Below are 72,089 nucleotides of genomic sequence, written 5' to 3' on the forward strand. Positions count from 1 at the left end.
TATTATAGCATATGTTTTACTGAGCAAAACTGGGCAAGACTGAACAAAAATATTTCTTTTGAGTTTGTTTGTTCAGAGCCATCAGTGTTGATAGAAGAGAATATTTATAGCTCAGAACTGAACTGTGGGGTCTTTGGTGAGGGATCTCTGAGTTTGGTTGTTTTCTTGTTGGTGTTCCATTACCCAACTAGGTAACATCATCAGTGCATCCTCCTTGTTGCTTCTGGAATTTTTTTTATTACAATAATAAAAAAATGCAACATATAACAACAAAAGACCCCCTTAAATAGCAATGAATAAAAAGAAATATAGAAAGAATATGCATTGAACAGCTAGATGAATAGAATAGAATAGAATAGAATAGAATAGAATAGAATAGAATATTTATTTATTTATTTATTTGTCACAACATCATACAAAAAGATTATGTAGTATATACACATATAAACATATATAGGAAGAAGGAAAGAAAAACAATAGGACAGGAACGGTAGGCACGTTTGTGCGCTTATGCACGCCCCTTATGGTCCTCTTAGGAATGGGGTGAGGTCAATAGTAGAAAGTTTTTGGTTAAAGCTATTAGGATTATGAGAAGAGACCACAGAGTCAGGTAAAGTATTCCAAGCACTGATGATTCTGTTGCAGAAGTCATATTTTCTGCAATCTAGATTAAAGCGGTTTACATTAAGTTTAAATCTATTGGTTGCCCTTGTATTATTGCAATTAAAGCTGAAGTAGTCTTTGACAGGAAGGACATTACAATAGATGATTCTGTGAGTTAAACTTAGGTCTTGTCAAGGCGACGGAGTTCCAAGTTTTCTAAGCCTAGGATTTCAAGTCTGGTGGGATAAGGTATTTTGTTGTTTTCAGAGGAATGGAGAACTCTTCTTGTAAAATATTTCTGGACACGCTCAATTGTATTGATGTCAGAGATGTGGTGAGGGTTCCAAACAGGTGAGCTGTATTCTAGAATTGGTCTAGCAAATGTTTTATATGCTCTGGTTAGTAGTGTGGTGTTTTGGAAAAGAAGCTACATAAAATTAGGTTTACAACTCTTAGAGCTTTTTTGCTATGTAGTTGCAGTGGGCTTTGGCACTTAGATCATTTGACATGAAAACTCCAAGGTCTTTAACGGGATGGGGTCGTCTGTAAGGTAATGTCCATCTAGTATGTACTTAGTTTTAGAGTTCTTTTTCCTATATGTAAGACTGAGCATTTGCTGGTTGAAATTTGAGCTGCCAATTTTAGACCAAGCGGTTAGATGGTCAAGGTCGTTTTGAATGATAGAAGTGTTGTCTGTGGTGTTAAATAGTTTGACATCGTCAGCAAAGAGAACACAATTACTTGAGATATGGTCACAAAGATCATTAATGTATAGAATAAAGAGTGTTGGTCCAAGGACGCTGCCTTGAGGAACGCCACTCTTGACAGGAACAGGATTTGATAAAGCATTGCCAATTTTGACCACTTGTTGTCTGTTAGACAGAAAAGCAGATATCCATTTGTGGAGGGGTCCTGAGATGCCATAGGATGTCAGTTTAAGGAGAAGTTTATCGTGTACTACTGAGTCAAAAGCTTTGCAGAAGTCTATGTAGATTGCATCTATTGATTTGCCTTGATCTAGATTTGAAGTCCATATGTTTTTGCAGTGGAGAAGTTGTAAGTTACATGATAACTTTTCCTGAAACCAAATTGTTTGTTGGAGAGTAGGTTGTTAGTTTCTAAGTGTGAGGTAATGGATTGATTGATGATAGATTCCATGACTTTGCAGGTGACGCAGCAAAGGGAGATCGGTCTGTAGTTTTCACTAAGCTGGGGTCTCCTTTTTGAAGATGGGGATGACTGTGGCTAGTGACCAAAGTTTGGGAAGAGAACTGGTAGTGAAAGCTTTATCAAAGATAATACTTAGGGGTTCAGCTATATTAATGGAAAGTTTTTAAGAAATATGCACATAGACCATCAGGTCCAATAGAAAGCGATGGTTTTAAGTTGTGAAGAGCTTTACCAACGTTGTCTTCTGTGAAATCTATATGAGTTAAATCATCATAGTCATTGCTGGTTCGTTTGTGGAATGTTGGATATGTGTTGTCGGAGTTAACAAAAACTGAGCCAAAGAAAATGTTGAAGAGGTTTGCTTTGACTGTTTCGTCATTGCATTCTTTGTTGTTAGAATCTTTTAGTGGTGGGATGGATCTTGAATCTTTAAGTTTACTGTTGACAAAATTATAAAAGGCACGATTGGAATTTGTGCGTAGAAGGTTTTCTTCTTGCTTGGTGTGGTAATTTGTGCATTCAGTTTTTATTTGGTTGCATATGTTTCTGTAACGGTTTCTGAAGTTTGTAACATAGCCTTTTTTGTTTCTTTTCCAGAGGGATTTTTTTTTTGATTGAAGCTTTTTTATTGATATGGGTAGTTTGTTTTTCTTGGACATGGTAGTCATTCGTGGTACATATAATTTAATGACTCTATTGATTTCAAGTAGGAAGATTCTATAGAGGTCATCAGCGGTTATGCAGGTTGCAAACAGATTTTGCCAGTTCAGAAGTGAAAGATCGTTGTTTATAAGGTCGTAATTGGCTTTCTTGAAGTTGTAGTTGGGAGTTCTGGTGTTATGACGATTTAAGTATGAATAGAATAGAATAGAATTTTTTATTGGCCAAGTGTGATTGGTCAAGGAATTTGTCTTGGTCCATATGCTCTCAATTTACATAAAAGAAACAATATCAATATAAATCGTAATTGTAATTTTTAAAAACCCCAAAACCCGAAGGTTTAATCTGTTAAATTGATATAAATTATATAGATATATAATGTTTAGATTTAACAACAAAATGGTAGTCTGGAATGACATAGGTGCCAACCAGAGCGGTCAAGTTGCAGAAGGGGAGAGGAGGAGAGGCACCCCTGGCAATCCTTGGCACCCCATCAGAGCTGGAGCATCTATTAGAATGGTGCCAAGCCCTGAAAACCTTCTGCTTTGAAGGGGTGAAGTTGGTTCAGGTCAGAAAGTGGCAGTTTGGAACTGAAGCTGGAAAACAATAGCCTGGGATGCATTTACATTCAGCGGGGAGCAGGAAGAGGACATCATGTGACCTGCACCCAGGAAGTGGTGAGTGGCCCATACTGGTGCTGGGTCAAATAGACATCAGTCATCTTGATGTATATTATTGTAGAGGCATACACAGGTGCTTTAAGAATACTGTAATTTTATTCATTTTATTTTTCTCTCTCCATCCCTGTGGCCTTATCAGGAGGGTGTTATCAGCAGGAAGGAGGCATTTGCCTCTCCTAATAATGTACAAACCTCTTTGGGCAATTCCAGATATTTTAATGTCCCTGTCCCAGATAAATATCATGGTAAGGCCTCTCTGTAACCACTACTTTGGGTCCAGAAAAATCTTTGGATCAGTTGCTGTAATAGGCTGTAATAAGTTGTAATTTGTATTTTTATAACCTTACTCTGATTAGAAAAACAATTTCAAAAAACCATATTCACAATCATGAACTAAAAATCATCATTTGGTTCTATAAGAAGTAGCTATTGAGCAATTTCTTGAATGCCAGTATTTAATCTAAAAAAAAATTTCTTTTCAGAACAGGAGGCAGTGTAACTGCTAAAAAGACTCTTTTACTTAGAAAACACAAAAACTTGAATCTGAAAAATTACTGCTTATAACATAAGTGGTCCCCATTGCAATTATGAGTGTTGTTTGAAAAAAGTCAACATTTATGGTATCTTAGATACTGCAATTATCTTTTTTTGTGTTTCAGATAATATCTTCATAGAGTCTAGAAAATTGTAGGGAACTGTTTTCAATTTGTGGATTCAACATTGTGTTGAACCTATTTGATTTGTTTTAAACTCAGTTTATGGAGTAATGCTAAGTCATAATCACATTTTACTGCCTGGATTTTAAGACTAAGCTAAAGCTGACTGCAATATATTTTATTGCAGTATAAATACCCACCCATGATGAAGTTCATCATTTCTTTCTATCAGATCTAAACCAGCAATCACAAACTGTTAAAAGAAAAAGGAATTATTAGGCAAAGCACCAGAAAGAACTTTTATATAGAACAAAAGGCTTGATACAAGTGGAGGGTAAGCAGTCCTTGGGAGCAGTCCTTTCAACAACAAATTTTCCTACTAGAATATCCTGAGTCATTTCTAGCTCTGGTCCAGAGGTGGAATTCAAATTTTCTTACTACTGGTTCTGTGGGTGTGGCTTGGTGGGCCTGACGTTGCATGGTGAGTGTGGCAGGGTAAGAATGCTGCAAAATCCCCATTCCCTCCCCACTCTGGGCCAGCCAAAGGTGGCATTTGCTGGTTCTCCGAACTACTCCAAATTTCCGCTACCAATTCTCCAGAACTTGTCAGAACCTGCTGAATCGCACTCCTGGCCTGGTCCATACATATTGCCACAAAGCAAAGTGGATTGTTTGCTTTTAGGTTACCGTTAGGTATGAACTTGCTCATGATAAAGGGAAATTGTACGTAAACAAGACCATTTTTTATTGTTCAGCCATATTGACCAATTCTTGGTTTACTCTTATGTATAAAGCAGCTCTATTTAGTTGTCCATTCTCTATTCTACCTAGTGACTCAAATACATACTCCACCCTTTTTACTTTTTTCCTCAAGGCTAACCTCTCTAATAGCTCACCTGGAAAAGTAAATATTTATCAAAGAGGAGAATTCTCATAAGTGACATTATGAGTCAAGGATAGATGCTTTTGGAACTTTTTTATTTTTTGTTCTGACATGTTATCATAAAATAAGGCTGTCAGAAGGATCAGACACTTTGTTTCCCACAGTCTGTGCCCAAGTTGGGAATCTAATAAAACACAACCAAACAATCAGTAGAGGTCAAAAAAAATGGGAGATGGCAATTGCCAAGGCTGTCAAGATGGTGGCCGCATAGGATTGCTGCTCTGTCTCTGTCTCCCTTTTTTTTTAATTTAAAGAGTTAGCCAATCATTAACAACAGAATGGAATGTGTTGGCTTATTACAAACAAATGTTTCCCTATCTAGAGTTAAAGCAGATACTTCCTTATTTAGAGTCAAAACAGCTGTCTCCTTATCTAGAGTTGAAGCATAGTGTATATATCTCCTTAAGTGAGCATTTTCTCTTTCTTACATATATGTTTTTCTAGGCATAAAATATATCTCTTCTTTTGCATGAGTTTTGCTCCATGAAGTGCTCTTTTCTTTTTTAAATAATGGCAGGAGTCAGCTTTTTCTTTTTCTAAAAATGGCATTACTAACTGCCTATGCAATCTTCTATTAAAACTTAATTAAAACTTATTGTAAGCATAAAGAAAATATTCTAACTGTGGAAAAAGCATATTAAAGCTACTCTTCTTTGGAGCAAATGATATAAAGAGTCCGGTTTTCCTTTTAAGTTGTGATGAAAGCCAAATTTAGTGGGGATAAAGTAAGGGAGGACAGTCCTTCTTTTGTAAGTTCTGTCCTCTCTTGAAAAGTGTCCTCCTACATGTCCTCCTTTTCGATATTTGAAGACTAATCTGTAAATCTCCATATTCGATCGATGCTGAGCCAATCTGCTGCATGTGACATGATGATTCATCAAGGCTCGGTACAGTGCGGCGAGATGCGATTATGAGACGCATGCGCTCCACACAGGAGAATTGTTTTGAGAGAGCACGCTGCGTGCAAGTGGCTTTGTTTACTTCTTACCAAAACATGACATGGCACACACGCACGCATTAGACTCACTTCTTTCGCAGTGAATATTCAATCATACACAGGTGAACACAATAATTCACATTTTATTAATTATCTATTTAATAATTTTCAAATATGTATAATTTTATTTACAAGTTTATATATTCAGTGGAAAAGTACTCATTTAAATAATAATTAATAGGCATGTAAGTATAATTACAATATAAAATATTATTGTTGCAAATGTTTTTATTATGCATTGATCATATTATAGTGTATTCTGTATTATTGTTGCAATGAATAAAATGTTTCTTTTATTTAGGATATTTTTTTTCTTCAATTTATTTGTGTCCTCCTTCTCATTGTAAAAAAGTTGGTCACCTTAGATAAAGTAACTTCCATAAATTCAACTTCTGTCCCTGATCGTGTTGCAAATCAGGCCTCAAGGTAAGCCTGACTCAAAATATTGACACCAAATATTTCACATTCAGGAGTGTCTAGATCAGCCTTCCCCAATCTTATTCCTTCTGCTGCACTGAAGTTTAATTCCCATAAGGTTGTGGGTCATGCTAAAAAGGAAATCTGGGAATTACACACAAGGAAGCAATTCCATCAGGCTGGTCTTAGGCACAATGGAGCCAGTTCATGGGAGGTTGGAATGTTTGTCTGTTTGTTAGAATTTTTCAAACAAAAACGAGAACAAGAATAAGAGAATAAAAGTACAATGACAGGGACGATAGGCACGATTGTGCACTTACGCAAGCCTCATCTACTGACCACTTAAGTATAAAGTAAGGTTCGCAGAAGTCGATTTGCAACTGAAACTATGAAAATTTGTAGTTGAAACAACTGGATCAGGTAGGGCATTCTAGACTTTGACAATTCTATTACAGAAATCATATTTTTTACAGTCAAGTTTAGAACAATATGCATTGATTTTAAAGTGGTTGTTTGCGGATGTATTATTGCGATTAAAACAAAAAAAGCCATTTACAGGTAAAGCATTACTACATATAATTTTATATGCAATACCTAGGTCTGACTGCAAGCGACACAATTCTAAGTTATCCAAACCGAGAATTTCGAGCCTAATAGCATAGGGAATTCTATTGTGTACAGAAGAGTGCAAAACTTTTTTCGTGAAATACTTCTAAACCTGCTAGATTTTAGTGATGCCAGATATATGGTGGGGATTCCAAACAATTGAATAATACTCTAAGATTGGTCTAGCATAAGTTTTATAAGCTCTAATGAGCAATACGATGTTCGCTTTGCAAAATTAAATTCGCAAAATTAAATGCTGGAGAACTTCTTGGCCCTATTATATCTCTGAGCAAATCATTGGAAGAATGACACAACATTTGTTCTTATTGGTCCTGGAAGTGAAATAAATTTGTTTTAATTGAGTCCACTGAGAATATAACTACCCTATCAAATAATGGTATTATTCAAGAAGTCTCACACTTTTAAAATATTTTTTAAAAGATGTTTCGGTGAAAATGTTTATTATATACAAATTGACTTAATGCAATGTACAGTTTCTGGTGAGACCATTTTTGAAAATGATTTGACAGCATTGCTTTCTTCTCCTCTAAGTGTGTCTCCTCCTTAAGCCATATAGAGAACCCTAATATATTATTGCTGTATCTTATCTAATTGGTTCAAAAGGTGCTACTGTAATTATGTTTTTGTACCCTCTGCTATTATTCTTCCATGCCACGTTCCTTTAGCTAACTTTTTAAAGGCATTAAAAGATACCAAATAATGTATTTGTTGTTTATTTATTAAAAAATAACTACCTATCTCTCAACAAAGATTCTAGAATCTTGTTTTCTATTCATCCTATAAATGAACTCAAGTTTATTCAAATGCACCTAAATGGATTGGAATATATTGAGATGTATGCTCAGAATTACATTTGCTTTCTTAAATTTTGTTTGTTTAATGCTACTTATACAATAGTTTGTCCCCAGTTTACCTGTGAGACTTGACTTACTATTATAAAATATAACAATAAAGACCACAGCTAAAACTTAACCACTGCTATCCACCTAACTAAGGTTCTCCACACCAAAGGCTTTGAGGAAGAATGTTATGTTTGGGTATTGACGAGGCAGGAGACCAGGTTAGTGACAACAGCTCTTTAATATAGTGTGACCCAGCAAAACTCTGGAGAAAAACCTCTCCTTATATACACTTCAGCCAGAGGCTGTATCCAATCAGAAGCGAGATACTTCCCGCCTAAAACTCCCGCCAAAACTTACAGTAATACATTACACTCCTCCCCTCCCAGAAGGCACTTTGCCAATATTTGCATATTACTTCTCTACGTAGTCCCGCAGGTACGTGGGGCGTCTCCTGACTCTCCCGGACCTGCGCAGTTCACTTTCTGGAGTTGAGTCGAGCTTGCCGGAGGGGCTTTTCGTTCCTCTGAGCTCCTCCTCCCGGCCATCCGGCCCTGGATTATTCGCCGGCTCGGACCTGCTGTCCTCTAGAGGGACCTGATGGTGTCGCTGGACCTCGCCTGACTCAGATAAGTCTCTGTTTGGTTCTACGCTTTCTGTTTGTTCTCTGCTCCAGTCAGCTGTGGGGTTAATTAAATCATAGTCAGGGCTGGTCTCGCCTAATTCTGCCTTATCGCTCAATCTGTTTCTTAATTGATCTATGTGGCGCCCAGACTCTGCTATCGCCTATTCCCACTAGATAAGATTTGGGGCCCGTTTTGTCTATGACTATTCCCCTCTTCCAGCTTGGGCCGTCGCTGTAATTATGTGCCCACACTGAGTCTCCTATGTTTAATTCCCGGATTCTATCTGGTTTTGTTTTGAACCCGTCCTGCACGTAGTTCGGGTGTAGCCGGTCTAGCGGGCACCGTAGCTTCCGTCCCATTAATAGCTCGGCTGGGCTGCGGCCGGTGGCCACACAGGGGGTCCTGTGTTGGACGGGTAGAATGCGCCGATCTGTGCCTGCCAATCGCCGGGCCGCCGTGATAGCGCTTCTTCGCACTCCGAACAAAACGCTCAGCAAGGCCGTTCGACGCAGGGTGGAACGGCGCTGAGAGGCTTGTCGGATGCCCTCTTCAGCCAGGTACCCTTCAAATAATGCTGCGGTGAACTGTGGGCCGTTATCGGACACGAGGGTGTCCGGTAGCCCGTGCGTGGCGAAAAGGTGTTTTAGTGCTGCAATGACAGCTCCCGCGGTTGTGGATTTCATTAAGATGATCTCCAGCCATTTGGAGAATGCATCCACCACAATTAGAAATGTTTGGCCGTGGAAGGGCGGCAAAATCAATGTGTATGCGGGACCAAGGGCCTTGGGGTTTCTCCCACTCCAACACTGGGGCCGTGGTGGTAGTGGTCTGGATTCCTGACATACCTGGCATCGGCCAACCCTGTCACCGATTTCCCTGTCCATTAGGGGCCACCAGACATAGCTCCTGGCTAGCCCTTCATCCTTACAATTCCTGGGTGACCCTCATGCAGTAGTTCCAGGACTTTTTTTCTCAGCTTCTCTGGAACTACCACCCTATCCCCCCAGAGCAGGCACCCCCCTTGCACAGACAATTCCCCTCTTTTCTTTACAAACTCTCTAAAACCGTCGGCCGCACAGCGGCCATCCCTTGAACCCAACCGATTACAGTTCTTAAAACAATGTCCCGGTAGGAGGCCCGAGCCACTTCCTGCGATGTGACTGGGCCAGAGTCCCAAGAGTCAATTAGTAGAACGGGGGCGCCCGGAGTAGGGTCCTCGATTTCCCCGGGCAATGGGCATCTGCTCAATGCGTCCGCATGCCCCAGCTCTTTTCCAGGTCGATGCTGCAGTTTGTAAGAGTAGGCGGCCAGAAAAATAGTCCATCTGGTCAGCCGGGGCGATAGTGCCACTGGCGTTGGGCGGTCGCCAGCCAGTAATCCCAATAGCGGTCAGTGGTCAGTGATAATTTCAAAGTCTCACCCAAAACGATTCGTGAAATTTTTTCACCCCTGACACTATTGCGAGAGCCTCCCTATCTAGCTGGCTGTAATTCCTCTCAGCCGGGGACATTGTTCGTGAATAGAACGCTATAGGGGCTTCAGTGCCGTTTGGGAGTCTGTGGCTAAGTACCGCTCCTACTCCATAGGGGACGATCACAAACCAATACTAACGGCAGTCTGTTGTTGTATTGTATTAACAGGCTATCGCTTGATAGCAAACTTTTACTGCCTCAAATGCCCTATTCTCTGACTTCCCCACGACCAAGCAGTGTTTTTCCAAGCAATTTATGCAGCGGTTCAGCAACGGTTGCCTTGTCTTTTAAAAACACGGCGTAAAGTTTACCAGACCCAGGAAAGCCTGGAGTTCTGTCTTGTTTTTGGGTGCTGGGGCTCTCTTTATCGCCTTGACTTTGCTCTCAGTGGGTGAATCCTTTTTGTCTATTCTATAGCCCAAAATTCAACAGATTCGACCCCTATCTGACACTTGCTTGCTTTGACTTTTAATCCTGCCGACCTAAAATGGCCAAAACTTTCCTTAATCGCTTCCCCAGTTCTCTTAAATCTTCCCTGATACCAACACATCATCGAAATAGGGTACGACTCCGGTAACCCTTGTAGGAGCCGTTCCATCAAATTTTGAATAGCCCGGGCCACACTCACCCGAACTGTAACCGGGTGCACTTAAAGGCACCCGGTGCGTTACAATGGTCTGGGCTTCAGCTGTGCTAGCATCTACGGGTAGCTGTTGGTACGCTTGTGCCAAGTCTAATTTGGCGAAAACTTGTCCGTGCCCTAGTGAGTGCAATAAGTGTTGCACTACTGGAACTGGGTAGGCGCTTTTGCAATGCTTTGTTCAAGGTAGCCTTGTAATCAGCGCAAATTCTTATGGACCCGTCTGGTTTTATAGGGTGACGATTGCCTCCCATTTGGCATGGTCAACTGGCACTAGTATCCCTGGCTGACTAATTTATCTAACTCTTTGTCGATTTTAGGTTTGAGTGCAAAAGGAACCCTCCTTGCCTTTAACCTAATGGGAGCTATTTGGGGTCTAAATTGAAGGAGATAGGGGTCCCTTGTACTTGCCTAAACGGTCCTCGAATACGCCTGCGAATTCCTCCATTAGGGCGTTTTGCAGGTTGCATCCGGTCCGTGGACGCCAGTCACCCCATTCCCAACGCCTGAACCAGTCTAGCCCCAGCAAGCTTGGCAAGGTTCCTCGACTAACGTGATGGGCAGGGTCTTTTCGTATGTCCCGTACTTGACCTCGACGGTCGTTGTCCCTCGAACAGGGATGCGGTTGCCCTGGTAATCCTGCACCCGGAGCCGTTGTTTCTGTAGCTTGCGCTTTGCGATGTGCGGCAAGGCTTTCACAAAAGTGTCCCAGGACATGATTGTGATAGCTGATCCTGTGTCTACTTCCAGTCGGCACGGTACGCCTTCAATTGTCGGGTTTGTGAAGATCTTTTCTTCGATGCGGGTAGCTGCGTGGTCTATGGTAACAGTCATTCGGTTTGACTTCGCGCTCTTTCTTTCCTGGCCAATCGCGGGTCGCCTCGCCGATCTCGCGCTCTGATTGGCTGGTTTGAAATTTCGGTGGGAAGGTTGGGGTGCTCGGCAGACTTGAGCCAGGTGCCCCTTCCTTTCACACCGCCTGCAAATGGCGTCCCTGAACTTACATCTTTGGCGCTGATGTCGCCCCCCGCAACTTCCGCATTCCTCCGGGTCTTCCCTTGTCGATTTTCCGGTGTAGTGGACTTCTTCCTCCTCTTCGCTGGTTGACTCACGATAGGTTTCTTCGTGGTGGACTGTGCTCGGCTTTGCGCCCGCCATCGGCGTGAGTCGCTTTTGTAAGGTGTCTGCTGCATGGTTGGACATCTCATGGGCTCTGGCTTCGTCCAGAGCGTTTGCCAATGTCAGGTTGCTCTTGGCTAGCAACCGTCTCCTCAAACGGATGTCTCTGACCCCCCGTATAAGTTGTTCCAGCAGCTCTTCGTCCAGATCGCGGTACTCGCAATGCTTGGAGGCTTGTCTCAGGGCTGCCATGTAGTCGCTGATAGACTCGCCTTCTTGTTGCCTGCGCTCCCAAACTCGCACTGCCGAACGTATTTGGACGGGCTGGTGCGTAGTGATTCTTCAGGAGGGTCTGAAGGGTCTGCCACGATACGGAGTGTAGCGGTGTTGGCTCCGCTAGGGCTTCTGACGGCGATGACTGCGGACCCACAGTGGCTTATGAAGTAAGCCCGTTTACGGTTGTCGGAGACTCCTGTAGCTCGTTGCCTCCAGGAAACTTTCAAAACGGGTCATATATATTCCCCATGTCTCCTGGGCAGGGTCAAACGGAGTGGGTGGCGTGTAGCCGGTCATCGCTGCATTCGCCGTCACCTTGCTGGGTTTGATTCTCGTAGTGAGTTCAGCTCTGTTCTGGTGCTCTGCCTCAATATCCCACCTTCGTCGCCAATGTTATGTTTGGGTATTGACGAGGCAGGAGACCAGGTTAGTGACAACAGCTCTTTAATATAGTGTGACCCAGCAAAACTCTGGAGAAAAACCTCTCCTTATATACACTTCAGCCAGAGGCTGTATCCAATCAGAAGCGAGATACTTCCCGCCTAAAACTCCCGCCAAAACTTACAGTAATACATTACAAAGAGCATCATTGTTATAGGCTTCCTAACAAGATGGAGAATATCCTGGCCTTAGGGAAACAAACTGTTCAAGAGTAAAAGGGCTGCTACCAAGAAGGCAATCCTGCAGATCTCTGCCCCCTCACTTTCTCCAGGCTCTTGAAACATGTGAACCAGTGGTGGGTTTCAAAATTTTTTACTACCGGTTCTGTGGGTGTGGCTTGGTGGACATGGCATGGCTTGGTGAGCGAGGCTTGGTGGGCGTGGCAGGGGAAAGATACTGTAAAATCTCCATTCCCACCCCAATCCAGGGGAAGGTTACTGCAAAATCCCCATTTCCTCCTAATCAGCTGGGACCTTGGAGGCAGAGAATAGATGGGGGCAGGGCCAGCCAGAATTTTTACTACCGGTTCGCCGAACTACTCAAAATTTCCGCTAACGGTTCTCCAGAACTGGTCAGAACCTGCTGAAACCCACCTCTGATATGAACCCACAGTGTTTGTGACTGACAGATATTGGTTGAGCAAATGCAGCTTGGAGTGGCCTGTCCTGAAAGCAGTAAGGACCTGAGGTGTAAAGAAAAGACTCATACTTTGCATTGGGCCTCTAAGCCTCAATGGGTTCTACTCTGTTAAACCAAATAGCATGATCCACAGGTGGGTAGTTGCATTCTATGCCAACTGGAGTTTCTGGGCTCTTTTTAAGGATAGCTCCATGTAGAGTGAATTAGAGTGCTGTACTCTAACCAGGAAAAGTAAAGATCTTAAGTCACAACTGGTAGTCAAAGAGAATTGGCTAAGGGGTCTTCTGAGCACAGCCTTCACTGGTGCTCTGTGTTCACCCATGGTTCACTTTTGGATAACAGAGTTATGAATATCCTTACAATTAGCAAGTCATTTTTGAATTGATACAAACCTCATTTTGTGTCTAAACAAAGGATGGGTCCCATGTTCAAATGCTTAGGAAGCTGAACATAGTTCTGTTCTTTGTGCTGCATCCCCTTGGATCTGGAAACATCGATTGCATTATTCTTTTGTTAACAGGATAATAAACATAGTTATGGATAATAGAATTGAACAACAAAGGGTATCTATATTTAACTACCATAAATGCCCAAACCATTAAGGACGTTTAACCTGAATAAGCTTTTAATCCTTCTATTCATTTGAATAAATTTTGTCCTAACGTTACGTTTTCATCAGCATACTCAACAATCACGAACAAATGCAAATGCAACATATTATCCATTATCCTTTACAAGATGAATTCATCTTTGTCTTACTGGAATAGCTATGCTCAATAAATTCTAAACAATATCTATGTTTATTGCTGTCTGGAAAACCCTTATGGACTTTTTGTGTAAAGCAGGAAAATATGAACTCACAATTTATGGTTTTGATAATTAAACAGGATGGATTATAGAAAGAAGAGAGTCATGATGTAACTTTAGAGAAAAAGATAAATTTATAATTATAACTGCTGAAAAGAAGATTGGAAGCTACTTCTTTCTATTTTTTTCCCCGTTTCTTTTATTTTTGCTTTGTTTCTTGCACTTTTAGCTTTTCTTTGATTTCTTTCTTTTTTTCTTTCTTACTATATATTAGTTTCTATTAGTTTTTACTTTCATTTTTAAAACTTTTAATAAAATTATGAAAAAATAAAGTGAAAAAACTGAAATAATTTGTAATAATGATTACATGCTTTATTTTTTATTATTATTTTCAAATCAAAATATATAGCCATTCTAATTCATGATTATGACTTTAAAATGTTAAGGATTCTGGATGTCTTCCAGAAAACTCAAGCCAAGTATGATGCAATGTAATATTTGCTAAAATTGAGAAATGATGTTGATTATCATAATTTAGCTAACTAGTTAAGTGGCATTTTAGAACTAATATTTGGATTTAGTGAATATGGCATTTTAAGTATGTTCAGAAATTGATTTCTGGACCCAAACTGAGTAGTAAAGAGAAACCAGAAGAAATAAATTTTTGCAAGTAAAGTTTATTGCCAATCATTCCATCTTTGCATATCTCTCATGAGATTAGCTGTGGTCAATCACAAATCTTACTGTTTCAAATCTTTTGTATAAGGCAGTGTTGGCGAGCCTTTTGCGTTCTTGCCGGAAGTGGCATGCGAAACCGTCCTGTGCCGAATGCGCAGCCTCACCGGCTCCTGTCACATTCCTGCGCTCAAATGCATGCTGGCCAGCTGGCCGTCATGCACGCGGTGCTGGCAACCCCGGAAGTGCAGCAGTCCATCACGCATGTGCGCAACGCCATCCTGGAAGGCCAGGTGCTGGTTCATGCGTGCATGATCGATCACCACACTTCCAGGGTCCGCCGGCACCGCATATGCGATGGCCAGCTGGCCAGCATGCATTTGAGTACAGGAACGCGATGAGGAGCTGGCGAGGCCGCGCATTCAGCACAGGACGGTTTTGCATGCCACTTCCGGCATGCATGCCATAGGTTCACCAACACTGGTGTAAGGGAATGATTGGCTCATGTTTGCTTTTGTACCTTGCAGAAAACACCTGAAAAAAATGTGCAAGTATGGGAATGAGACTAGACCACGGCTGTCAAACTCACATCGTCACAGCAGTGTCACATGATATATCGGGACTTCCCCCACTTTTGGGTGGGAGATTGCATGTATCTTTCCACCAAATACATACATTTGAGTTTGAAGAGTAAGAAGTTGTTGTGCTTCTTAACTGCCATCCGGTCCGTGGGCTGGGAGTTTGACAGCCCTGGACTAGACACTACATAAAAAGCAGAGGTGGGTTTCAGCAGGTTCTGACCAGTTCTGGAGAACCGGTAGTGGAATTTTTGAGTAGTTTGGAGAACCAGTAGTAAAAATTCTGACTGGCCCCGCCCCCTTCTAGTCTCTGCCTCCCGAGTCCCAGCTGATCAGGAGGAAAGGGGATTTTGCAGTATCCTTCCCCTGGATTGGGGAGAGAATGGAGATTTTATCCTTCCCCTGCAATGCCCATCAAGCCACGCCCACCAAGCCAAGCCACGCCCACCAAGCCATGCTTTTTTGCCCTTGGTCATTTTGCTTCTCTGTGTAAGTAAGGAGATGACCCAATGGGGGAACAGGTTGTCTAGTTAAAAATGAAAATAATTAAAATGATTTGGGATGAACCCAAAAAAAGAGAGAGAAAAGAAAAAAAAAAAAGAAAGAGATGGCAAAAATGGCTGTAAAATCTGGCATGACTCATTTAACAACCACATAATTTTGCAACAGAAATTCCGGTCTCAATTATAGAACTGAGGACTAAACGTGGCTCATTTCTCTTTCTCCTTGGTCACGATCAGATCCCTGCTGATAAGGTCATCCTGTCATGAGATACAATGAAGTGACTGCCTCAGACAACCAAGGATGGGTGTTAATTATTTCAGGTAATGTTATCATATGTTTATTATGTAAGTGGGTTGCAGTTAGGATTTTTTGCTTCAAGTGCTACCTAGTATCATGAATGGGAGGAGCACTGCAGTTTTGCTTTAGGCAGCATAATACTTGGTCTGTTTTTTGCCATTAAGTGGCATTGAATTATAAACAAAGTATTACTCCCCAAAATTAATCTTCCTGGGCAAAAGAAACATTGTGAGGGCGCAGTGGTTGGACTGCAATATTGCAGGCTAACTCTGCTGACTGCTAGCAGTTTGATCCTGATCAGCTCGAGGTTGACTCAACCTTCCATCCTCCTGAGGTTGGTAAAACGAGGACCCAGATTGCTGGGGGGCAATATGCTGACTCTGTAAACTGCTTAGAGAGAGCTGTAAAGCACTATGAAGTAGTATATACATCTAAGTGCTATTGAATGAAGCAGTTGAATGTCTGTTGCCTCTGTGGCAAGGTTTCCTAAGTTTCTTGTTGCTGCTCAGCCTTTTCTTTCTTTCTTTCTTTCTTTCTTTCTTTCTTTCTTTCTTTCTTTCTTTCTTTCTTTCTTTCCTTCCTTCCTTCCTTCCTTCCTTCCTTCTTTCTCCTTCCACTTATGACTATAACTTTGTTGCTTGTATCCTTACGATTTATACTGATATTGATTGGTTTCTGATTGCTTATTTGTACCCTATGACTATCATTAAGTGTTATAAGTGTTTAAACTCAGTTTATGGAGTTTAAATTCCTTGTGTGTCCAATCATATTTGGCCAATAAAAAATTCTATTCTGTTCTGTTCTGTTCTGTTCTGTTCTGTTCTATTCTATTCTATTCTATTCTATTCTATTCTATTCTATTCTATTCTATTCTATTCTATTCTATTCTTTCTTCCTTTCCTTTCCTTTCCTTTCTTTCTTTCTTTCTCTCTTTCTTTCTTTTCCTTCCTTCCTTCCTTCCTTCCTTCCTTCCTTCCTTCCTTCCTCTCCTCTCCTCTCCTCTCCTCTCCTCTCCTCTCCTCTCCTCTCCTCTCCTCTCTTTCTTTTCCTTCCTTCCTTCCTTCCTTCCTTTTTCTTAATATATTTTTAATTTACCCAGTTTCATCTTCTTCCTGTTCATAGAGATTCGGCAATCCAAGGATAGTCCCTGATTTACTACCATAATTGTTCTTTTCCTTCCTTGGTTTCTTCCCTCGTTACCGCATTGGTGAATTCAAGTGGTGTTTCTGAAAAGGAGCCCAAATGGATTGTGAAGCCAGTTTCTTAAATGTTCCCAAGAGGAATATCTGGTGTATACATTCATAAATATTTATTCCTGAAAAGTTTAAAAGTGAGGTCTAGCAATAAAGAGTTTGACAAAGTGATTGTTAGATTCTTCCCCTTTCTCTGACCAACAGAGGATTTTATTCCTTACCCTAACCTGCCTCCATATACAGAGCACCTTAGTACTGAATGGCAGTGGCTTGGAATGAAAAGCAAGAGAAAATGATTTCTTTCCTGATCTTATGAATTTTCAGTAGGCAACAGCTTGACCAGGTCTCAGTAATGGAATTCTTCTGAGATGACTATTGGTAGGGCTGGACCGGCTTCCTACCTCTAAAATCATGCATATTATTTGGGATGGGGGAGGGAGATTCCTGTTCTATTACATTTGATTGTAGTTTAATCTATCCCACCCTGATCCTTTGCCTCTGCAATAAATTAAAACCTACCCAATAAAAGGCACAATGTCATTGATGGAAAAGAAGTTCAGATTGGTATCGGCTCAGGAGCACTCTCCATAACATACTTGCGGCAACTCTACTTATTATTTCTTACCCATGGTTTCTCTAACCTTTATCAAGATTCAGATAATATTGTGTCCATGAGCAGAATATTTAGAGAGCAATCAGAAAAGCCATAGCAACTAAAAGCCAGTTAAATAACCTTTACAGCATGAAAATGAAAAGAAGGAGCCTGCTATAACAAAATAGTTGGCGATATCAGAAATTAGTTTAATATGCCGAAGGGACAATTTAAATGAGAGTTGTGGATAGAGGCAGACAGCTATTTATTGTAAAACATGTTGCTCTGTGAACACCTTTCTTCTAAGATGCAGAAATCATATATCTAATGAAGTTATCACAGTAATGCACTTTGCTTTTTGAGAAGTTTTATTTGTTTTTCACATGTCAACCGGGTTAACTATAATTCACTGCAGAGCAGTAAGTTACATCCGTTGGCACCAGCGTAGTTGTGCTTATACGCCCATGTATAATCACAGTATCATCAATAATAGTATCTAGCCTTCTTGTCTTCTGCTGACCTCTTCAGTTTTCCCAAGCAACAGTCTTTTTCAGTGATTCTTGCCTTTGCGTTGTGTGTCCAAAATAACTTCATCTGCTGCCATCCGTCTGGTTTTATTTCAGCTTGTATTGATTTGTTCTTACAGTCTAAAACTTGGGGAGAATACTTGTTATCATATCTCTGTTTCAAGAATAGCCCACCTATTCCTGCTCCTTGCTTAATGAGATACCAATCCATACAATGGGCCTCTGTGGCCTCTGTGGCTCAGACTGGTAAGACAGTCTGTTATTAACACAGCTGCCTGCAATTACTGCAGATTCAAGTGGCCCAAGGTTGACTCAGCCTTCCATCCTTTATAAGGTAGGTAAAATGAGGACCCAGATTGTTGGGGGCAATAAGTTGACTTTGTATATAAATATACAAATAGGATGAAGACTATTGCTAACATAGTGTAAGCCGCCCTGAGTCTTCGGAGAAGGGCGGGATATAAATGCAAATAAAAAAAAAGAACCTTTCCTCTTAAATTATATGTTTTTAGCTTATAATGTTTAGCAAAGGAGTTTGTCAACATTTTTTTGAAAGCTCAAGTGAGCAATAATCAAGTTCACACATCACACATGAAAAAAACAACAACTGAGTGATCACTAGAGATACAGAAAGTTCTAACTCCAGCAGGCATCCAATTTTTCATAGGTCAGATTTGATAGCTGTAACACTAGCCACAAATAAAACATGTTTTAATACAATATTCGAACCACTCTGGTTCTTAAACTTTTGTTTATGGCTTACTGCAACATTTGTTATGGCTAAAGTGATAGGCCCATTAACATTCTGGAATATGCTGTGGATAATTTCATGAAATGGCTGCATGAAGGGCAGTTTACAATATGGCTGCTATATAGAGGAAAGTAGCGAGTTATAAATTGTACGTTTATTATGATGTTACCAGTAAACCTTTTTTGCAAGATGCTGTTCATTATACCTACTTACCTTTGTCTTATTTATGGATAGCTGAGTACATTTCCAAACAAATAACTGAACCGCAAATATATATATAATTTTAAAAAATATTTTAAAATATGCTCATTAAGCATATGTGGAATATGGACTGAAGATAGGACTTGGAGGTTAGCTTATTAAATCTAAGGCTGACCTGTATGACCAGTTTGCCCCTGTGGTCCTTTCTCTACTTGCCTTCCAGTCCATCAAGAAGGCAGGTTCTGATCATTGTTTCCTACTGTGCTTTAAGTCAACAGTAGCATTTTATGACTTGTAGAAGCACAAATCAAATATCTTTACTATGGTCTTAGTCAGGGGTGAAATCCAGCAGGTTCTGACAGGTTCTAGGGAACCAGTAGCAGAAATTATGAGTAGTTCGGAGAACCGGTAGCAGAAGTTTTGAGTAGTTCAGAAAACCGGCAAATACCATCTCTGGCTGGTCCCAGAGTGGGGTGGGAATGGGGATTTTGCAGTATCCTTTCCCTGGAATGGGGTGGGAATGGATATTTTGCAGTATCTTTCCCCTGCCACACCCACCACGCCACACACCCTAAGCCAAGCCACGCCCACAGAACCAGTAGTAAAAAAAATTGAATTTCACCACTGGTCTTAGCCTTAGACCAACCAATGCAATTGATGCTGTCTGGTTCCCCTAGAGCATTTTGTTTCTTTACAGGCAATGTCCCTATTCTGGCTGGCTATTGTATGTTGCAGCCTGAACACCTCTTCCCCTTTGGTCCCTAATTGCTGCTCTAAGTGGCCATTCTTTAGCAAGTTCATCACTGAATAATGATAAACTGGTTTTTAAAAACAAATTCACTGATGAAATAGTGGAACCTTGGCCTGCCTGCCTGCCTGCCTGCCTGCCTGCCTGCCTCCCTTCCTCCCTCCCTCCCTCCCTCCCATCCATCTAGATGGGTAAAGAATCAGGGGATTCTACTAACAAAAAGCTTGATAAATATGGTATGGCAGAGGATATTGGGTGAAATCTAGAAAAGTGTTTTTAAAGCCACTTTCATTTCTAACTGGTGTACACATGAGAGACATGCAACTTAAGAATAGAGTGTGGAAAAATCCGTGTACCATTAACCCTTGTACCAATGAACACAGTTTGTGAGCCTAGGCACGTGCGGAAACCTACAGAGGTGTGGGTAAACATAGACAGCCCTAGTACCATGTTTGGAGGCTCCCATTTAGCACAGTGAATCCAACCGATTATAACAAATCCAACAAACTGTGGTTATATAAATTGTAATTTATCGTACGCAGTGTCTACCAATTTACTAAAAACAGATATTAAACTAGTTGGCCTTAAAATTACCGGATCTGTTTAAAAAGGTTGTGCATTACTTTATTCTCCAGTTCTCTAAGATAGAAGCAGATCCAAAGGGCATGTTGTATATTTTATTGGAAGCACAGCAACTTTACACTTCAGATGTTCAGGTATCCTTGGATGGTTAGGTACCTCTTGGACCCAATTATTTGTTGGTTTTCAGCCAGTGAATAAGATCTGGACAGCAGAATCATTTTTATTCCAGAATCTTGCACTGAAGTCTAGAGACTTAAAACAATAACATATTGTTAGCAATGCCAGAAGTGAGACAGATGCAGCGAGCAAAGCCTATATACTCAGGGCAATGCACAGCATGCATTCAGGTTTTCATGACACAACGATGGGAACTCTATATTGTACTTAGTAGGTCATAGTACACAGTAGTCGGGGTCAAGATACTCACAGTGTAGCTTATGGGCCTGACCGGAAAACTTAAACTTGTGCCTAGAAACTAGAAGCAAAGCTTGTCAAGCCATGAACAGGTAGCTTAGGGATTGCAATGTTTCAGATACAAAGTAAAAAAGGTTTGTTTGGAGGGGCATACCCAGGGGTGAAATCCAGCAGGTTTTATTTATTTATTTAATTTTTTATTTATTTAATTTTTTCATAACAATATACACAAGCATAACACAAAAGATTATATAATATATAAACATATATATGAGGAGAAAACAAGGTAGTATATATATATATATATATAGAGGAAGAAACAATAGGACAGGAACGGTAGGCACGTTTGTGCTCTTATGCACGCCCCTTAGGTTCTGACAGATTCTGGGGAACTGGTAGCAGAAAATTTGAGTACTTCGGAGAACCGGCAAATACCACCTCTGGCTGGCCCCAGAGTGGGGTGGGAAGGGAGATTTTGCAATATCCTTCCCCCAGGAGTGGGGTGGGAATGAAGATTTTGCAGTATCCTTCCCCTGCCACGCCCACCAAACCACGCCCACAGAACTGGTAGTAAAAAAATTTGGATTTCACCACTGGGCATACCTATTTAAGAATACTGCATCTTTCCTTGGTTTTGCATTGTAGTTGTGTGATACTTGCAAATTACCTCCTTTAAAATAAGGAAGTGCAGACAGGAGCCAAGGGAGGGCCAATGTAGCCTGCATGTGAGACACCGGAAGTCAGAAAGGATCTGGGAGGACCGGCACAGCTGTACATGGGCAGGGCAGGGATGCTATTGTTAAACTATCTGTTAAACTACTGAAGATTGCAGATGACACAACAATGATCGGTCTCATTCGAGACAATGATGAATCCGCATAAAGACAGGAGGTTGAACAACTAGCCTTGTGGTGCAACCAGAACAATCTGGAACTGAACTCACTCAAAACTGTAGAAATGGTGGTAGACTTTAGGAGAAACCCTTCCATACTTCCACCTCTCACAATACTAGACAACACAGTATCAACAGTAGAAACCTTCAAATTTCAAGGTCCTTCCATATCGCAAGATCTAAAGTGCCTGATCTTCGGACCTTTCGCCGTGAGCTAAAAACATACTTATTTATTCAAGCAGGACTGGCTTAATAGTTTTATTAAATTTTAATTGGGGTTTATCGTTTTAGGGTTTTTAAATTTTTAAATCTTTAAATTTTAAAATTTTTAATGTCGGCCTTTTGTAATATACTCTGTTTTAAATTTTTGTTTTTAATTGTATATATATTGAGTTTTTATCTTTTTGGTTGTACACCGCCCTGAGTCCTTCGGGAGAAGGGCGGTATAAAAATCTAAATAAATAAATAAATAAATAAATAAATAAATAAATAAATAAATAAATAAATAAATAAATAAATAAATAAATAAAATAAAATAAAAGGGACAGCTAACATCAAAATCATCATCAAAAAAGGGCAACAAAGAATGTTCTTTCTGCACCAACTCAGAAAGCTCAAACTGCCAAGAAGCTGCTGATCCAGTTCTACAGAGGAATTATTTAGTCTGTCATCTGAACCGCTATAACTGTCTGGTTTGGTTCTGCAACCCAACAAGACAGACACAGACTTCAGAGGATAATTAGAACCACATAAAAAACAATTGCTAGTAACCTGCCTTCCATTGAGGATCTGTATACTGCACGAATCAAGAAGAGAGCCGTGAAAATATTTACAGATCCCTCACATCCTGGACATAAACTGTTTCAACTCCAACCCTCAAAATGACGCTATAGAGCACTGCACACCAGAATAACTAGACACAAGAACAGTTTCTTTCCGAACGCCATCACTCTGCCAAACAAATAATTCCCTCAACACTGTCAAACGATTTACTAAATCTGCACTACTATTAATCTTCTCATCATTCCTATCACCCATCTCCTTCCACTTATGACTGTATGACTGTAACTTTGTTGCTTGTATCCTTACAATTTATACTGATATTGATCGTTTTCCGATTGCTTAATTGTAGCCTATGACTATCATTAAGTGTTGTAAGTATTGTACCTTGATGAAGGTATCTTTTCTTTTATGTACACTGAGAGCATATGCACCAAGACAAATTCCTTGTGTGTCCAATCACACTTGGTCAATAAAAAATTCTATTGTATTGTATTGTATTGTATTGTATTGTATTGTATTGTATTCTATTCTATTCTATTCTATTCTATTCTATTCTATTCTATTCTATTCTATTCTATTCTATGGGCAAAAGAAACAGAAAAAGTGACTTACCAAAGCGACTTGCAACCTTCCTTACTGGTTTCCCCATTGACTTTGCTTGTGGGAAGCCAGCAAAGAAGGTTGCAAATGGCGATCATGTGACTATGACTCCCTATGACATTGTAATTGCAAGTGAGGCACATGAGCTTCCTGTTCATGATCATGTGATCATGGGGATACTGCAATAGTGAGAACTTCAAGGACTGGATGAATCCATTTTTTTCAGCACTGTCGTAGCTTTGACTAGTCACTGAACTAATAAATGTAAGCCATGAACAATCTGTAGATTTGTCTCAAAGTGCATTGCAAACAGTATTTACAGATCATGCTAAGCCATAAGGTGATTTATGAAGCTTAAACAATGCATTGTGTAAAATCAGCCAGCTGTGATTTAGTCAAGAAGTTATGGTTATATAAGTTGTGGCTTAGTGTGTAAACATGGTCTCAGTCTCTCAGTCACTTATGCACACACAATGTAAAGGGATGTAAGCATAATCACAAGGAACAGGAGGAAGAGCTGCAACTAAGACAACAAACCTGACTTGACCCTCCCTAGTTTTCTTAAAGATAAAGGCAGAGAGGGGTGAGGCACATTCAGACCTACGAGATTCTGTTACTATATAACCCTAAAATAAACATTCTATTAACATTCATAACTTTGATTTCCTAATCTGGTTTACCTTGAAGGGCTCACGTACAACTTGAAGAGTTACCATATTCAGCGGCACACTATTACAGGTGTAAGATCCAATATAAAAGAAGTATCAGCCTGATAGATAGGCATTGCTTATGAAGTTCTTTGGGGAGCAAAAAGTAAATTCTGTCTTTCTTACCCCTCCTTTGTGAACATAACCTGAGAAAGCAACAGATTCTAACAAATTTTCTTGACTACTGAGGCACTAAAGAAAATACATAATCATAATTTTGATGAAATCAAAAAGGGGGGGAAAGACACATATGACTTCAATAGCATTATATGGCATTGTCATATTTGCCAGAGATAAATCTAAATACAATATAGATAATTAATCAAGATAAGAAGATCTTAAGGTGTTTTTTTTAATTGAGTTGTGTACTATATGTGTTTCTGTGCGTGCACGGATGGATGTCCATATTTATTTATGGAAAATGGAGAGAAAAGAGAGCTCTTTTCCTGCTCCACACTTTGAAGGACAAAAGAGGGGCAATACAGGAGTGGGATGATGCAAAATGATGGGTTAGGTTTTTAGCAAGAGCTCCTGCAGTATACATGAGCCAATTACAACTGATGAATGGTCTGAAAGATCCTGCTTGGTAATTGCACAGGAAGCAGAAGAATAGCAAATGCAGTAGGAGCCTAAATGATGTTGAGAAAGAGAGAAAGAGAGAGAGACACACAGGGTATTTTTTAATCTCTTCCGTCAAGTTTAGCAGTTCATCAGAACATTTTCTGCATCTCACTTCAACCTGCTAATTATGGATGTGCTTGAATGACAAAGCCGAGTCAGACTATTATTTTCCCCTTTTAGTTTTCTCAAAATGACTGGCAATTTTTCCCTCCCTGACTTTCTTTCAAACACAACCGTCAGACAGCAACCAGCTAAAAGGGTAATGAAGCAAACATGATTAAATTTATCCTGCAGGGTTGAACATACATAAGAGCTTTATGCTTTCTTTCGCTCTTGTAATCAAGGGGAGAAAGTCTTGCCCCATGCTCAAGGCAAGTGGCTCGGAGCTCCACAAATCGAGAAAATAGTATAAATGTGCTCCATTGTTGAGCTATTGGTTTAGTTCTCCTGACTTAACCCTATTGAGCCATACTGCTGCTATGGCTTCACTGTGGCAGAATGGTTGAGTCCATTGATGAAAACCTGGAAGCCAAAACCCTTTCCTCCCAGAAGCCCCTGGTCTTTACCCTGGCTCAGGTAGCAGCATGGTACCTCCCATTGCCATCTTCCATTTCCCACCATGTGTCTTCCTTCTAATTCTGATGTGAGAAATATTTAGCTCTAACAGTCTATATTTCTTATCTGGCCATGAAATGATAAAAATACAAACAAGAAAAAGATGCAGTTGTCTACATTTTAAAAGCATATGACAAAATATTTATGCCCCTTTTTTCTCCTTTCTCCTTGAGAGAAACCTCATAGGAGATAAACAAAATAAACATTTATTTTTTTAAAAAGTAAGAAGATATCGAAAAAAAAACCATTAAACAGTTAAAACACAAATATTCTGTGCTGAAGGAGATATATAGCACTTGGTTACAAAGAAAATGCAATAATAATAATAATAATAAAATAATAATTATCCATGCTGTAGGAAGTTAGCACCCACACCTCTCTTAGAAGAATGAAATATTTTAGAAAATATTAAAAAGGGCAGAATATTATATTTCTCTGGATGAGAAATGGAGAAACATATTTTAAGGACAAAACAGCTCCCTGCAGCTTCCTCCCTCCCTCCACCTTTGTCAATGGACCAGAGGCAGGAACTCATTCTCCCCACCTTTGTCAATGGACCATCATCTGCAACATTAGGGCCGGTTTAGCTCACGCTGGTAAAGCCTGTTATTAAGAACACAGTAGCCTGCAATTACTGCAGGTTCGAGCCCGGCCCAAGGTTGACTCAGCCTTCCATCCTTTATAAGGTAGGTAAAATGAGGACCCAGATTGTTGGGGGGGCAATAAGTTGACTTTGTAAAAATATACAAATAGAATGAGACTATTGCCTTATACACTGTAAGCCGCCCTGAGTCTTCGGAGAAGGGCGGGGTATAAATGTAAAACCAAAAAAAAAAAAAAAAACACACAATAGGACCCATCTAGCAACAGAAATTCACCACATAGCACCTGGGAAGATTACATCAGCTAGCAAGGCTAGCTAAAAACCCCACCCCCTGGGAGTCTGACAACCAATCAGGATATTCTTCCTGTGCCCCAGGAAGTTCAAAGCTCAGAGAAAGCATAAAACCAAGGCACGCTCAGTATCTCATCCCTTTTTCTGTTCAGGAACTCAAACCTGTCCTCCATTAAACCATCTTTCTAAGCAGTCTCCATGTTTCCAGTGTCTTTTTCCCCACTTGGAACTGAACCCAGATGGACATTTCTTCCAACAATGCAAACTACACACAGATCTGCTACAATTAGGAATTTAGTTTGCAGATTCTTGGAGCAATGTTGATAAGATACCAGATTAATATACAGATGCCTAAAGAAAAGGTTATATTTTCATGTACAGTCTGAAATGTGAATAAAAAGCTGAGATTTTTGTGATTTGTGAGGAAAAATAAAGAACATTACTCCATCAGACTTCAGCATAAATGCGGAAACACATAATTAACAAAGCTGGCAAAGATCTTTCTTTAACCTAAATTTTTCTTTTCTCTAGAGATTCTAAATTTTGATATGAGATTGATGAGAAATTCTGTTAGTCCAGCACTTTCCCCAGATTAGATCTGTAAATCCTTTGTGAGCATTGCCTCAGTTTCAAAAAGACCAAAAACACCAATAATGAGGGGATAGAAGGGGTGGGATAGCTGATTCTCTGGGCATATGACAAAGTGCAATTCTGCTTTGTAGAGATGTGGATTGTGTCTGAGATGACAAGAATATGCATTCTGCATCTGAGTTGGCACCTTCGCCAGCTACAGTCATTGCGGTAGTTAAATACTCAGCCAACATACTTCCGCATTTCTACTAGTGGCAGTGGAACTAGTGGCAGTACATTTATGGTTCCATTCAATTCAATTGCTCTTCAGATGCCAAAACTCAAATATAGGATTGTGTATTCATTGTGTTCTCTTTTGTTCCTCATTTTCTAGTTCTTATTTCTAAAAGTTCAGCTGTATAGATTTTTTGTGTAAAAGGTAAATTCATAAAGTTGAAGAAAATAAAATAAAAAGAACCTCTCTAATGGTAATTTTTTCTTTTTATACTGAAAAATGAAACCAAGCCAACAACAACAAAACCCCAGCAGAAAAAGAAAAGTGAACCAGGGACAAAACTAAAAGAAAAAAAGAAAGGATAAAGGATCAAAAATTGGGATTATATATACTTTCATACAAATGTATTCCTGTTTATTTCCCTTTAGAACAAATGTAAACATTTAAAATACATGCACTCAATGTTTCTGTTGAGAACTACACTGGTACAGGTTAAGAAAAATATTGTTAAAATAAATGGTGGGTAGAATAAACGCATACTTCACCTACTGTAGAGTTTTTCAAAGCTCTTTGTTGTAATTTTTCAGTCAGAATAATTTGAATATGATTGAAAAAACAATACAAACAATTATGTTAATTTAATACAAAGATGAATGCACATTTCCTCTGCAGATCCTTCTCCAGCTTTAATTCTACAAGAAAGCAAGCGAGAAGAGAGATTACCGACAATAATAAAGCTCCCCTCATATTCAGCAGACTTTTCCTAATAGGGCTGCTATGGCTCTTCTGTTTAAATTGACATGTTTGAGGTCTATAAATGCACTGGCTGTTTCCTCTCACGATGCCTAGAAGCCAGACTATGGATAAATATTGATCATGAATGCAATTTGTGGCCATTTGTCCTAGTCCTAGTCCGATTGCCTGAAAACATGACACTAGGTTGAGGAAGAAATTGCTCACACTGGTCATGCCCACTCCACCAGTGCTTTTCAAATTGGCAACTGTGAGATGTGTGGACTTCAACTGCCAGAATTCCCCAGTCAGATACAACACAAATATAAATCTCTGCATAATCAAGCACCCCAAACAAGTGGAAGTCGAGTCGAAATGTGAGAAACTGCACTTGCATTCAAGCACCGGAAAATCTTGTGGGTATGAAACTAAGGGACTTAGAGAGGCCATATAAAGGCCTGAACCAATGGCAGTAGTGCAGAGTTAAGACCCTGGGGCAAGGGCGTTGTACGTGGCCTCTCTCTACAATCTAATAAGTTCAAAAAAATGCCAGAAGAAGATTCAGATGAACTTAGGAACATCTCTTTTCCTAATAAGGGATCTGAGTTCCTTAGTTTCATACCCACAAGAACCCAATTAAAATGTAGAGGTAATAACCCTGAACCACCATAAAGCATTGTTGGAATAATTTATAAGCCTTTTCTTTAGACTATTCTGAAGTGTTGTGTACATGGCATTCACTCCTTAGAGATGTATGGTTAGACCCTGTGCAATCCAGTTTCTAATGACAACTGCCTTGTTAAGTAAACTTTGCTTTAATGGCTACATTCTTGCTGTTTTATTATTTTATGACAGGTTGTCATTGAAAATTGTATTTAGTTATTTATCCACAAACCTCTCTGGGAGCTTTAGGGTGGAAGAATAATAAAAATAACACACATTTGGCTAATAAGTTGTCCATTTCTGTTTACCCAAAAAATAATAATACTTCCTCTCTGAGACTAATGCAAGCTAAAAAAAATGTATATATATCGAGTTCATATCTTAGGGCATTGTTGATCCGACATAGAATATACCTTTTAGCATGCTCTCTGAGCGCAGTTTTAAGATGAAACAGCATTTGTGGGCTAAGCTTGTACCCTTTCAAAATTGGGGAGGGGGAATCCAAGGCCTGAAAAGTCACCTCATGACACTGAGAAGACTGGAGGTTAGGCTTTCCTGATAGACATGACAAAAGGAAAATGAAACTTCTGTAAAGAGATAGAGGAGGCTCCACAGATCTGCAGTGAAGAGGCATCAGTAGACATTCAGTAGACCAGACTGAAAGGGAATCTGGACAACACCAGTTTCTGATGTTTCTGGAGGGCAAAAACAGACAATCACTCTGTTTTGAGCCTTCCCTCAGTCTGAAAGCAACCATCGTGGGTCTCTCTTTGCTTGATTTTAGAAGCACATTTTTCCTCCCTTTGAGCAGAGATTAACAGTAAACCAACAATCAAGAAGGAAACAATATCCCAATCAAGGAACCACTAACTCAGACAAAATATGCCAACAGTAATCAAGGAGCTGATGATGTTACCTAGTTCGGTAATGAAACATCTGCAAAAAACAACAACCAAGCTCTCTGATTTCCTCCCTCTGTTTCTATCCTCTGCAAACTAACTTCAGCAAAAATACAACTTTCACTTCCATCTTCTAAACAGGCCATATGACTGCTAACCCACTGAAACAAACAAACCAAAAAAAGCAACAGTGCAACAAATAAAGTTTGAAATGAAAATATATATATTTTAGAAAAGCCATTCACAGTGGGATTTGAGCTAGCAATGTCAGGGTTACAAGGAAATAAAATGAAACTTACTGTGCTATTATTATAGTGAAAATAAGTATGTGTATGTGTCCAAAAGCCCTTAAAGTCAAGAAAGAAAATGTTTTTTTAAAAAAAAATAATGTTGGACCTGCAACCATGCATTTTATTCCTTAACCATGTACCCTGTTTCCCCCAAAATAAGACATCCCCTGATAATAAGCCCAATCAGGCTTTTGAGCATATGGCAATAAGGCCAAGCACTTATTTCAGGGTTCAAAAAAATATAAGACAGGGTCTTATTTTCACGGAAACGTGGTAAATATAAATTTGTTGTGAGAGGTCTCAGTCCATGCAACATTTTCTTGTGGAGATTTAGAGTCTAGCAGGCTTGAGTACAAGACTGGACAAGTTTGTGTGCAAGTGCAGATATGCTCTTAGTCTGCTGATGGGAGCTATATTGTGATTTCCAACACAAAAAGGTCTTTTACTTTTATTTATTATGATTGAAAAGACTTTGATGTAAGTGTAGCAAGCTAATGATATTTATCTTTTTGCTACACATGCTCTGATTGTATTATGTAAATTGCATCCACTGGGTTGAATGCAATCTTTGATATGCACCTTATCAGAATTTTTGCCCACAAACATCTTGATGCTTTATTTAAATATAGACACTTTGCTATTTTAAAAACAAGGAATGCTGATTTGATGATGTTATTGTTGTTACTGGTTCTGCTAAGTTGTCTCAATTTAGCCTTCCTCATAAAAGAGATGTTAATTGAAGGTAGATGAATGTATATATATTAAAACCTTTACACACACACACTTTATACATACACACACATCTATATGCAGTAGAGAGATTATAATGGCACAGCTACATCAACATAATAACTGATTGTAGTTACTTTTTTGCCTATTTTATGATGAGCAAGTTTCATTTGCAGATGCTTTGCAGTTGATTTTTTATTTTTTAATTTGCATTTATATTCCGCCCTTCTCCGAAGACTCAGGGCGGCTTACACTATGTCAAGCAATAGTCTTCATCCATTTGTATATTATATACAAAGTCAACTTATTTCCCCCAATAATCTGGGTCCTCATTTTACCTACCTTATAAAGGATGGAAGGCTGAGTCAACCTTGGGCCTGGTGGGACTTGAACCTGCAGTAATTGCAAGCAGCTGCTGTTAATAACAGACTGCATTAGTCTGTTGAGCCACCAGAGGCCCCTAAAGCCCCTTTTAACAAACTTTATTATTATTATTATTATTATTTATTGGATTTCTAGACCGCCCTTCTCCCGAAGGACTCAGGGCGGTGTACAACCAAGATAAAACATAAACCATGTACAATTAAAAATGAATTAAGAAACTTATTATACAATTGGCCGAAAAATTAAAATATTTAAAATCTAAAAACCCCAATTTAAAACATAAATAGAATTTAAAATTTAAAATCTAGACAGTTGAAGAGAAAAGCCTTAAACCAGCCCCGCGCGAATGAACAGGTGTGTTTTCAATTCGCTGTGAAAGGTCCGAAGGTCAGGTATTTGGCGTAGATCAGGGGGAAGCTCGTTCCAGAGAGTAGGAGCCCCCACAGAGAAGGATCTTCCCCTGGGGGCCGCCAGCCGACATTGTTTGGCGGACGGCACCCTGAGAAGTCCTTCTCTGTGTGAGCGTACGGGTCGGTGGGAGGCATGGGGTAACAGCAGGCGGTCCTGTAAACAAGAGAGTTATTCAGTTTGATAGAAATCTGAAAGATCCTGGTAGCACTTTTTCTGACTAACCATTTCTAAAAGTAGATATAAGCTTTTGTGAGTTGCCACTGACTTTAGGTTTTTGATGCTCTTTGAAAACAATATTGAGAAAATTGTTGCATAACAAATTGCAGTTTACTGGTAAGTAGACACACCTGGGTACTATATAGGTGGGGTGCCTTGGATAGGATGTTGACTAAGTTGCTGACATAATTTCAGTTATTACTGATCTGCAAAGGACATTTTAGAGCAGCTTCAATATGTTGTAATTGTGATGGTAACATTACATAAAGTCTGGTAGATTTAGACATGTTAATTGGTGATCAGAATTACCCATCTGGCTGACCTACCTATTCCTGTACATCTGTTAATGACTGGCAGCTGTTCTACTGCAAATATTTCCTTTTGTGAGTAATAATTGTCTTCATTCTGTCATGCTGCATTACATGTCTCAGTGACTCATGCAGGTTAGCAGCTAATATGGTTTGTGATTGTCAGTTTGTATGTATGTACTCACATTTAGTTGCCTTTCTTACTGCAGGCCTCCAAAGAGCCAAAGTCTACCCCAAGACTGCCAATATCCCTTTCGTAATTCCAAATACCCCTGAAGTGTAGGTTGGGCCTGCATTTCATTTTTATTTTTTTTAAAAAAAAAGTTTTATTTTTTGAACGGAGAGCTTTGGAGCTTAATTATGCTTCTGAGCCATCAACCCACATCTCCTTCAACTTGGATCCTGGTCCATTCAGGTTTAGAATATGGTCCTTGATCTCCTGCACCAAGCCTAATGCTATCCTGGAACTAACAGAAGTTAGGAACTACTGTCAGTACAAAAAATGAATAGCCAACTTTTGGAAGACTATTTTTAGTAGATTTCTCAATCTTTACAGTTCTGCAAGAATACGGAACTAAATCTTTTCCAAAGGTACACGTACAACATCAGTTGATTGAGATGTGATATATGCAAAGAGATAATTTGTGCATGTGCATATTTACTTTATGTAATTGAAGTACAGTGGTTAACAATATGGGTTCAACATTCATGTCTCATCAGATGGTCTCATAGGATATGCTGCTTTTGTAAACTGTGGATTGCTTGCAAGCCACTAAATATTTTGTAAATTGTAGCCCTCAGCCCTGAGGCCTGTGGATAACAGAACTGAAATACAAGTTGAGCTTCATTTAAATTAGAAGCGCCACCATTGGCTTCTCGTCATGTTTGCAGTTATCTAGAAAATAGCAAATAGGAGAACCAGAGCAAGCATTGTGTGAAGGCTTTAATTCAAGGAACTGCCTTATTGTTTGAGAAACATATTGTACTAATATGATGTGTTTGTTTTCACTTAGCATGGTACATAACAGCAGCTGCTCTACTGTCTAAGTTATGATTTACAGCCTAATGCAGTGTGAATCCAATCAATTGTTTTTAAAAAATTATAGTTAGCAACCCACAGATGAGCTCAGTATATGGATCCAGTCAGTAACTTTATTATATTATCAATAGCTTAGTTATAGAATCTGGTGAGTTCAACAAAATTGTTAAGTGCATTGCTTCATTTTTATTCCTTGCTTCAAAGGTGAGTTTGCATTAAGTCAAATAACCATTCTAAATTCTGTCTGTCTATCTATCTATCTTCCTAATACAAACCTAACATTTGAAATAGGTCCCTGGTTTATACTGCATAGTATACTGTACAGTATAGCAAGAAGGAACCTAAGATGCAGAGGCGAAAAGTGTGTGTGTGTGTGTGTGTGTGTGTGTGTGTGTGTGTGTGTGTGTGTGTGTGTGTAAAGAAAGCCAAGATATAAGCCATGGGCTTGATTTCAAACTCCCATCTCTTTTTATGTCTCTTACACATAAAAATCAGCATGACCTCAATCACATGGTCGTCTCCATCATCTTGACTTTTTTGTCACACACAATCCCCCCAGACATCCCTGCCAATATAACTTTAGTATTATACATTTTCTATCTAATTCTGTTCTTGAAACACATGCACGCACCCCACCTACCTCTACACCCTCATAAAATGGATTTCAAAAGAGGAGAAGGTGAAAGGGAAGACAGTTTTTTAGGCAATGGACTTGTAGCAAGGAAAGCCAGATTTTAATCCAACTTTAGTTGTAAGAGTTCACTAGGTGATCTCGGGCCAGCTCAAAGCTATTTCACCAGAGAGCTTCTGGGTAAAAAAAATGAGGATTGAGTGCTACATATGTCACCTTGAGTTCTTGAAAGAAAGGCAGAACATAGGTTGAAAAATAAATAAGTAATTTATTTATACACAAAATAACTATTATTTTATCCATTTTGTACCATTTTTGAAGGTTTTTTGTCACATTGTTTTTTTTTCAACTTTCTGTTCCAACTTTTTTTATTACAGCTCATACTTTATTATTATCGTTATTTCTAAAATGGTATCTTTCTAGATACTGTTCCAGTATTTTTGTCTCGGGCAAATAGGCACGTGACTGTATTAAGTAGAAAATTCTGCCATTAAACAACTAATAAACCACAGATTTTACTCTCTGCCTCCCCTCTGAATAAACCCAAAAGCAAAAGATATTAATTATTCAAGTAGATAATGATCTTTTCCTTCCCAAGAACTGTGAAATTAGCTTTTTCACTTCTCCTTTGATAAACTAAACAGGGTGCCCCTTTCAAACAAAGATTCAATTAAAATGCTAATACCTGATTACAGGGACCAACCCACCCTCTTTCCCTCATAACACATCTGGCTTCTTGTGAACACTGTAAAATGCTACAAATTAAATGGTTGGGAGAAGGAGGTGAAATGCAAATAATTGTAATTGCTGAATTAAACAGCTTGGATTAAAGTATTTTCAGCCCATTTTCTCCACACGACAAGAAGTAAAGTAGTGATTGACTGATTCAGATTTTCACATTAGTGTCAATTCTTAGAGACTACATACTGTAGACAGATTTTCTTCAGGAGGATCTGGTCCCAATCTTGTTCTTCAAGCAAAGGTGAAATTCAGCAGGTTCTGACAGGTTCTGGAGAATCGGTAGCGGAAATTTTGAGTCGTTCGGAGAACCAGCAAATACCAGCCCTGGCTGGCCCCAGAGTGTGGTGGGAATGGAGATTTTGCAATATTCTTCCCCCAGGAGTGGGGAGGGAATGGGGATTTTGCAGTATCCTTCCCCTGGAATGGGGTAGGAATGGAGCTTTTGCAGTATCTTCCCCCTGGAGTGTGGGGGGATGAGGATTTTGCCGTATCCTTCCCTGGAGGTGGGGTGGGAATGGAGATTTTGCAGTATCCTTCCCCTGCCACGCCCACCAAGCCACGCCCACAGAACCGGTAGTAAAAAAAATTAAATTCCAATTGTGTCTTCAAGACTTTTAACACTGCACCTATCACCATTGTAATTGAATCCATCCACTTTGCACTTGCTCCTTCTCTTCCTCTTTTTTCTTTCAACTTCCCTGCAGAGGAAACAAGGAAGTAGTAAGGACTTTTTTTTCCCCAACAGAGTAAACTTGAGTTTTGACCAACTCTGTTTAAATAATTACAAGTACTTCCTGAAAATGTTTCTCTTTGGATGCCCAACATTAACCAGAGGGTGTCACATTGATTATCTGCAGGCAGAACCTCTGAGAACCCTCAGTGACTCACAAATCACACTGGGCCAAATGCCACAGGTTCTTTGTCAGTGAACATGGTATGTTTTCTTATACTTCATTTATTTGGCCAAGTATGGTTAGACACACAAGGAATTTGTCTTTGGTACAGAAGCACTCAGTTTCAGAGTTGTTTTGTCACATTCTTGGTCCTTGCTTCTAGAAGATAGCTCACCACAAGCTACTGGACCCTATTGATCTACATTTCACAGAGACAACCATCAATTAGGAATATTATTTGTTTTTTAAGCCATATTGACGTCCCTGTTGTCCTCTGTTGAACTATTATCAGCTTCTGATTCTTCGGTAACTCCTCCCCCACCCAAAGAATCAGATCCTCTTGTATGACAAGTATGAGTTCTTTTAATGCATGATATTTTTTACATTTCTTAGTACTGATAGTTCCTCTCATCTGTTAGACTTCTTTTTAGGTTTGATTGTATTCCTTATGGAGAATTAGTATTAAAACACTTCGTTCTTTATTTTGAAAAGTCTTCTTCCTATTTTGTTAGCTGAAGTGTGGCCATTCATTCTTCAAGCACCACTTTATAAATGTCAGGTTATTCCAAGTCAGGTTGTTCTCAGCCAGGAATACAAACATGCCACAAGCATTGTACATAAATGCTGCATGATCTATCTTCTCATCCTCAATTTTTTTTTAAACTTTTTCTCTTCCCAGGTTAATCAAGAATACACTGTTAGCTTAGAGGAAAAACTTGCTAGAAACGTCTCTTGCCAAACTTTTATTTGTGATCCCCACTCATTCAGATAACTCCCCAGAGCTGACTTATAGCAACCTCATAGCAACACCACACACACACACACACACACACACACACACACTGAAGCCTGTCTTCCTTTTTTGTTAATTGGGCCAGGGATAGTTGGAGGGCTTTGGAAGAACCTAAGGAGGAAACATCTGGACTTGTTCCCTGGAACCAGCCTGCCTTAAAACCGGCAGTTTTGGCTGCATGGTCTTGCAATCAGCAGCTATTAAGGAGGTGATTTTTTTAACTCTCCCAGCTGACCCGTGACTAGCTGAGAACACACAAAGCTCCTGAGGACTCTCCTCTCCTCTTTTCTCTTTCTCCTATTATATTCTACTAACAAACTTCTGTTTGTTCACGTTCTCCTGTTCAAATGGAAGCTGTGTCACTGCTGTTTGTAATTTTAAAATTCTCCACTCTTGCTTTTAGCAGTACTCAGGACACAACTGCTACAGAGTCCACAGCTATTATTTCTGAGTGGCCAAATTATTTCCCCAGTATTGTCTGGAATTGCTTGAAAGATTGAGTAGCACATTTTTCTTCTTCTTCTATCGTAAGGTAAAATCTTTGGACAAACCTCTGAACAGTTATGTATGTTTGTTTCTAAAAATCATAAATCCTAGACAACATAGTAATCATTGCAAGCCAAAGAAATATGTATTCCTACTTATTCCAGAAATCTCCAAAAGTACTTTAAAAATGGAGAATAGTGAAATTATACGTATTCCCTTCATTCAAAATCACAATTCTGCTTTTTTTTTTTTTAACTAAACCTTACATTATGCTTTTGTTTACTATCGTGCCTCTGCACCTTCTGGTATCTCAGCTGGGGTTCTGAGAGTTGTTACTATAGTTCTCGAAAAACACTAAAGATGTATGTGAGGAAGGGCATTAATCCAAAGCAGTGATATTTGGCTACAATCAACAGATGCTAGAGACGGAAGGTGGGGTGGAAGTATCTTTTAGGAACAAAAATAATAATAAAATAACAGCACTGTGGTTTTGACCAGCTGATGCTATTTCATGTCTTTTAGAAGTGGATCCAGAGGGGTGAATTGCCTGAGTGAAGTGCTTCGTCAAATGATTTGCACATGCCTATTGTCTAGACAATTAAAAATGTATGATGTGCTTATCTATGAATATCTGATTTTATTTTTCTTTGCTCAGGAGGACATTTCTATTATGGAATAGCTCACTGCTCTAGCAAAAATCTGGCCCACCTTTATAAGGTCAAGGACACTTTGATACAGCTTCTAGGACCCTGCAGCAGCAGGAGGTTACATTGAGATGATTGGAGGGGGTGAGGTTGGATTTCTTAGCATGTTTAGGTTGTTTTTGCACTTTATATGTTGGATATTTCAAGGTGGTATATATATGTTAAGCCTAGCAGAGATTATTGCCCCTATTTTAGCCCTTTGTTTCAAAAGGATAAATGTGGAAATAGACTACTTCCAATAGTTTAAATTATCAAAACAATAGTGTATCAAAATAATTTTCAATGAATATTGCATGAACATAATTATATTGAAACTATATAATGCATTTACAAAAACATAATAAAAAGGGGAAAAAATGACTGTTTTGCAATCCAGTTTAGCAGTTATGTGTATGTGTATGTGTGCACACTTGAAAATGCAAATAGGGATCCAGAAATCTCCTTGAAGGTTTTCCATCTCTGTTCTTTACCAAGCAGGCTTCCAGAGGTCGGGTCTGTAACTACTGATGCCCAAATGAATCAATATAGAAAAATCAAATTTAAGGACAATATAGTGCACGTTTGGCCCAATTTCACATGTTCTAGCCATGAAACTTGATGCTTATGTTTTAGGTTATTTATTTAGTTTCCACCTTTATTATTTTTATAAATAACTCAAGGCAGCGAACATACCTCATACTTCCTCCTCCTCCTATTTTCTCCACAACAACCCTCAGCCTTGGGCTGAGAGCGAACATGACTGGTTCAAAGTCACCCAGCCATCTTTCATGCCTACGGCAGAACTTGAACTCAAGGTCTCCTCGCTTCTATCCTAATGCCTTTACCACTAGACCAAATTGGTTCTCTAATGATATACTGATTATATGATTTATATAGCTATAAATCATGTTTATATATCTAAACATATATTCAGCCATATACATAGTGAATGACTTGATCCATTCACTATTTTGTGCTACATTAACCAAAGTTAATTTTACAAAAGTTTCCTGGAAAGTTACTATTTACTTAGAGTTAAAACTACCAGAATTAAACTTAATATGAAGGCAAAGTTTTTTGGCAAGAGATCTAACAAATAAAAAGAAACAGCATTAAGGATCATTTATTGGTGAGACTGAAATTGTTTTATGACACAATATATTTACTCTTTTCAGAGACACCTATTTAAAAAGACATATTCATGATAGTGTTCATAAACATGTCTCTTCAAATTATGCAGTTATGTACGGAATATACTGGAATAAGTTAGAGCTGAATGTTAAAAATCTGGTTTGTTATAAATGCCTTTCAGAGTTCTGTAGGGAAAAAATTTCTTGCCTCTTAATTGTTCTTATTATATATGGAGAGATCTAATATTCCCAAAGATGCAGCCGTATCCGATTGTTGTCATTCTTCTATGAAAAAGGAAATATAATTAAAAATATAATGTGATACAAGATGAATGGCAGATGGTTAAAACAATTTGAAATGTTGATGCTGCACCATCAATATGGAAACATTTTAAGCACCATCAGTAACTTGGAGAAATATGAATTATGAATATGTATAACAAATACACTGCAATCTTAGTCCCGTAACAAGATTTATTTCATGAGGAACAGGGGAGAAGTTAGCATGGGATCATGCATATTGATCTGCTTCAGACTTTAGAAGAAAAGTGCCTGAACTGCTGTATGCAATTTCCACATGATTAATCTTCCTTTCATGTACAAGACTGAGTATTGTTCACTTCCTGCTATTCACTCAACAGACAGGTTGAAACACCTGCTATTTCATTTCTAGATTTGCCTTGTCTATAATGCTGAATCTTTTGTACCGTGGCAGCTTTTCAGAGTTTTTTTCCCTCTAGTTTTGATCTGTCTTTTTAAAGCTTCTACATTGAAAAGTGAACAGCTATAACCCAGAATAGCAAAAAGAAAGAGCAGCAGAGTAGACTGGGATTAGAATCAGTGGTGGGTTTCAAATAATTTCACCAGTTCGCCGAAAATGTGAGTGCGCAGGTATACATGCGCCCGCATGGCTTCTGCGCATGCATGCGCGCATGGCTTCCACCATGCAGCGAGGCTCGACTGAGCAGCCTTTCGGGGTTTGCTCCCATCCATCTCTGCTCTCCAGGGCAGCAGCTGCTTCTTTCCATACTGCTGGGAGAGCATCTTTTTTTTTTTGAAAAATTTTATTTATTTTTAAACATAAAATAAAAAAACCTCATCAATTCAATTCCATTATAACGTGCTGTAAGGGTGTTAACATATCTTCCTGTGCATTCCATACATATATGGAACAGAAAGGGTGCGCAACTTGGGCGTTCTCCTGGATGGACGGCTGTCGTTTGAAGATCAGTTGGCGGCCATCTCCAGGAGAACTTTTTACCAGGTTCGCCTGGTTCGCCAGTTGTGCCCTTTTCTTGACCGGGATGCCTTATGCACAGTCACTCATGCTCTCGTCACTTCTCGTATGGATTATTGCAGTGCTCTCTACATGGGGCTACCCCTGAAGTGCACTCGGAGGCTCCAGTTAGTCCAGAATGCAGCTGCGCGGGTGATTGAGGGAGCCACATGTTGCTCCCGGGTAACACCGCTCCTGCGCAGTCTGCACTGGCTACCTGTGGTCTTTCGGGTGCGCTTCAAGGTGTTGGTTACCACCTTTAAAGCGCTCCATGGCTTAGGGCCCGGGTACTTACGGGACCGCCTGCTGTTACCTTATGCCTCCCACCGACCCGTATGCTCACACAGAGAGGGTCTTCTCAGGGTGCCGTCCGCCAAACAATGTTGGCTGGCGGCCCCCAGTGGAAGGGCCTTCTCTGTTGGAGCACCTACCCTCTGGAACGAACTTCCCCCCGGTTTACGCCAATTACCTGACCTGCGGATCTTTCGCCGTGAATTGAAAACATATCTGTTTATCCAAGCGGGACTGGCTTGATTTTTAAATTTTCAAATTTCTGAATTTTTAATAATTTTAAATTGGGGTATTTTAGTATAGGTCAATTCGACGGTTTTAATTTTCCGCCATCTTTTGAATATGTATTTTAATTGTTATTTTAATTTTGTATATTATTGTTTTAATCTGGCTGTACACCACCCTGAGTCCTTCAGGAGAAGGGCGGTATAAAAATCTAAATAATAAAAATAAAATAATAAAAATATATCTTATACTCATTTTTCCTAACATAGCTTTCCATTTAACCAATTATAGAATAAATCCCATATTTTATAATATTGTTTATCTTCTTCTTCTCTAATTTCAAATGTTAATTTACTCATCTCTGCACATTCCAACATTTTTCTAATTATTTCATCTTGCAAAGGTAACTTTTCATTTTTCCAATTTTTTGCAAATACAATCCTAGCTGCTGTAGTAATATTCACAATCAAATTTTTATATCTCTAGTATATATCTCCGGTATAATTCCCAACAGAAAGATTTCTGGCTTAAAATCAATATGCTTTTTAATCATTTTTTCCAGCCACGTGTGTATTTTAGTCCAATATCTTTTAGCTTCGATGCATGTCCACCACATGTGGTAAAATGATCCAGGTATCTGATGACATTTCCAACATTTTTCAGATTTGTCCTTAGACATTCTAGCAATTCTTGTCGGGGGTAGATGCCACCCGTAAAACATCTTATACAAATTCTCTTTAAATGCTGTCGACATCGTCATTTTATAATTATACATCCACAATTTCTGCCAGTCATCTAGATCTATCCCATGACCAAAATTCCTCCCCCAAGCAATCATTGTCTCTTTAACCTGTTCTTCCTCTAACTTCATTTCTAGTAATTATCCATATAGTTTCTTTATCAGGTTGTCATCTGAACCTGTTAAAATCTCATCAAAACTCGTTAGGTTATTATAAAAGCCTTCTGTTTTAACTTCATTATATCTGGATTGTATTTGCAAGTATGCAGACCAATTCATTGTTATATTCTCTGCCTCTAATTCTAATTTGGATTTTAACTCACCCTTTTCATTCAACAATTCATTATATCTAACAATATGTTCTTTTTAAAATGTTATTGAGTAAGAGAATGCCTCAATGGGTGAAACCCACATTGGAATTTTTAAGAAATGACTTTTCTTAATCTTTCCCCAATTTAATAACAACATTTCTCTGACTATATGTCTTCTAAAATAGCCCTGTGATTTAGCTTGTCCATACCATAAAAAGGCGTGCCATCCCAACAACAAATCATGGCCTTCCAGAGTTAATATTCTATTATTTTTTAGGGTTATCCATTTTTTAATCCACATCATATTCGCTGCTTGATAATATAGTTCCCAATTGGGTAGCCCCAAACTGCCTCTAACTCTCTTATCTTGTAATAATTTTATTTTTATCCTTGCTTTTTTGCTGGGAGATCATCTTGTGCAATTTAGCAGCCGTGAGCCGCCGCTTTCCTCTAAGTCCTATCCGGACAGTGCTGCGGCACAGAGAAGCAGCAGCCATGTTGAATGCTGCTTCTCTTAGCCGAAGCGCTTTCCAGATGGGACTTCTTGCAGATAAGAAGAACTATCTGGTCCATTCCCAAACTGCTTTGGCCCTCCTGCGCACCCCCCCAACAGCCCTTCGGTCTAGCATAGCAGGCCGAAGGCTGAATAAATTGCTTCAGCCCGGAGGGCGTAGTTTGAGGCCAGAGGCCAGCGGCAGTATGTGGGCGAAGGCCCGGGGTAAGGCTGGAGCAAGGGAATGGCGCATTCCGCAACCTGGCTGAAGCGAACGGCGAGCAGGAAGAGGCTCCAGGACAAGGCCAGAGCCGGGGAATGGCTCATTCACCAATCCGGCCCAGGTGATCAGCAAGCAGGTGGGCGGAGGCTCTGGGGCAAGGCTGGAGCCGGGGAATGGTGCATCCCCAGGCTCTGGGCTGAGGTGAAGGGTGAGCGGGCAGCATGTTTACCTTTGGTGAGCAGAATGGGTAAGGCACAGAGGTGAGGTGCAGAAATTACTTGGGCTGTGTGGTGAAGGCAGGATATATAGGATGGGGTGGGTGGGGTGGGGCCAGCCCGTGGTGCGATTTGTCACTTTTCTGAACTACTCAAAATTTCCACTACCGATTCGCCCAAACCAGTCTGAACCGGCTGAATACCACCTCTGATTAGAATGGATAGAGTAACTGGCATCTTAACCAATACCATAGAAAAGTAAAATAGTTGGAGCAACAAATGCCTGGCCAATAGCTCTCTTGTCTATCACAGAGGGTGATGTCAATATTTCCATTCCACCACAGAACGGGGGAAGGCTATCAATACCCATTGCTACATGGATGTGCATCATGAACACATGGTACTAAAAATTATGGAGAAAGAAAATTAAGTTATCGGAAGGCTTAGGAAGATGCACTCCATAGCTTTGGAATTAAAATTTGTTTGTCCCCTCCAAAGTAAAAAGGACCAATTGTGTGGATTTGGGGGAGTGGACTGAAGGGAAAAAACTGGAGAGAGGAGGATGGATGGAATGAAATAGAGTAAACATTTGATTTAATGGACCCTGGTTGAACTGATTTGCGATGCAATGGAAACAATCTCTACAGCTACTGTACAATATGGTTTTGTGTTTGGATAAAATCCCATTTGCTATCTACGCAGATGTAAAAGAAGTACAAATACTCATGATTAAAATCCCCTTCAGATTTAAAAGATGTTCTACTTTAACAGAAACTCTTCTCCTCCATTAATCTTTGCCACTGAGAATTTGCTTCCTCCTGAAAAGGTGTAGCAGCTGATCGGTTAGCTGAAACATCGAAGACAAGCATTTCAAGGTGTAGTGTTTTCTTTCTGGCCCTTCTTGCATTCTTCACTACTGAAATATGGCATTTCAAACATACCACATTGTGTAAACTGAAGTGACATATAAGCCTTGCAAATAAATAGCCCAGTATAGCATAGTAATAGCAATAGTATAGTATAGTATAAAGTGATGTCATATCCCAAACCCAATTTGAAGCTGACACAAGAAGATACATCAATGAGATTGAAAGGCATACGTATACTGTAAAAGCAGCATCGAATTCATTCATTTAGATTTATGAAAGTCAATTATTGCTGCAAGCAGTGATCATGATTACCTGCTGCTATGAAAAAGTCCCAGTCCACTGCTATTTTGTAAGGTGAACTGCCTAGTTGCTTTTAAAGTACAGATGAGGTCTATATAAAATCTTAACTTACAGTTAGTTATATGCTATCGCAATTGCATTCCCCACTCTCCATACTAATCTGTTTTTCAGGGTCATGTGACAACAAACAGATGCCACCAGAGTTTTCCCAATCAATATTTTGCAAGGATTTCTGGGATCATTCAGAACAAAACAGTTCTAAATATAACTAAGGATTGATGTCATTTACATAGCAGCTTTTCTTTTCATGGATCTCATTCTTTAGTACAAAACGTGTGTGTGTGTACACACAGAAATATACACATATATTGAAGAATGTAAATGCCATTTAACTCGCTGTCCAAATGCAGAACTTCTAAAGGGCTTTTGTGGACAACCGAGCTCTTTTCTATCCAGCTAGCCCTGTCCTACAATGCCTTCAGAGGGCTCTGGAAGGGAAGAGTCTCTTATTTATTAAAACTATTAATGAGCTGCTTTCCTGCTTACTACTAGGACTCTACTGGTCCTCTAAAACAGGGGTCTCCAACCTTGGCAACTTTAAGCCTGAAGGACTTCAACTTCCAGAATTCCCCAGCCAGCTCTGCTGACTGGGGAATTCTGGGAGTTGAAGTCCTCCAGGCTTAAAGTTGCCAAGGTTGGAGACCCCGCTCTAAAAAGATAATGCAGTAATGTAATCAATCGCTTCAAAATAAATGTAAAACCAAATTATATTTAAGACAAGCTAAAATAACATTCCAATCAGAAGTTAGATAGTAATCACATCATGTGATTATACATGGCAGACAAGAAGCTAATAATTAGGTTAATTAGGTTAAAAATTTTGGTCACCGTTATGGTGACCGAAAAAGTCCTGTCTTGTATGTCCCTTTACCAACAGAGTTTCTTGAAATGTACATTTGTGGTGAGATTCTCAGCAGACCAAGACAAGGCAGAAGTTCAATAATGTTCCCTTCCCTTTCTCCTAAAATCACTACCTTTCATAGCTATTTGCCATTAAACAGACATGATAGGTTAAATCAGGATTCTTCAGAATGGTCAGTATTGACCCTCAAGGGTTGATGTGGTTATTCAAGGGGCTGTTATTGTTTGTATTGCTATCAGTTGAACAGCCAGTTTATTGTAGTGGTTAAGGGACCAGGTTAGAAATTGAGAGATAAGTTCTAGTCCTGCTTTGGACATGACGCCGTCTGTGACTTTAAGAGACCTCTAGGAGGGAGGAAAAAGTAAAACACTTCTGAAAAACCTTTCTGAGGAAACTGCAGGGACTGGTCCAGGCAGTTGCCAAGACTCCACATTGACTTGAAGGCATGTGTGCGCACACACACAGAGGATGCGGTGGCTCCATTACTAAGATGCTGCGCTTGTCGATCGAAAAGTCGGCAGTTCAGCAGTTCAAATCTCTAGCGCTGCATAACAGGGTGAGCTCCCATTATTTGTCCCAGCTTCTGCCAATGTGGCAGTTTGAAACAGGGGTGAAATCTAAAATTTTCCCCTACTGGTTCTGTAGGCGTGGCTTAATTGATGGGCGTGGCTTGGTGGCCAGATGACTGGTGGGCATGGCCAATAACAATAAATAATAAAAATAATAAGCAAAGTACACAAAAGAATAAGTGTACAAAAGTACACAAAAACCAACTTTCACACTTTATACACACACAACACAACACAACTGACTCACACACAATGTAAAAGCAGCTGCACCTCACCCAAAATGGCCCCTACAACAAGCAGGAACCTCACACAGCTACAAAAAGCCCAAAAACCAACTTTCACACTTTACACACACACAACACAACACAACACAGCACAACTGACTCACACACAATGTAATAGCAGCTGCACCTCACCCATAATGGCCCCTGCAACCAGCAGGAACCTCACACAGCCACAAAAAACTCAAAAAACAACTTTCACACTTTACACACACACAGCACAACACAACACAACACAACTGACACACAATGTAAAAGCAGCTGCACCTCATCCAAAATGGCCCCTGCAACAAGCAGGAACCTCACACAGCCACAAAAAGCTCAAAAACCAACTTTTAAACTTTACACACACACAATACAACAAAACACAACTGACTCACACACATACACATACACAAAATGCCACATACAGCTTTGTGAGATTTTGTGTTTGTGTAGTTAGAGTGAAACACTACAGAAACACACCAAATCTCAGAAAGCTGCACAAATACTTTATTATTTTATTATTTTATTTTATTTTATGTATATTTTTAGATAAAAGCAGCTATATTTAAAACTTCCTTAACTTTAAATTGCTATGTCTAAAAAAAAAACTCCAAAAAACCCCCAATTAACTATTTTTTTTAAAGCTCCCCCCCTTACTTACCCAATTGAAGGCAGATTGAATTACTCACCAATGAGATGGATTGCAGGCAGGCAGATTCAGTTGCTAGCTGATGAAATTGATTGCAGCAGCTGAATCAAAGCAAGGCAGGAGTGAGCCCAAAACAAGCAGCAAGTAGGCAAGTGGGGACCGGGCGATTGGGTGGGCATGGGCGGGGAGGTGGGCAGGGATTTTTGCTACCGGTCCTCCGAACTACCCGCCCTCATCTCTACCGGATCAAGCGATCCGGTCTGAACCAGGAGTATTTCACCCCTGATTTGAAAGCACGTTAAAAAATGCAAGTAGAAAAATAGGGACCACTTTTGGAGGGAAGATAACAGCATTCCATGTGCCTTTGGTGTTTAGTCATGCTAGCCACATGACCACAGAGACGTCTTCGGACAGCGCTGTCTCTTCAGTTTTGAAACAGAGATGAGCACTGCCCCCTAGAGTCGGGAATGACTAGCACATATGTTGTATTTAATAAATGTTTTCATATAATAAATGTTTGAGGGTTGATTAAGAATCTGAATTGTTATGAAGGGATCAAGGAACTGAAGAGTTTTGGGATCCCTGGGTTAGATATACTAGCATACTTCCTTATATCACCTGGAAGTAAATCTCATCTATGAAGCTTTCTTTATATGGTTAATGTCTTCTTTTAGATGCCAATGTTCTGCTGCCTTGTGCTATAATTATCCTAAAATTATATTTTTTTTCCTAACTCTATTCTCTGATAGTTTTTTTATAGATCTGGGAATAAATTATTCACACTGTGGAGACTCTCTGCAGCTCTTTTTTCCGTTCGCTCTTAGAGACCTTAATGCTTTCAACTGATGTGAACTGAAGTGTGTGCACACTAGAATTTTCCAGATGGTGGACAGGAGTGAGCTACATTTAGTTCTCTTGCACCTGTTCAGCATTTTCAGGATTATTTCTCCCCCATCAACCAGAGTATGAACCCTAATATACACCCTTTTATCAAAATAAAGAGATAACAGTACTCCCCCCTTTTTTTATTTTGAACTAGTACATCCACTCTTAAAATCATCACAGCTATTCTTTTAAGCTAAATTTAAAAGGAATGCCTCTCCTTCCCAGGTCTCATTGGCAAATTAATATGCCAAGGGACCTCTTTTGTTGAAGGATGACTATTCTGTTAGGTTCAGAAGGTTCTGTTAGGTTCAGAGGTTCATTTTTTTTTGCACATATTCAACCTCCAGATATGAAAAACACAAAATATTATAGAAACATATACTCAGTGTAGCATAGCAGTAAAGATCTGGATTTGGATGAGGAGACAGGGATCAAGTTCACACTTAGCTGTGGACTCATTGGATAGTATAGCACTAGTAAAGCTAGTGTAACACATTATCCAGGGGTAAAATCCAGCATGTTCTGACAGGTTCTGGAGAACTGGTAGCAGAAATTTTGAGCATTTCAGAGAATCGGTAGTGGAAATTTTGAGTAGTTTGGAGAACTGGCAAATACTATCTCTGGTTAGCCCCAGAGTGGGGTAGGAATGAAGATGTTGCAATATCCTTCCCCCAGGAGTGGGGAGGGAATGGGGATTTTTCAGTATCCTTCCCCTGCCATGGCCTCCAAGCTATGCCCAAGCCTATAGTGACCAGACGTCCCGCTTTTGACGGGACAGTCCCACTTTTTAATAATTTGTCCCACGTCCCGCGGCAATTCCAAAAAGTCCCGATTTTTTTTTCACTTCCATTCTGAAAATGGGAGGTGGCAATGCAAGAGGAGGAGGCGGAAAAGGGGGAGTGGCAGAGAAGGGGGCGCGAGAGGGAGGAGAAAGGCCACTTGACTTCACCCGAGAGGAAGAGAAGAGCCGAGAGGAGAGCCGAGCTGAGCCTGCCTGGAAGAGCGGAGAAGCAGCAGCCGCTCCTCCTCCTTCAGGCAGATGGCAAGACTCAGCATGCATGCGCAGCCCCCCCTCCCCCCGTCAATAGTGTCCCGCTTTGCCATCGCTGAAATCTGGTCCCTTTACCCAAGCCACACCACGCTCACCAAGCCACGCCCACAGAACCGGTAGTAAAAAAATGGATTTCACCACTGACATTATCCTATTCCCTTCCTTCCCTGGGCACTCATCTCCATTATGCCTTTCCTCCCCTGCCCCCCCTTTTTTTTGCACTTCCAATGAAAAACCTGGGGTGCATTTTGAAAAATTTCCAAATTAGTATTAAAAAATGGGCACTAGTTCAAAGCTGCTAACCCAAACCCAGTTCTTTTACAGCTGCTAACCCTGGCAAGTTCATTGAGCAGCTACACACCAAGCCTGCTATGGTACATATTGTGAGAGTGGTCTTAAAAACAAAGAGTTTGGATCTTTCAAAAACTAACATGATTCTGCATTTGGAAAAAAAAGGGTTTTTTTAAAAAAAACTTTATTTCCTTACAACTAAAATTTATGGACTTTGGTGATATATTTATTAACATAATAAAGGCAAATAAAGGTAATGGTAAATGGAGATATGAAAGAGAATTTTAATATAAAAAAGGCACAAGACAAGGATGTCCACTATCCCCTTTACTATTCATGTTGACATTGGAAGAGTTAAATAGAAATATTAGACAAGATGTAAAAATTAAAGGTATGGAAATAAAAAAGGAACAATACAAGTTACAGACATTAGCAGATGACCTGGTTTTTATTCTGGAAGATCCACAAGAAATTGGACTTAAATTAATTAGAAAAATAGAAGAATATGGTGAAGTTGCAGGACTGAAAGTAAATAAAGAAAAAAACCAAAATATTAGTTAAAAATATTACAGATACACAGAAAAAAGAACTAACGAGGAAAATAGGCATACAGATAGTTAAGAAAGTTAAATATTTAGGAATTTAGCTAATGGCAAGGTGTGCAACGATTGAAGATAATTATTATAAATTGGCGCAACAAATAAAAACGGATTTGGAGAAGTGTTAAAATCTGCAATTGTCATTGATGGGAAGAATAGCTACTATAAAAACAAATACTTTGCCAAGATTACTATGTTTATTTCAAACAATACCAAAAAAACTAGAAAAAAATACTTTGAAAAATTAAACAAAACAATATTAAAATATATTTGGCAAGGGAAAAAAGCAAGGATAAGTTTGAAAATGTTGCAAGATTCTAAAAATAGAGGGGGTTTTGGGCTACCAGATTGGGAATTGTACTACCAGGTTTCGATACTTACTTGGATGAAAGAATGGATTGGTTTGAGGCACAAAAGGCTATTGACCTTGGAGGGACATGATCTCCTGGTGGGTTGGTATGTTTTTTTTTATGGTATGGAAAAAATAAAATACATAGCTATTTCCAAAGACATTATATTAGGAATGCACTATTATTAGTATAGGAGAAAATTAAAGAACCCATGCACTCTCACAGAGAGGGACTCCTTAGGGTGCCGTCAGCCAAGCAATGTCAGGTGGCGGCCCCCAGGGGAAGGGCCTCCTCTGTGGGGGCTCCTACACTATGGAACGAACTTCCCCCTGGACTTTGACAGCTCCCTGACCTTCGGACCTTTCGCCGCGAGCTTAAGACGTACCTATTTTTCCGCGCAGGACTGGCATAGAATTTTTAGATGTTTTTATGGGTTTTTTAATTTTTAATTTGTTTTTAGGGTTTTAAATATATTTTAAATTTTGGGCCAAATTTTGAATAAGTTTTTTAGCTATTGTTTTATTTATATTGTATGTATTTGACTGTTGTTTTTATTTGGCTGTTAACCGCCCCGAGTCCTTCGGGAGAAGGGCGGTATACAAATTAAATTATTATTATTATTATTATTATTATTATTATTATTATTATTATTATTATTATTATTATTATTATTATTATTATTATTATTATTATTATTATTATTATTATTATTAACAACACTATTTGAAAATGTGCCACAATGGAGGCACTGATTTATCCAAATGTTATTGATATAGAGAATATTACTAGATATAAAGATATTTTAAATGAAAAAGGGGAACTTAAAACTAAGCAGGAATTGAGTGGTCAACGGATTGAGACACGGGTGGGTTCCACTTACCTTCACTATCGCTTTGCAATGGGAGCGCTCACTCGCGCTCGCTTCACTCACGCACAGCACTTCTGCACATGTGCAGATCGTCCATGATGATGTTCAGGCGGGTGGGCAGAGCCTCCTGCCACGGTTACTACTGGTTCGCAAGATCTGGACCAAACCGGTAGCAACCCACCACTGGATTGAGATAACATGGTGGTCATATGTGCAGATACAAGCTAGATATGAAAAGGATGTTAAAATGTATGGTTTCTATAAAGAATTAACAGAATTAGATCAGATATTAACAGGGACAGATGAAAAATTAATAAAGAAAATATATAGCTATTCATTAAGTATCAAAATGGAAGTTGAACAAGTAAAAGAGACAATGATAGTATGGGCTAAAAATTTTGGTTATCCAATTGAGTTAGATAAATGGCAGAAATTATGGGATAGAAACTATAAATTAACAATGTCTACTGCATACAAAGAAATCTTTATACAATGTTTTATAGATGGCATTTCCACCCTCAAGGTTAGCAAAGATGTGTAACGATGACTGCAAAATGTTGGAAATGCCATCAGACACCTGGTTCATACTGTCATATGTGGTGGACATATCAAAAAGCGAAAAAAATTGGACAAAAATATCTGTACTGTCATATGTGGCTGGAAAAAATGATAAAACAGCATATTGATTTGAAACCAGAGACATTTTTGTTGAGCATTTTACCGGACAAGTATAATAAAGGGAATGCATATTTGATTTTACATGTACTGACTGCAGCTAGAATTGTATTTGCAGAACAATGGAAAAGTGAAAAAATCCCAACAGATGAAAAAATGATTTACAAAAATACTAGAATGTGTAGAAATGGATAGGCTAACACTTATAATTAAGGAAAAGAAAGAAACTGAATATTTTTTGAAATTGAGACCTATTTTAGCAATAATTAGCTGACAAAAACAGGAGCTAGAAACAGGAAAATATATGGAAGGATTAGTGATATAAGAAAAGTACGTTAAATTGGTTAAACAAATATTGTTATTATTATTAATATTATTATTATAACTAATACTAAGGTAAAGAATACTGTTGTAAACATTTTGACCATTATTTCCTAAAACGATTTGTACCCAGACAACACACTGTTCAATTGAAATTAGAATGTTTATATTTTATAAAATTAAAAAAACTTGAAATAATTTTTAAAAAACTTTATTTCCTAATTGGTTTTCTGATGTTCGAATGAACCACTTTCTTATAGGTATTTACAGAATTTGCAAGCAACATTTTTTAAAAAAAAAAATTGAATTGACCTTTGCAACAATACTCCTCTGCTAAAGGCAGGAAATGTCTGCCTTATAGGAATTTGGATTGATTGGGTAAAAGGTGTTTTTTGGTACTGACACCAATGATTCTAATTGGGAATTGTGAGATTTTCTTGCCTAAAAGACATTCTACTTCTCTTTGCCCTTGTGCTGAGGTGTGATCTTTTCACAAAGTAATATGGCATATAGATCAATTTTTTTAAAGAAATGATTTTAAAAATAACAGCATTTAGTGCACACTAATATAAAACGGCAAAATAATAGTCTCAAGAACTCAGAAAGAGCATGCTAAAAATGCTATTTAAAGAGAAAAAAAATAATCTGGAGTCTATAAAGCTAAATTTAAAATTGCTCTAATTGAAAGAGGTCCCAAATATTTTCCATTATGTGATGCACAATATCAACAGTTATTTGGGTACTGTTATGTATCTTTAAATATTTTGGCGGGAAACAAGCACGTTGCTGATTGGTTGAAGCCGCCGGTTAAACAGTATATAAAGGGTTGTTTTTCCCCAGCCAGGTTGCTGGGTTCACCATATATTAAAGAGCTGTTGTCACTACCCTGGTCTCCAGCCTCGTTACTTCCCGAACTTAACACTGGCGACGAAGGTGGGATTTCGAGGCTAAGGAGCACCAGAACCGAGCTGAAGCACGAAAGAACCGAACCCAGCAAACACAGGGCAGAAAAGCGGAGATGGCCAGTTACACTCCGCCCGCACCGTTTGACCCGGCTAGAGAGAAATGGGGAACGTATATGACCCGTTTCGAAAGCTTTCTAGAAGCCAACGAACTGCAAGGAGTTCCAGACAACCGCAAAAGGGCATACTTGAGCCACTGCGGTCCCGAGGTCATCGACATCGCGGAAGCCCTGGCAGAGCCAACGCCGATACAATCGGTATCGTGGCAAACTCTGCAAACCCTGCTAAAAAACCATTTCGCGCCAACGCCGTCCAAATACGTGCGGCGTTTTGAATTTGGAGAGCGCCGACAGCTGGAGGGCGAATCCATCGGCGACTACATGGCCGCCCTGCGGAAAGCCTCCAAAGACTGTGGGTACCGAGACCTGGACGAGGTGCTGCTGGAGCAACTCATCAGGGGGGTCCGAGACATGCGATTGCGGAGGCGACTGCTATCGAAAAGCAATCTGACGCTGGCAAACGCCCTGGACGAAGCCAGGGCGCATGAAATGTCCACCCAAGCGGCGGAGACACTGCAAAAGCCTCTCACACCAAAGGCGAGCACAAAGTCAACCCCGGTGCACCAAGAAGAGATACAGACCGAATCCGACGGAGAGGATGAGGAAGGGGTCTGCCGAACCGAGAAACGCGAAAAAGAGGACCGGGACGAATGCGGAAGTTGCGGAGGTCAACACCAGCGCCAACGCTGCAAGTTTAAGGACGCAACATGTCGGCGGTGCGAGAAGAAAGGGCACCTAGCTCAAGTCTGTCGAGCTCCCCAACCTTCCCGCCGAAAATTCAAATCGGCCAATCAGAGCGCGGGATCGGCAAGGCGACCCGCGATTGGCTCAAACAAAAAAGGCGCGGATTCGAACCAAACGACTGTGGTCATAGGCCGCGCCTCAACCCGAGTGGAGAAGAAGATCTTCACCAAACCCAAAATAGAAGGAGTACGGTGCCGACTCGAAGTGGACACCGGGTCAGCAATCACCATCATGTCCTGGGACACTTTGGCGAAGTCACTGCCATCAGTCGCGAAGCGCCACCTGCAAACACAACGGCTACGAGTCCACGACTACCAAGGGAATCGAATCCCTGTTCGAGGGACCACCTCTGTCCGAGTCGAGTACGGACCACACAAGAAGACCCTGCCCATCACGATCGTCGAAGGGACCCTGCCTAGTTTGTTGGGACTAGACTGGTTTCGCGCACTGGGCATGGGCGTGACTGGCATCTACAGAAGTGACTGTAACCTGAAAGACATACTCATGAATGAGTTCGAAGATGTCTTCAAGGACTGCCTGGGCAAGTACAAGGGGACCCCTATTTCCTTCAACTTAGACCCCCAGGTAGCCCCCATTAGGTTAAAGGCAAGGAGAGTCCCTTTTGCCCTCAAACCTAAAATTGACAAGGAGCTAGATAAGCTCATAAATCAGGGGATTTTGGTGCCAGTCGATCACGCAAAGTGGGAGACGCCAATCGTCACCCCAGTAAAACCAGATGGGTCAATTAGAATCTGCGCTGACTACAAGGCGACGCTAAACAAAGCCTTACAGAAAAGCGCTTACCGGTTCCGTGGTGCAACACTTGCTGCACTCTTTGGGGCAAGGGCAAGTCTTTGCAAAGTTAGACTTGGCTCAAGCCTACCAACAACTGCCCGTAGACGCCAACACAGCCGAAGCCCAAACGATTGTAACTCACAGGGGGGCCTTCAAGTGTACCCGATTACAATTTGGGGTGAGTGTGGCACCGGGGCTGTTCCAAAATTTGATGGAACGACTTCTGCAAGGGCTCCCAGGGGTAGTTCCCTACTTCGATGATGTATTAATATCAGCCGAAAACGTAGAGGAATTGGGGGAGCGTTTGAGAAAAGTTCTGGGCATTTTCCGGTCAGCCGGACTAAAGGTTAAAGTAAACAAATGCCAGATAGGGGTAGAATCCGTCGAATTCTTGGGCTACCGAATAGACAAGAAAGGAATTCACCCCACTGAGAGCAAGGTCAAGGCAATCAGAAAGGCTCCAGCGCCCAGAAACAAAACAGAGCTACAGGCATTCCTTGGGCTAGTGAATTTTTACGCGGTTTTTTAAAAAAACAAAGCGACCGTTGCTGAACCGCTGCATAAGCTTCTAGGGAAAAATACTGCTTGGGCTTGGGGGAAGTCGGAAAGTAGGGCTTTCGAAGCAGTAAAAAACCTGCTCTCGAGCGACAGCCTGCTCATCCAGTATCATAGCTCATTGCCATTAGTGCTGGTTTGCGATGCCTCCCCTTACGGGGTGGGGGCTGTGCTCAGCCACAGACTGCCAAACGGCACAGAAGCCCCTATAGCCTTCTACTCCAGAACGATGTCCTCCCCAGAGAGGAACTATAGCCAGTTAGATAAGGAAGCGCTAGCAATTGTGTCAGGGGTAAAAAAAATTCACGAATATGTTTTTGGGCGAGACTTTGAAATTGTGACTGACCACAGACCGCTGTTAGGAATACTGGCTGGCGACCGCCCAACGCCTGTGGCACTTTCGCCACGATTGACTCGATGGACTATTTTCTTAGCCGCTTACTCTTACAAGCTGCAGCATCGACCAGGAAAAGAAGTGGGGCATGCGGACGCGTTAAGCAGATGCCCACTACCAGGGGCGATCGAAGATCCCACTCCGGGGACGCCCATCCTGCTTATTGACTCTTTGGACTCTGGCCCAGTCACATCTAAGGAAGTGGCTCGGGCATCATACCGGGACATTATGTTAAGGACTGTACTCGGTTGGGTACAGAGAGGGTGGCCCGCTGCGCCGGGCGAACGGTTTAAGGAATTTGTAAAAAAACGTGATGAGCTCTCGGCTCAAGGGGGGTGCCTGTTATGGGGTGATCGAGTGGTAATCCCGGAGAAATTGAGGGGAAGGGTATTGGACCTCCTCCACGAGGGTCACCCAGGGATTGTAAGGATGAAGGGGCTAGCAAGAAGCTATGTGTGGTGGCCACTCATGGACTCAGAGATTGCTGAGAGGGTAGGGAAATGCCAGGCTTGCCAAAAGTCCAGACCTCTATCCCCAACGGCCCCAGTCAGGGAATGGGAAAAACCCCAAGGGCCCTGGTCAAGAATCCACATTGATTTTGCTGGCCCTTTCCACGGCCAAACCTTCCTAGTGGTTGTCGACGCCTTCTCGAAATGGTTGGAGATCATACTCATGAAATCCATGACAGCCGAGGCAGTAATCGCAGCCCTGCGCCACCTATTCGCAACCCACGGGTTGCCTGACACTCTGGTGTCCGACAACGGCCTGCAATTCACGGCAGCCCAGTTTGAGGAATACTTGGCAGAGGAGGGCATCCGACATGCCCTCTCTGCGCCTTTCCACCCTGCGTCGAATGGCCTTGCAGAGCGTTCCGTCCGGAGCGCTAAGGAGGCATTGTCCAGGCTCAAGCCAGGTGACTGGCAAACAAAGATAGATTTCTTTCTGGCCGTTCAGCACAGAACCCCAAGCACTGCTACAGGCAGAAGCCCAGCCGAATTATTGATAGGACGGAAGCTCCGGTGCCCACTTGACCGTTTGAATCCCCATTACACACCAGAGGGTTACAAGGGGGAACTAGAAAAAGCGAGAGGAATGGGCATAGGTGACCGAGTGTGGGCCCGCAACTATGGGGACGGCCCAAGTTGGCTCGCAGGGCAAATCATAAAAGCAACCGGTCCAAAGTCATACTTGGTCGAGTTACAAGACAACCGAGTATGGAGGCGCCACATAGATCAGATAAGGAAACGAATAGCTGAACAACCCGAGCTAAATGAGACAGATCATGACCACTCCTTATTTGAACCCACAGCTGACCATAACCCGGGGGAGGCGCAAGACTTAGCTGAGGTCCCGGAGGTCCAGCGACGCCATCAGGTTCCCGACGGAAACAGCAGGGAAAACTCTAAAAGTAATCCAAGGCCGGAGGGCCAAGAAAAAGAGACTGCTAGTAATCCAGGGCCCGATGGCCTAGAGAAAGAGCTGGGAGGAGAAAAAAGCCCCTCCGACCAGCTCAAAACACCACCCAGGACTGAACCGCGCAGGTCCGAAAGAATTAGGAGACGCCCAGGTTATTTGCGTGACTACGTCGAAAAATAACATGTAAATAATATGTAAATAGTGGTAAAGTGTTTTCTGGGAGGGGAGGAGTGTTATGTATCTTTAAATATTTTGGCGGGAAACAAGCACGTTGCTGATTGGTTGAAGCCGCCGGTTAAACAGTATATAAAGGGTTGTTTTTCCCCAGCCAGGTTGCTGGGTTCACCATATATTAAAGAGCTGTTGTCACTACCCTGGTCTCCAGCCTCGTTACTTCCCGAACTTAACAGGTACCTTGGAAGTTCATTTCTCCTTTTTATAGAAAGAAGGAGGGAGAGAGGGAAGGAGGCTTTAAAGGACAAAAGTCTTCAGTATAAATTGAAACAACTATAATAAAGTTGTCCATTATTTGTAAGTTTAATATCAGTTATGTATTTGGTTTGAAGACACAAAATGAGATTTGTCTAGTGCAGGTATCCCCAACCCCTGGGCTGGACACTACCAAGTCTTGAGTCGTTCCAAACCTGGCCATGGAAGAGGTGGGCGAGCGCCACCATGTGCACAGAACCATCCCCTCTCCTCCTGCTGGGAGAAAAATCCAGTTCCAGTTCCAGTTCCAAGCCGGGAATAAAATGGAGACTGCTTAAGAAAGAAAGGTCCGTTTATTGATGAGCAGAACCAACACACACACAGTGTGCAGATCTGAGACAACTGACAAAATGGAGTTGAAAGTGGGTGGATTTTTATACCTTCTTGATTCCTATGGGGTCATGTAGTAGCCATGGCTGGCTCTATAGGCAAAAGGGGAAATGCAAATCCTAGGTGTTTGTCTGAGTTAATCTTGTCAACCTTTGGCTTGCCTGATTGTTTTGCTTATCTGGAGTTTCTGTCTGACCCAGTCTTTCTGAAATCTGAAGTTCTAAAAGCTGGCCTCCTCAGTTTCTGCTTGGGACAGGGAGACTGGGGCTGGTTTCTACTTCCCTTATGATTTTTTCCCCATTTATCCTTTAGGGTAAATATTCTATCCTGCCTTTTTAATATTCCTCAAAATATTTCATTCTCTAGGAGTGTGTGTGGGTGCTGACTTTCTACACATACACATACACACACTCATCAGTCCACAAAGCCAGGAAGGTTGGGGAACTCTGGTCCAATGCCATCACCCTATATAACTCACTGAATACTCAGTCTTTCATGAGTACTAACACTGGGCTTTCCTACTATTTCTTACACAGTTTTTGTCCTTAGAAAGAACACCTATTAAGGATGCAGGGTACAGAGTAACTGGCAATACCTTTTGCAAGTAGCACTTGGAACTGTTGGTCTAGATCTTAGGAAGAAAAGCTGTGCCTATTCAGTGAAAGTAGGTATAACACATGTTGTCAGCAAAGAGGAAGAAACTGTTCCTAAAACTAAACTAGTTTTAATTTTTTTTCTCCTTTACCCAGAGATTTTGTGCAAATCCCTGTAGTAGAAGATTGCTAAATGTAATTACCTCACTATGATTGGTTAAACTGTCTTTTCAGCTTAAGAAGAAGTCTAATAAGTTATTTGTGCCAATTTGCTCTTCTTTGTATGAGCTCTTCTGCTTGCAGTGAGCTACTTGCAAAGAGTTCCTGGGTGGGACTGCGACTGGCTTTGCGCTATGAAAAATGAAAGGAAAAAAAAAAAAGACTGCTTTCAGCTCTCCCCCCAACCCACCTTTTTTTTTTCCCCACAGAGCAAACCAGTCCCAGAAGATCCAGGAAAATTCCAAAAAGGAATGTTTTGACATGTTCCAGCTCAGGGAAAGCTGCTTTATGCTCCACATACACACACAACCTATTCATCTCTCGAAGCAAGCCCCATGTAGCCCACCATGGCCAGGCGTACCTTGACAGCCATGGGGACAAGAAGATAGGGGTGAAGGTGGGAGAGGGCCAGAAAGGCATACATGGGGGTAGGAGATAGATGTGGGGGGGGAATTACATAATTTTGGACTCAATTGGGGTTGTAAGTTGAGGACTACCTCTACTCCAGTGTTCTCTTGATAAGGTTAGCCTGGCATGGTTTTTTTCCCAAGAAGCCTCTACTTGTTCTGGTTAATTGTGACATGCCTATCCAAAGGCTTGCAAGTATGCTGCCTGATAGTTAGCTAGAGGACCTTGGCCAATATTTGCCTTAAGCTAACAGATGGGTAGTTTCCTAACATCTCTGTCATTTCCCCTTTTTCCCCCCTTCACCTGTTTGAAGATGAAGATGAAATTTGTTCTCTTCTAGTCAAAAAGAGGGCTGTGAAAATATTTACAGACCCCTCGTATCCTGGACATAAACTGTTACAACTCTTACCCTCAAAACGACGCTATAGAGCACTGCACATCAAAACAACTAGACACAAGAACAGTTTTTTCCCGAAGGCCATCACTCTGCTAAACAAATAATTCCCTCAACACTGTCAAACTATTTACTAAGTCTGCACTACTATTAATCATCATCATTCCCACCACCCATCTCCTTCCACTTATGACTGTATGACTGTAACTTTGTTGCTTGGATCCTTATGATTTATATTGTTTCCTAATATGATTTGATTGCTTATTTGTACCCTACGACTATCATTAAGTGTTGTAATTTATGATTCTTGACGAATGTATCTTTTATGTACATTGAGAGCGTATGCACCAAGACAAATTCCTTGTGTGTCCAACCACACTTGGCCAATAAAGAATTCTATTCTATTCTATTCTATTCTATTCTATTCTATTCTATTCTATTCTATTCTATTCTATTCTATTCTATTGCAACTTCACCATTCTTTTAGGGGTTTTCAAAGCTTACTGAGAATGGTCCTTCAATTCCCACCATTGATTTCCTCAGCTCCTTGGGATATAATCCAATTGGATTGGATTGAGAGAAGACAGATAAAAGTAGGATTAAAGACTATCTCCCATTACAGCTTTTTTTTTTTGTTCTCCTTGTAATGGACCTAGACCCCCTTTGACCTTCCTTTTATTTCTGACATATCAAAACAACTCTTTTTATTTTTGGTATCTCTCATAAGTCTCATACTGAGTTTTAATGTCTCTGACAAAGTTCCTACAGTTTTGGGGATTATCTTGCATTCTTTTTTTAGTTATATTCCCATTCTTCCATTTCCTGTACATGTCCCCTTTTCTCTACAGCATTAACATGGCTTATTAAGCAAAGCCTTATTAAAAATCCTACTCAGCAAGATATGTAAAGCCACTCCTTGGTGTATTAGCGTTGTGTTACATCCAAATTGAACTTGTTCATTTTGCTGCAAAAATCTCAGAAAGCAGATTTTTTTTAAAAAAGCACAAATTAAAAAATATTTTTTTGCATAATAGAGCAAGTTCATATTTCATGGTAAACCATATTTATTTTAATCTTTGCTTGTTGAATAATGATGACTTGGTTTACACATAACAATAAGCCATAAATCATCATTTGCAAACTATAAATACTCGGTCTTCTATCTTACAGGCCAAAACTAAACAAAGGACATGATGGAGCTTTTTGATGAAGGTATTAATGCCTGCTAAAATCCCTTCAGTAAAATACAAAGCAGAGTGTACACTAAAGTCCACACATGCTTTGTTATTCATTCCATTGGTGGTAGCACCTAATTTACAAAACAGACTAAAGGCAGTTCAGTGAGAATTCTATGCCAGTTCTGAAAAAGCCCCAAACCACCATGGTCTTACAAAATTTTTGCTAAGTTCATCAGTTAAATAGAATAGAATAGAATAGAATAGAATAGAATAGAATAGAATAGAATAGAATAGAATAGAATTTTTTTTTATTGGCCAAGTGTGATTGGACACACAAGGAATTTGTCTTGGTGCATATGCTCTCAGTATACATAAAAGAAAAGATACCTTTATCAAGGTACAACATTTACAACACAAATAATGGTCAATATATCAATATAAATCATAAGGATTGCCAGCAACAAAGTTACAGTCATATAGTCATAAGTGGAAAGAGATTGGTGATGGGAACTATGAGAAGATTAATAGTAGTGCAGATTCAGTAAATAGTTTGACAGTGTTGATGGAATAATTTGTTTAGCAGAGTGATGGCGTTCGGTAAAAAACTGTTCGTGTGTCTAGTTGTTCTGATGTGCAATGCTCTATAGTGTTGTTTTGATGGTAGGAGTTGAAACAGTTTATGTCCAGGATGTGAGGGATCTGTAAATATTTTCACGGCTCTCTTCTTGATTCGTGCAGTATACAAGTCCTCAATGGAAGGCAGGTTGGTAGCAATTATTTTTTCTGCAGTTCTAATTATCCTCTGAAGTCTGTGTCTTTCTTGTTGGGTTGCAGAACTGAACCAGACAGTTATAGAGGTGCAAATGACAGACCCAATAATTCCTCTGCATAAACTGCATAGTCCAAATTGTAAAAAGGCAACATTGTTATTCAAACAATGAAGCTTTGCAAAATTTGTACAGTCCATTCAACATAGATGCCCTTACCCCAATTCCAAGTTCCTAGGCTCCAACCATCTCTACAGGTCCTTTAAGGGGAATGTTGGTTTGATTTAATCAGGATGAAACTGATGCGAGTTCTGTCTGCTTCTTGTTTCTCTTCAGTTGGGAACCAAAAAATGTGCAAGGTTCCAAGCTAACATTTACCTTCTTTCCCATTTTTGTGGAGAGGGGAATGTGTAAATGATGATACTTTTGATTATTTTTTTCAGTTGCAGATTGGGACAATGTGGAAGAACCTTTATAACGAGCTCCAGTTCTTGTAGCATTTGAAAACATATGCACTTTAAATTTTCACTCCTTCCCTCCTATTTCAATAATGGCTGCAGCACGTAAGCATGGTTGTTAGAAGTACTGGAAAGACACTTTATTGCAATAGCAATGGCAAGCTATTAAGCCACCCTCATATCTCTCCATGGGATTTTAATACAGGAGGAATTTGAGGCTTGGCACATTGGCAGATTCTTCTGGTTACCGATGCTCAGATTTGTTTTTTGTTTTGCTAACAACCAGACAATTATATACAATATGTACTGGAAATGTGAAGAGAGGGGTTAGCAACATGTTCAATTTTGGTTTTGCAGTAAAGGGGAGGAGAAGGGACAGCATCAAAACAAGTTAGGTTGAGGCACTGATTAAATGACTTTTTTGTTTTTTTGCAGGCCCCTATTGGTCAACTACAGAGAGAATTGATTGACTCCTTGTGTTCTTAGCACATGTTTAGTGTTCTGAGGTTGAAAGAGATAAAGAGGATTCTCAGATCTGTTTCAGATTACATCAGAGGGATTAGAAAGTGGAAACAGTGTCTGACCCAAAGCAAAATAACTGCCTGATTGATGCCTTTTCCTCATTATAACATCTCCTAGTATCACCTATCCCTTGATGTGATGGCATAATGCCTGTTCTCATTAGAGTGACACCAAACAGTGATAGCTGAATGATGCTGGAAGAAAACTATCAATCACTAATCAAGAAAGGTCTGTGAACGTCGTGAGAAAGGCAATTTAATGAATAAAACAAAGTGCACAACACTTTTGCATTTGCATTTGTAGGCATCGCAGAGAGAAAAATACACCAATAAAAAATATCAAACTGGAATTTCAAGATTCTGTTTCTTTGGGCACATATTTTATTTCTCAAAGAGTGATGGTAATGGCATTGCCACGCAATTTTATTACCCATTACATTAATTACATTTTTACTTCCCCTTTCATTTTTAGTCCCCTCTCTCCCCCCCCCACCTCTTATCATGGGATGCAAGGGATGACATATGATCTTCCCAGTCAGCTTCCCATCCTAGTTTCCAACATCTTAATTTCTGCAAGTTGCTAGTATCCTGGAACCTCAGACAATGACCTAGCACAGTGAATGTTTTGGGCTTGGCATGTCAAAAATTCAGAAAATGCTTGACTTGAATCTGCTGGAGTGTCACTCACCCCCCAAATAAAAGAAAAACAATTCTCTATTCCCCCCCCCCCCCCGCCATCTAGGCCACTCTCAACAGCAGCACTTCAGTAGTGGGTTCCACTTACTTTTGCTACCAGTTTGGAACTGTGAGTGCGCATGTGTGTGCAGTGTCTGTGATGACATCTGGGTGGGTGGGCGGAGCCTCCCGTTGCCACTACCGGTAGTAACCCACCACTGCAGCAGTTAGTAGCAGTGCTGAGGTTGGGCCTGAAGTAGACGCCTGGGCCTTCATTTCAGCACTAGTGCCACCACTGTCATTCAAAAAGTCTGCCTCATGCTATTCCTCAAGCCACATAATCCTTGGGAAATTGCATGATTGACCCTGTGGCCCAGGGCTCTCCAGGACCTGCTGTGCACTGCTTACCTTCAGGTGGCATTCTCTTTCCATTGACAGGCCCCTGAGGTCTACCTGAGGCTGCTCTGGATCTCACAAGGTCTTCATTTATTGAAGGGGCTTCGGAGAATTCTCTTTTGCCGCTTCTGCAGCCTCCATTCTTGCACAATTTTCAGTCTCCAGAGGCTGCATATTAACAAGGCCCAGTTGTGCAACCTCCAGAGAGTCATTTTCACCCCATTCTTGCACAGCTTCCTCAGCCTCCAAAAACCATGCATGAATGGGCTGTGTTTTCAGGAATAGTTGTTGGATGTTGGTGAATGCTGGCATTATCACCCAAACCATCATGACATGTCACCTTTGATACACGTGGCATAGGTTCCCCATCACTGACCTGGCGTAAGGACTATCTCCACATAAATAAATAGTTCCATAATAAACTTTGACCATCTTGAAATAAGGTCCTTCAGTGATAATGCTCCACTGTAATTTCTAGCATCTCTCACTACTGAGCCAGGAACTATAATTAGCAATATTTTGAAGGTCATTGTCTTCCATTCTCTGGAATACTCTTTCCTTAGTCTGTCTCAAAGAAAAAAACTAGCGTGAACAGATAATAGAGAGTGGAAAGAAAATTTGTTGGCAGTTCTTTGGAAGGGAAGAGCAGTAGGAGGATCTCTTGTGCATCATCCATCCTCACTTGCTGAGTGGGGCCAGAGTTATTTCCTAGAAATATATTTATACTGTCTTGAACTAACTGACAAAAAAAGTAAAAGAAAAAAATACATATATCATGCCATCTTTAGCTTCTGGTATTGTTTATGTACTTGACTGCAATTGTTTCTATGGTTTCTATAGACGTTTGTACCATAGTTGTCTTAACTGGTTTTTATATTCTCTGTAAGAAGATAAAGAGTCTTTGGTTGTTGTGGGATAGAATGTATAAACCAACAAATACATAGAGTTATCAAAACAATATATAAAAAAGTTGTCGTACAAACAAAACAGATTAAAAAATGAAACAGAGATATTTCTCCTTTTTCCTTTATTGGGAAAAATTCTAATGTTCACTGATTACAGATATTTATTTATTTATTTATTTAGATTTTTATACCGCCCTTCTCCCGAAGGACTCAGGGCGGTGTACAGCCAAATTATAAAAAACAACACAATATACAATTAAAACAAAAACTTAAAATAAGCATAATCCGTAAATGGCCGAAATGTAAAACGATCAAATTTAAAACCCTTAAAATTCATAAATAATAACCCTGATTAAAATTATTTAGGATTAAAAATGTAAGCCAGTCCCGCTTGAATAAACAAATGCGTTTTCAGCTCCCGGCGAAAGGTCCGAAGGTCAGGTAATTGGCGCAAACCAGGGGGAAGTTCGTTCCAAAGGGTAGGAGCTCCTACAGAGAAGGCCCTTCCCTTGGGGGCCGCCAGCCGGCATTGCTTGGTGGACGGCACCCTGAGAAGATCCTCTCTGTGTGAGCGTACAGGTCGGTGGGAGGCATAAGGTAACAGCAGGCGGTCCCGTAAGTACCCGGGTCCTAAGCCATGGAGCGCTTTAAAGGTGGTAACCAAAACCTTAAAGCGCACCCGAAAGACCACAGGAAGCCAGTGCAGACTGCGCAGGAGCGGTGTTACGTGGGAGCAGCGTGAGGCTCCCTCAATCACCCGCGCAGCTGCATTCTGAACTAACTGAAGCCTCCGGGTGCACTTCAGGGGAAGCCCCATGTAGAGAGCATTGCAATAATCCAAACGAGAAGTGACAAGAGCGTGAGTGACCGTGCATAAGGCATCCCGGTCAAGGAAGGGGCGCAACTGGCGGACCAGGTGCACCTGGTAAAAAGCTCTCCTGGAGATGGCCGCCAAATGATCTTCAAACGACAGCCGTCCATCCAGGAGAACACCCAAGTTGCGCACCCTTTCCATTGGGGCCAATGACTCGCCCCCAACAGTCAGCTGCAGTTGCAGCTGACTGTACCGGGGTGCCGGCATCCACAGCCACTCTGTCTTGGAGGGATTGAGCTTGAGCCTGTTTCTCCCCATCCAGACCCGTACGGCTTCCAGGCACCGGGACAGCACTTCGACAGCTTCGTTGGGGTGGCCCGGGGTGGAAAAGTACAGCTGCGTGTCATCAGCGTACAGATGGTAACTCACCCCGAAGCCACTGATGACCTCGCCCAGCAGCTTCATATAGATGTTGAACAGGAGAGGCGAGAGAATCGACCCCTGAGGCACCCCACAAGTAAGGCGCCTTGCGGTCGATCTCTGCCCCCCTGTCAACACCGTCTGCATCCAGTCAGAGAGATAGGAAGTGAACCACCGATAAACGGTGCCTCCCACTCCCAAACTCTCCAACCGGTGCAGCAAGATACCATGGTCGATGGTATCAAAAGCCGCCGAGAGATCTAACAGGACCAGGGCGGAGGAACAACCCCTATCCCTGGCCCTCCAGAGGTCATCCACCAACGCGACCAAAGCTGTCTCCGTACTATGTCCGGACCGGAAGCCGGACTGGAACAGGTCTAGATAGACAGCTTCATCCAGGTACCGGGGGAGCTGCCATATTAATAAACCGTTGGTGTAAATCAGTGTAAATGTGTCATCTCAGTTTTATACATAATAATTTGTTGCCCATGTTCTACATTCAAAAAATCCCTAGTTTTTAAACTCTTGATATGTTACAAATGATGAGGATATAGCCAAGTAGAGTTTAAAATCTTTGGAATAGAATACAGAATAATAAAGTTGGAAGGGACCTTTGAAATCTTCTAATTTAGGGGTGTCAAAATCACGGTGTCACATTATCGTTACGTAACTTATTGTGACTTTTCCCCCCTTCGCTAAAATGGGAATGGGCATGACCAGCACGTGATGCATCGGGCTCGTAGGCTGCGAGTTTGACGCCCCTGTTCTAATTCAACCTCTTGCTGAGCAGGAAACCCTATACCATTCCAGACAAATGACTCCCCAATTTTTTCTTAAAAATCTCCAGTGATGGAGCCCCCACAACTTCTGGAGGCAAGTCATTCCAGTGCTTAATTGTTCTCACTGTCAGGAAATTTCTTCTTAGTTTTAGGTTGGATCACTTCTTGATAGGTTTCCATCCATTATTTCTTGTCCTACCTCAGGTGCTTTGCAGAATAGATTGACCCCATCTTCTCTGAGACAACCTTTTAAATATCAAAAGACTACTATCATGTCACTCGTTTTCTTTGTTAGACTAGACATACCCAGTACCTGCAACTGTTTATCATAATCTGGCCTCCAACTTCATAATCACCTTTGTTGCTCTTCTAGCATACTTTCTAGAGTCTTAACATCTTTTTTGTAGAGTTGCGACCAAAACTGGATGCAATATTTCCAAATGTAGTTATTCCAAAGCAATCTAAACTAAAGCAACACTAACACTTCATACAACCTTGATACTATCTCTCGGTTGATGCAGCCTAGGTTTGCATTGGCTTTTTAGTGGCAGCTGCAGCACACTGCTGGCTCATATTTAAGTGGTTGTCCACTAGGATTCCTAGATCCCTCTCAAAGTTTCTGCTGTTGAGCAACAACATGCACAATCTTAAATGGGAATGGACAGTGTTAAGTTCGGGAAGTAACGAGGCTGGAGACCAGGGTAGTGACAACAGCTCTTTAATATAGGGTGAACCCAGCAACAGGCTGGGGGAAAAACCTCTCCTTTTATACAGTTCTACTGGAGGCTTCGTCCAATCCGCAACGTGCTGATTTCCCGCTCAAATATTTAAAGGTACAAACATGAATACATAACACTCCTCCCCTCCCAGAAAACACTTTGCCTCTATTTACATATTTATTTACATGTTATTTTTCGACGTAGTCACGCAAATAACCTGGGCGTCTCCTAGTTCTTTCTGACCTGCGCGGTTCAGTTCTGGGTGGTGTTTTGAGCTGGTCGGAGGGGCTGTTTTCTCCTCCCAGCTCCTTCTCTGAGCCAACGGGCTCCGGATTATTGGCCGACTCTTTTTCTTGGCCATCCGGCCTTGGATTATTTTTGGAACCGTCCCTGCTGTTTCCCTCGGGAACCTGATGGCGTCGCTGGAACTCTGGGACCTCAGCTAAGTCTTGCGCCTCCCCCGGGTCATTGTCAGCTGTGAATTCAAATTGGTATTGGTCATGTTCTGTTTCATTTGGTTCGGTTTGATCAGTTATTCGTTTCCTTAACTGATCTATGTGGCGCCTCCACACTCGGTTGTCTGGTAGCTCTACCACGTACGATTTTGGGCCGGTTATCTTTATTATTTGTCCTGCGAACCAACTAGGGCCGTCCCCATAGTTTCGGGCCCACACCCGGTCGCCTATGCTCATTTCCCTTGTCTTTTCTAGTTCCCCCTTGTAACCCTCTGGTGTGTAATGGGGGCTCAAGCGGTCAAGTGGGCATCGGAGTTTCCGTCCCATTAGTAATTCGGCTGGGCTTCTCCCGGTGGCCGTGCTTGGGGTTCTGTGTTGAACGGCTAGGAAAAAGTCTATCTTTGTTTGCCAGTCACCTGGCTTGAGCCTGGACAATGCCTCCTTAGCGCTCCGGACGGAACGCTCTGCAAGGCCATTCGACGCAGGGTGGAAAGGCGCAGAGAGGGCATGTCGGATGCCCTCCTCTGCCAGGTATTCTTCAAACTGGGCTGCCGTGAATTGAGGCCCATTGTCGGACACCAGAGTGTCCGGCAACCCGTGAGTTGCAAATAGGTGGCGCAGGGCTGCGATTACTGCTTCGGCCGTAGTGGATTTCATGAGTATGATCTCCAACCATTTAGAGAATGCATCAACAACCACTAAGAACGTTTGGCCGTGGAAGGGGCCAGCAAAATCAATGTGGATTCTTGACCAGGGCCCTTGGGGCTTTTCCCATTCCCTGACTGGGGCCGTTGGGGGTAGAGGTCTGGACTCTTGGCAAGCCTGGCATTTCCCTACCCTCTCAGCAATCTCTGCGTCCATGAGTGGCCACCACACATAGCTTCTAGCTAACCCCTTCATCCTTACGATCCCTGGGTGACCCTCGTGGAGGAGGTCCAATACCTTTCCCCTTAGTTTATCAGGAATTATTACACGATCACCCCATAACAGGCAACCCCCTTGAGCCGAGAGCTCATCTCGTTTTTTAACAAATTCTTTGAACCGTTCGCCCGGCGCAGCGGGCCACCCTCTCTGTACCCAACCGAGTACAGTCCTTAACACAATGTCCCGGTATGATGCCCGAGCCACTTCCTTAGATGTGACTGGGCCAGAGTCCAAAGAGTCAATAAGTAGGATGGGCGTTCCCGGAGTGGGGTCTTCGGTCGCCCCTGGTAGTGGGCATCGGCTTAACGCGTCCGCATGCCCCACTTCTTTTCCTGGTCGATGCTGCAGCTTGTACGAATAAGCGGCTAAGAATATAGTCCATCGGGTCAAGCGTGGCGAAAGTGCCACAGGCGTTGGGCGGTCGCCAGCCAGTATCCCTAGTAGCGGTCTGTGGTCAGTCACGATTTCAAAATTCCGCCCAAAGACATATTCGTGGAATTTTTTAACCCCTGACACAATGGCTAGTGCTTCTTTATCTAGCTGGCTGTAGTTTCTCTCTGGGGAGGACATCGTTCTAGAGTAAAAAGCTATAGGGGCTTCTGTGCCGTTTGGGAGTCTATGGCTGAGTACAGCTCCCACCCCATAAGGGGAGGCATCGCAAACCAGCACTAGGGGTAATGAGTTGTGATATTGGATGAGCAGGCTATCGCTCGAGAGCAGGTTTTTTTACTGCTTCGAAAGCCCTGTTCTCCGACTTTTCCCAAGACCAAACGGTATTTTTTCCTAAGAGCCTATGCAGCGGTTCCGCAACGGTTGCTTTGTTCTTTAAAAAGACCGCGTAAAAATTCACCAATCCCAGGAATGCCTGCAGCTCTGCTTTGTTTTTGGGCGCTGGAGCCTTCCTAATTGCCTTAACCTTGCTCTCAGTGGGGTGAATTCCTTTCTTGTCTATCCGGTAGCCCAAGAAATCGACGGATTCGACCCCTATCTGGCATTTGTTTGCCTTGACTTTTAATCCGGCTGTCCGGAAAATACCCAAAACCTTTCTTAACCGCTCCCCCAATTCCTCCATGTTTTCCCCTGAAATTAGGACATCATCGAAGTAGGGAACTACCCCTGGGAGCCCCTGCAGTAGTCGTTCCATTAGGTTTTGGAACAGCCCTGGTGCCACACTAACCCCAAATTGCAATCGGGTGCACTTGAAGGCCCCCCTGTGCGTTACAATCGTTTGGGCTTCGGCTGTGCGGGCGTCTACGGGCAGGTGGTGGTAGGCTTGGGCCAAGTCTAACTTTGCAAAGACTTGCCCTTGTCCCAAAGAGTGCAATAAGTGTTGCACCACGGAACCGGTAAGCGCTTTTCTGTAAGGCTTTGTTAAGCCGCCTTGTAGTCAGCGCAAATTCTAATTGACCCGTCCGGCTTTATTGGGGTGACGATTGGCGTCTCCCACTTTGCGTGATCGACTGGCACCAAAATCCCCTGAGTTATGAGCTTGTCCAGCTCCTTATCGATTTTTGGTTTTAGGGCAAAAGGGACTCTCCTCGCCTTAAGCCTAATGGGGGCTACCTGGGGGTCTAAGTTGAAGGAAATAGGGGTCCCCTTGTACTTGCCCAGGCAGTCCTTGAAGACATCTTCGAACTCGTTAAAGAGAATGTCTTTCAGGTTACAGTCACTCCTGTAGATGCCAGTCACTCCCATGCCCAGGGCACGAAACCAGTCTAGTCCCAACAGACTGGGCAGAGTTCCTTCGACGATCGTGATGGGCAGGGTCTTCTTGTGTGGACCGTACTCGACTCGGACGGAGGTGGTCCCTCGAACAGGGATGCGATTCCCCTGGTAGTCGTGGACTCGTAGCCGTTGTGCTTGCAGGTGGCGCTTCGCGACAGACGGCAGTGACTTCGCCAAAGTGTCCCAGGACATGATGGTGATCGCTGATCCCGTGTCTACTTCAAGCCGGCACCGTACTCCCTCTATTTTTGGCTTGGTGAAGATCTTCTTCTCCACTCGGGTCGAGGCGCGGCCTATGACCACAGTTGTTTGGTTGGAATCCGCGCCTTTTTTGTTTGAGCCAATCGCGGGTCGCCTTGCCGATTCCGCGCTCTGATTGGCCGATTTGAATTTTCGGCGGGAAGGTTGGGCCGCTCGACAAACTTGAGCTAGGTGCCCTTTCTTCCCACACCGCCGGCAGGTCGCGTCCTTAAACTTGCAGCGTTGCCGCTGGTGTTGACCACCGCAGCTCCCGCATTCATCTCTGTCCCCTTTGTCGCGTTTCTCGGTTCGGCAGACCCCTTCCTCATCTTCACCGTCGGATTCGGTCTGAACCTCCTCCTGGTGCACCGGGGTTGCCTTCGAGCTTGCCTTTGGTGGGACAGGCTTCTGCAGTGTCTCCGCCGCTTGGGTGGACATTTCATGTGCTCTGGCTTCGTCCAGAGCGGTGGCCAGCGTTAGGTTGCTTTTTGCTAGCAGCCGTCGCCGCAAACGGATGTCCTTGACGCCTCGGATGAGTTGCTCGAGGAGCACCTCGTCTAGGTCGCGGTATCCGCAGTCCTTGGACGCTTTTCTTAGGGCGGCCATGTAGTCACCGATGGTTTCGCCCTCCATCTGCCTTCGCTCTCCGAATTCAAACCGCCGCACGTATTTGGACGGCGTTGGTGCGTGGTTTTTAGTAAAGTCTGTAGAGTTGGCCATGACACCGACTGCAACGGCGTTGGCTCTGCCAGGGCTTCCGCGATATCAATGACCTCCGGACCACAGTGGCTTAAGAAATAAGCCCTTTTTCGGTTATCTGGAACTCCTTGCAGTTCGTTGGCTTCTAGAAAGCTTTCGAAACGGGTCATATACGTTCCCCATTTCTCCTTGGCCGGGTCAAACGGTGCGGGCGGAGTGTAACTGGCCATCTCCGCTTTTCTGCCCTGAGTTTGCTGGGTTCGGGTCTATCGTGCTTCAGCTCGGTTCTGGTTCTCCTTAGCCTCGAGATCCCATCCTCGTCGCCAATGTTAAGTTCGGGAAGTAACGAGGCTGGAGACCAGGGTAGTGACAACAGCTCTTTAATATAGGGTGAACCCAGCAACAGGCTGGGGGAAAAACCTCTCCTTTTATACAGTTCTACTGGAGGCTTCGTCCAATCCGCAACGTGCTGATTTCCCGCTCAAATATTTAAAGGTACAAACATGAATACATAACAGACAGTCTTAGAAAGTGTTTACAATTTTGAGACTACAGTCCAAAATGTGACAATAATAAAAAAAAAAGTGACTATAAAAACAACGTGACAATAATTTTAAAAAATGGCAAGATTATAACTTAATGTTCACATTTCTGAACTGCATCTTCACTAGCAAGATTATTTTACCCAATTCTTATTAAAATCATATGAAATATTAAAATATACAAATATATTTTTTGCCATAATCTTTTAAGATTAAAAAGTTAATTCTACATTATTTAAGGTGACCTAGTAGTTCAGATATATATCATTTGAGCATTATTGAAATGTGCATAAATATTTAATGTCAAACTCATAAGCTTCTTTTAGATTCTTATAAAGGCAAGTGATTGTCTTAGGATATTCAGCTGGTTCCTCTCAGCTAAACCGCAGTGATAACACCCACAGAATGAATATCTTAACTGAATCAAGTGCCAAGAATAATTTGGGTAAATCAAATCAGGTGGGGAATGTGAGACCAGAGTTTTCCTCTTCAAGAAGTCAGTGAGAAATGTATGAAAGGGGAGAAAGCCAGTTTATTGTACTTTTATTGTATTTTTTAATTTAAAGAAAGCATATAATAAAGAGACTAGGCTGAATTCTTGAACAATCTTCATGAACTGGAGTTGTTGGTTGAATTGCTGAATGGGGGAAAAAGAATATAATTGGAAATAAAGCAGTTGTGAGAATATGTGAAATGCTTAGCAAATAGTTCAACACTGAACAACAATATGAGAGGCCCTGTGGATTGTTTGATGCATTTATGGATAAATTGGTAAGGAATGCTTGTAATGCCATTAGAACTGCCTCCACTGAGGATGTAAATATATATATGAGCTATGGTATGCAGAAGTTTCTATGCTGCTGGCTAAGAATCCAAAGAATTGCAGCAAGAATTAGATACATTATATGATGCAGCAAAGAGTATGAATCTAAAAAATTAGTATCAAAGAAAGAAGACAGTTTTGTCTGACAGGGAAAATGGAGTAAATGATTGCATGGAAGTGGCAAAAAACCGAGTAGATGAATGTTACTAAAAATTGGGAAATTGATGGAGAAAAGTTGTAGATAGGCAAATACAGATTAAAAAGATGGTATGGTATGTGATCTGTAGTGAGGAATAAAACTTTGTCAAAAGAAAGCAAAATGGCTGTTTATAAGAGCAGGGGTGTCAAACTCAAGGCCCCAGGCCAGATTCAGCCTATGGGGTGCTTAGATCTGGCCCGTGGGGCCAGCCTGGAAATAGCAAAGGACCAGCCCATGGTGCTTCTGCTAGCGAAAATGGGACACCCCGTTTTCGCTGGCAGAGTGCTGCAGGAGGCCATCCAGGCCAAAAATAGGGTGCGTCCCACCCTGTTTTGGCCGGGACGGTGCTGCAGAAGGTGTCTGTCCAGTCTGTCATCTGTCCCATCTCTTCCCCCTGGTCCGCAGAGGACAACTACAATGCTGATCCGGCCCTCAAAGAAATCCAGTTTGACACCCCTGATAAGAGCATATTTCTGTCCACATTTTACATGGAATTGAATGTTTTATATCAGGAGAAACAAAACGAAGTTGAATGCAGCGAGAATGGAATATATAAAAGAGAATGTGATAAAACAAGAAGAGATAAAATCAAGAATAAAAGGGTGTTAAACAATGATGGGTTCAATACAAAAGTGAGTGATTGGTAGAAATGTTCTTTCTCGTATATGAATATGAATAAGCAAATTATAGTGCAGCTACATGAAAGAAAAGGGAATGAATTGAGAAAAGGGAAGACTGAGAAAGGTGTGGTTGGAAGGAATTCATGAGAAGCTCAGGAATAAAAGTCGGGGTCTAAAGCGTATGAAGTGGGCATTGATGTGAAAGTTACAAGGCTGGCTTACAAAGATAGAAAGGGATGGAGGACTATAGGGAATGGTTTGGGGTAATTTGGATCCAGTGTAGCTTTGTTTCCTTCTCTTTCTCCCATTGCATACCTTAAATGTGTTTGGTTTCCTACTAACTTTTTATTCTGCATTAATTGTGTAACACTGGTGGGATGAATTAGCAATTTTAGTTTGTAGTTTTAAAAACTCAGATAATGCTTGTTTTTACTTTGAAAGAAACCCTTTAACATTTCAGGTTGCAGAAATAACTACCGGTATCAATACAATTTGAGCTTAAACGGACTCCAGAGGATGGTAGAGGATAGGAAGGCCTGGAGGAACGTTGTTCATGTGGTCGCGATGGGTAGGACACGACTTCACAATTAACAACAACAACAATCAATACAATTAATTGATATTGGAAAAACAGAAAAAAGGCAATCACCTTTTATATCTTAAGTGCATAAATACCTTAATAAAAAATATTCCAGCCTGCCTAAATCATTAAACGGTCATAAGAAGAAAAATAAACTGTGCAGTCTGTGGTACTAAGAAAATAAAGTCAGATGCAGTTCAGTAGCATACAAATTGAATAAAATAAATACATATTCAATAAAGTTACTGAGAGCCATCTTATATATGCTTATTCGTTGATAAATA

This window comes from Ahaetulla prasina, chromosome 1, assembly GCF_028640845.1.
Source record: "Ahaetulla prasina isolate Xishuangbanna chromosome 1, ASM2864084v1, whole genome shotgun sequence".
NCBI lineage: Eukaryota > Metazoa > Chordata > Lepidosauria > Squamata > Colubridae > Ahaetulla > Ahaetulla prasina.